Raw genomic sequence first — 72,089 nt, 5'->3', positions numbered from 1 at the left:
AAATGACATTGCAAAGCTGTGCTCTAGTTTATGCACTTCTTTGACGGTCCCTAGATTTGAGGGCATGTTAAAAGATCTTAATGAGAAAGTACTGAGTAAAACTGAGACTTTGATTGATAGAAAAATACACAAATTGCAGAGAGATTTGAGGGATTATGCAAATGAGACTGCTTTTACCAATAAAAAACATCTGAAAACCATGGGCGGGTTTTCTGGTAAAAGAATGGTAAAGAAAAAACATGGTGTCTCTTTTGCTTCATCTGAAGCCACAGAAGCTTCAGGAGAATGGTCGGATGAAAATGCAGACTTTCCTTTACTCCCTCCAGCTCAAGAAAGTGAATATATGTATGAACATTTTTATAATAGACCCAATACAAGTGAGAGAGGTCGGAAAAGGGGACAAGCAGATACGACGTGGGGCAGGCAACAACAGAATCAACAGGGGAAAAGGAAAAGATGGTATTAACTTTTATAGACTAATGGTGTTAATGACAGGTTAGATGAACAGTATGTTTTTAACTTAACTGGCAGTTCTTTTTCAGATACTGAAATAGCAGTATTAAATTGTGGCATTAAGTTTATTCCTACTGTTGTTTCTAATATGCATACATTTAAAATAGATGTTTTTAAGCTAGTAAGAAAGTTGCATCTTTTGTGCTTTTTTTTTCAAAGTCAAAAGAAAAAAATGTACAAGTAACTAATTCCTTTGATATGGAGGATTCTTTGAATGAAACAACTTCTATGGAATTTTATTCTTGTGATTCTTTTTTTGAGAATGATGAAATTTTGAATGCTTACTGTCTATTACCGACAAATGGGATTAGCATAAAAAGTAACTATATACCTCCTTTTACTAAGAAGGCAGTGAAATGTGAATTGGTGATTTATTCTATGCAGGATATTTTTTAAAAAAAGGAAAAAGTGTCTTATAATCTAATTAAAAATGAATGGGAGGCTTTAACGAAGATGAGATGTAGAAAAGATATTATATTTAAGCGCTCAGATAAAGGTAATAAGTTAGTTATAATGACAGTAGGACAGTATTATAAGATGTGTATGGATAATTTAAATAATGAGGATGTATATAGAATTGCTATATGGAAGGAATATGACACAGCCTTGTCAGCATATAATGAACTAATAAATAGGGGGTATAGACTTGGCTATTTTACCAAAAAAGACATAGAGAGGAAATTTTCCATAGAAAATTGTACTATGGCTAAATTTTACTGTCTTCCTAAATTCCATAAAGATAGATATAATCCCCCGGGTCATCCTATAGTGTCTGCTTGCAACTATTTTCTTCATAATATAGGAATTGTGTTGCATGAATTACTTTTACCAAAGGTTGTGCAGTTGTCTTCCTATATTAGAGACACCTTTGACTTTCTGGAGAAAATTAATAAAATTCAGTGGAATGAAAATAGGTACTGGATAGTAGTAGATGTTAAAAATTTGTATACTAATATTACACATGAATTAGGGGTGGAAGCTCTTAAATTACATTTGGGTGAAACTCCACTTACTTATTATACAGTTGATTTAATACTGTTTTGTCTTAAAAATAATTTTTTTGAATTTAATGAAATTCTTTATCAACAAATTAAAGGCACAGCGATGGGAGCAGTTTTCGCTCCAGTATATGCAAATCTATTTATGGGTTATTTTGAAACCAAATTTCTATATAGAATGTGCTTTTTCAGAAGTCATGTAATAGAATATTATCGTTACATAGATGATTTAATCTTTCTATGTGAAGGGGGTAGTTTAGATGTACATAATTTTATTCATGACCTAGACTGTAATAATTTTGGTATAAAGTTTGATGGAGCTCAGTGGGGAGATAAAGTTACATTTTTGGATGTAAATTTGCATGTTAGAGGTAATAAGGTAGTAACATCAGTGCAGCATAAATTTGAAGGTGTGAATAATTTTATTAATGGGACTAGTTGCCATCCTCCACACTTAACATCAGCACTTCCCTATAATGAATTATTGCGAATCTCAAGATTAACTAGTGATGAACAACAAAAAGAACTAGAAATTGAGTTGACTTGTCAGAAATTTATCAAAAGAGGTTATAGTGTAGAAAGTGTAGAACAAGCTAAAAATAATTTGAATTTTAATAATCAGACTCATAAACAAGTAAAATATAGGGCTAAATCAGATAAAAATGTGCATAACCAACAAGTGGATAAAATGTTTTTTGTTACAAGATATGGAACATATACAGAGAAATTAGTAGAAATTGTTATGTTTTATTGGACACATTTGTTACAAGATCCATGCTTGGGTGAATTGTTATCTCAAAAACCTATGGTGTCTTATAGACGTGGAAAAAGTATTAAAGATATGCTAGTTCATGCTTATTTTATTTTTTCTGCTGCCAGTTTAACTAAATGTATTTCTGATTATGGTTTTAAAGCATGTGGTCATTGTAGTATATGTAACCAAACAGTAAATTCTTTTGACTGTATAAATGGAAAGAAATTTAATGTGAATGGTAATTTTAGTTGTAACACAGAGGGTATTGTTTATGTACTCAAATGTGAATGCAATTTATTTTACATAGGTGAATCAAAAATAAGTTTTCGAGTTAGGTTCTTAGAACATCTGAGAAATATTAAAAATGAAAAGGTAGAAAGCCCTTTAGGCTTTCATTTTAAAAAAATATCATAACAGTGATGGTAAGAATTTAACAGGCACAATTTTGGAAAAAGTACATTGTATGAAAGGTATGTGCTTGAAGAATAAACTACAATGGAAAGAAGCACTGTTTATTTTAAAATTTGACACTCTACACCCTAAGGGGTTAAACAGAGAGCTTGATTGGAAATGGCTGTTGTAATTAAGTGTTTTTTAATTGTTTTATTAGAATAGTTTTTTACTATATAAAGGAATGAGAAATGGGTTTTGTTATACTCTGTTAAAAGGCTTATGCCGAGGCGCTGGAGAACATAAATTGTTGGTACTATAAAATAAATTCTTTGGATATACTGGCTGAGTCGTTTCGTTGTCTGTGATTTAAGCCTGATGTGGTATTATAGTTTTATAGTTTGATTCTCAGTACTGCAGGATCTGCACTCCAAACAACTTTCATGAGTAATTATTTCATAAATCCTGCCTTTGTTGCCTCTTTACTGATAACAGCATTTGCACACCCTGCCTGGTGTGGTGCCATAGTCTTACAGTTGGATTCACAATAGTGGGAGTATTGTGGTTTACTGTGGGATCTGTGTTCCATAAAGCCTTATAAGTATTTATTTTTTCATTTCCTGATTTTTTACTACCTTTCAGCTAAAAGTATTTGCACTTGCATAAATCTGACTAGTCTGATGCCATAGCCTTATAAGCTTGATTCACAATAGTGGAAGTATTGTGATTGTGCTGTAGGCCCAGTACTACATTACTACCACTTTTCATCTGCAGTATACTTGGGAAACATTATCTTCTGTTTGCTAGTACATACATAGTCTGCACTTACTATTTTCAAACACTTGTTGCAACTTTCTCTCTCTTTCTCTTTCTTTTCTGTTTGTTAAATTGCTTCTGCCTTCTATGCCTACTGTTTAATATAGTTGCTACTGATTCCATTTCCCCGACTGAAATACGTACAGTAGCTTGAAATTCTAGCCCAGCTAGGACTGCAGACTTGAAGATTAGACTCACAGTAGTGAGAGCATGTGGTTTGCTGCAAGATCTGTGTTACAGAGTTCCATAGTCTCACGTTTCTGGATTTTTGAATTGGTTTGCTCTCCTGGCTAGTCCCCTACAATCTGCTCTGAACTGTGCTAGCCCAGGGTATTTGAATGAAGACTCTGAACAGCGAGGAACCCCAGAATGAAAAACATGTATTTCAAGTTTGGATTGTATATTTGTGTTGCACTTAAAGTTACCTAGCTACCTATACATTTATTTCTGCATGTTATGCAATCTTACTCTGTTTTATAATAAAAGTTGTTTGCCTGTGATTTCACCCTGGTCTGGTAGCAAAGTCTAGTAGTTTTATTCACAGTGGTGGGTGCATTGTGTGTTACTTCAGGATCTGTGCTCCAAACACCTTTAATAATGACTTATTTCACAATGTATGCATTTCTCACCTTTTTACTGCTAATAGTAACTATACTTGCACACTGTGCCTGGCCTGTGGTCATAGTCCTGTAAGTCTGATTTGCATTAGTGGGAGTATTGTTATTTTGCTGCAGGATCTGTGTTACATTACAGCTGTGATTCATCTATCGTATACTTTGGAAGCATTCTTTTTTCCTTGCTAGTGTGTTCTTGTTTTCACATTGCTTCTGTCTCCAGTGCCTTTTCTTTGATACAGTTGCTACTGGTTTCTCTGCCCCAACAGAAATACCCACATTAGCTTGAATTTATAGCACAGCTAGGACTACAGACTTGAATTTTAGTCTAACAGTAGTGAGAACATGTTATTTGCTGGAAGATCTATGTTATCAAGCTCCACTGGCTCTAATTTTTCTGGCTTTTTAACTTGATTTACTATTCTAGCTTATCTCCTATAATCAGCATTGATCTGTGCTCAGTGCACCACTTTGCAGGTCTCACATGACAGTGTGTGCAGGGTTTTTTTTACATTGTAAACCTTTTTTTGAATCAAACAGAATTCAATCTGTGACCTCATTCCACTACACAGAGTGCAAATAAGACAACTCTGCTTTAGAAATTATAGTAATATCCCGCATAGCCCAAGATAACTAAGCAACCCTGTGAGCAGATAAGACAGCTCTGCAGCAGCAGCTATAATCGTCTCCCCCCGCCCAAGAAAATCTATTACACCTTTATAAATGGTCACCTCAACTGCCTATCCAGACATGTATCACCACCACCCCTAATACTTGTATCCAACCAAACTACTTCTCCACCTAAAATAACCCCTTAGCCCTCCAGAATCTGACAAATAGGAGCCATGGACATGCATTCTCTTGCAATTTTTGCAGCTAGCCAGACTGATATGGGCATCTTCAAAAAAAAATAAGAATTGTCTCATGCTGTTTAACTACTAAATGGTGCAATGTATGAGAGATGTGCTTATTTAATGTCACTGGAGGCTAAAGGTCACACACACTGTCACCACCTATACAAGGATCATCAGCGGCTCACTCCACAGTGCACCACTCCACAGCTCACATAAGACACACAGTCCATCATATGCCAAAGTTCTAAAGCTTAACGTGCCCAACTCTCAAAGACCTCCACAATACAACAAGGGTATTAAGCACCCCCATCAACATTCTAAGCCTGAAACAAAGATAGAACCTGCCACCTCACATAGTAATCAAGGTCGCACTGTCTCAGATACTATCCTATAAGGCAAGTATCCACACAACCTAATTTCTTAGCTATAGGCGACTCTGTAGTGGGACATACAGATGCACCACTCACCAGGCTAAGGAAGGAAAATAGTGAGGGTCTGAGGTCCAGGATTCACTAGATCATACACGAGCGCAAGTCCTTAAATATCAAACACCATTATGACTCTGTCATAGTGCAAGTGGGTGTTAGCTTGAGATGCACATTCCTGGACTATATGAAGAGAGGGATAATGGAACTCTCTGACTGTGTGATCCAAAAGGTATGTGTTCAGCATTAAGCCTTCTCCAAGGATGATACCTGAACAGGAGCAAAAGGTAATTCACTTAACTTTTGGTGTCATTCAAGGCGGGGAGGGGGGTACACTACCTGTCAGCCTGTGAAGATTTGGTCAACAGACCACACTGCTTTGCCAGGGATGGTATGCACCCTGTCCTTGTTAGACTTTCATACATTGGCTAAAACATTATCCACCCCATTGTGCCTTTTTTAGGCAATGACAATCAGATCAAACTACCTGCATAGCAAAACAATCTAAGGAAAACTTAAAGGTACTACTGGTCAATGCTAGGAGATTAAGTAAAAAACTCCACTACCTGTAAGCCCTCCTCCCATTATAGGGCATAGACATATGAGTAGTTACTGAGACATGGTTCATGATGGCAGAGAACACTCCAGTGGTGAGACGCTACAGTGCCTTCCATATGTTTAAGCAACCACTGCACAGGAAATAAAGAAAGGTGGAAGTAAATAAATCCACATGCAGAAAAGCTCACATCAAGGCTGACAATCCAACAAGATGCCCTTGAGATCCTTCATGTCCATCTTGCCATTTACATAGTCCCTAATCATGTCCTGGTGAGCTACAGAATGCCCTCTATGACCCAAGATTGTCATAGAACCAACCTAAATAAACTAGACTCACCTAATATTCCAGTAACCATATTTCTGAACAGCTTAAACTATCCAGCCATAGACTGGTAAACATATACCTCCATTAACGTGCAAGCTCAGAGATTCCTGGAGGTTGTCAATACAAATTCCCTAGAACAACTATTCAGGCATGCTACCATTAAGCCTTATTTGAAGTACTTACATACTCAAATATAATGAAGTTTTTGTATTTGTCTGTACTGTATAGGTTTTAAAAAACTGAAAAATCAAATATTTTGCATGTACCTTCATTATTTATTGCATTTCTTTCTGTTATTATCACTTACATTTTTATACATACAATTTTACGCATATTTTACTTATTTTTATCTTACCATGTGAGTACAATTTTAACATGTGACTAGATCATGTGACTACACCTTGATTATATAAGCTAAGTACAATGTGTTGCTCGGTTTCTTTGCTTGATGAAGCCTATCTGGATGAAAGTCTCTTCTGCACTTGCAACTTTTTAAGTACTTTGTGGATTTTAAACTTGCAGAATAAGCAACAACTTTCTAAGTACATTGTGGATTTTAAATGTGTGGAATAAGCACTTCTAACTGCACTATGGATTTTAAACTCTTGGAATAAAGAAGTATTACTTTAAAAAAAAAAGCAACTCTTCAAGTAAGTTGTGGACTTTGAATTTTTTGAATTAACTACTGTTTATCCATTCTCATGGTTCCAGTTACTTTTTTATTTTGTTAGTCTTCCCTTATTAGTAATGGACTCGTCTCTGCACTAATCCTGTTGTTTTACTTTACCTATAACAGCTGTGAGATGTAAATAGTTGCAAAATGAGAGGCGCAGTCACTTGGCATACACTAACATGCACATAACTCATGGAGAAAATTCATATGTAGTTAATTCTTGACAAATGTGTTTTGTGTGTAGGAATTTCAGCATATCACTATGCATATGATGTGTGTGCCGCAGTGGTGCAGTGGAAGCATTGTTACCTCACAGCAAGAGGTTCTCTTGATCGATTTTCGACTGGAGTACCTTCTTGTGGAGTCTGCATGTCCTCCCTGTGGTCGAATGGCCTCCGAAAGACATGCGTGGATGGGCGCACCTTCACTGAAGGTTGGGCGTTGGGCTGGCAACTCGGCACCATAAAAATCTACTGCCAATCATTAGCGGACCGGAGTTCCGCTGTGACGACCCCTAACCAGGAAAAGCCAAAAAGACAAACAACAACAACAACTATGCATATGATGTGTGGATGTGTAATAGAAATACCACAAATGGATAGGTAGCCAGAGAAGACTTAACCCACAATGACTTAAATACCAGCAGTATTGTATAATGACATCAGCTGCAACGAAAATGTATCATCTGACATTTTACAACTATTTGAGGATAATAAGTGTAATCAGTCATATTATGTGTGCCCTTCCGGCTGTGACTGCCACACAATACTCATTGAAATACAAACGTCTATCAAAGTACACATTTGAATGCAGTACAGGATCATGTTGTGCATCACATTTGGCCCTGAAGTGAGCCTTGTTGAACAGATTAGTAATACATCTATGACAGCACACTAACATAAATTGTAACCAGGTTACATTTTGACATGTATTATCAAGTGATCTGCTGAAAATTTACATTTCACATATACCAGATGTCATTCCTCTCAAACTATTAGCCCAAAGAATCTGTACAAAGCTAAAAATAATGGGAGAACAAAGGCCCAAACATATACACAGATTTTAAATATTGCTCTTATAAACTTAGAGCATTGTTAGGATAGCAGGTTTTGTGTTGCATTTTCTGAAGGATATAAAGCCTGTAACTCAATGTCTGCCATTAGTTAATAACTTCATTCCCCACTGGTGTGCTAGGAAATCACAAATTTTATGACAATAAGATCAAAAATATTAGGCAAAAATCAGGACATTATAAAAAATCTGAACAGTTAAGAGGTATGCCAGCTGTATAGTGACCTCTAAATAATGTTGTTATCCTCTGTGCTTAGGTCAAAAAACTCCATTGCATGGACATTGGGAAAGTGAACATTCCAGAGGCTAATTCAATTATGTTTTGGCAAAGAATAACAAATAACAACAATCTCAGAACATTGATGACTTAATGGTCTGTTTGCTAAATGGTGTGCCACACAACTATCATGGGCATGCTCATAAGTAAGTACTGCAATGATAGCAATAACATCAAATACCCACCACAAAACCACAAAAAGTATAACACAGGCTACTCACACTTTGTGACAAATTTGGAGCATGGCACACTTCAAGAACTAATGGATAAGCCATTATTTCTTTTAAAGCCCTATGTTATAAACAAAATGATAAAAAGGTATATGTAAATGCTTCCATTAAGTCATGGAATGCAGATCAGCATTTTTGAGACTCTAAATAATGCTTGTGTGACATACTCAGCAGTTACAGCTTGAAAGATTCAAACACATGCCTAAGGTCAGACTTCAGGCAGATGTTTATCTACCATGGATACCACAGAAAGAAACATATCTGTTGTGACATGAAGAGCACACTTGAAGGGGATTACATCAGCATCATGTAACATGGAGTCTGAGCCTTTAAAAATGTGGCCCTGTTACTGCACCATATCACCATTTTTTGAGCTAACCAATCCTGTCTGTCGCAATTGCCTGACATCATGCTCTATACTCTTTAGTGCTGTGTGTTAACTGCTTCTGACACAGAACATTATAATATGCGGGTGTCAGAAAAGACTCACTTCAAGGTGTGAAATAAGAAAGGCTTTGATGGTCATGTGTCCAAAAATTATTCTGAGGGATTAAAAGGATTTAGCCACGTTACTATTCACACAAGTGTGAGTTAGCCACATCAATGTTTTTTGGGTAAGCCACTCTTGTCAATAAATATTATTTTGCACATATACATTAACAGATTTGAACCAATGCATATCTGACTACAAATACTACAAAAGTCAGTATTAATTGTATGTACCAAAGGAAAACTCTCATCACAAAGGTCACAGAACACCTATTTGAAAAGCATGACATCATCAATGTGTTTAAAGCCATATGATAGACCAAAAAGAGACAGATTTTCCAGTGAGGTTGCAAGTATCACTGTTTCATGTCAGTACACTCATAATATGTGGTACTTTGCCTGATTTGAGCAGCTGCCTATGTAAGTCCACAATCTACAAAACTGTGTATGAAATGCATGTGCCACAGGCAAAGTCCTACCACAAATGAGGGGCAGAATATATGTGAAGGCGTGGCATCATCACTGTGGTGCAAAGCAGTTATTGGGATAGAAGGGATCGAAATTAATGGAGGATCTCTCTCCCACTGTAAATGTACACATTAGACCTCAGGTGGACGTCATTCATCTATAGCACTAGAGTCACACATGTGCATTCAACTCAGTCATTGCACCTACTTATGTAAGTACACAAGCTACCAGATACTGCAGTGACTGTATGCATCTCAGTAAAAAATATTGCTATAGTGGTGAGACAGAGCATTTTGAAGGCATGATATCCTTATTGTGTTTCAGGACATATGTGTGTCTTTAAATTCATTGAAAAAGTGTTGAGCATTGTCTCTCCATATTAATATTTTGCATGGTGACAGGTGTCCACAACCGCATGGGTTAAATAATCTAGTTATCCATGTGATTCTAGAAGCACACACATGCACAATATTTAGAGAATGACAGACTCAAAGCCATTCCTCAAAAATCTACAATCTAGAGAACACAATATCATTTTCTTGTACTACTAGAAAGTCTTACTGCAAGGATGAAATAAAGCACATTTCAAAAAAATGGCCTCATCAGTGCTTAGCAAAGCAGTTGTCTTGGCTAAAAATGGAAGGAAGTAGTGGAAGAGGCCTTAGGAGTATACCTCTGCACATCAAATCTGTGGGTGACAGCATTCCTATCTACATATAGATGCACACATATACTGATATACCCGAGTGTATAGATTAATGTCTGGATTTGGACAGCCTACCTACCTAAGATCATAAGTTACAGAACATTCCATGAATTGCAAGTGCTACACAATAAGGTTTTTTAGAAGTGTGAGACAGAACTCATTTGAAAGGATGGCTTCACCATGAATTGACAACAAATGCATGTGTGCTAAATGGGACAAAGTGGTGGGAGAGCCATGTCCCACTGTAAAGGTAAACGTCGTAGGTGAAGTCATTCCTACCTAGGAGTAGAAGCACACAAACACTCATACCAGTTACTCACTTTTGGATTTGAAGCACCTACTTATCTAGTTACCAATTTATACTACATTGTATTAACTGCAAGTGGCACAGGAGAAGTCTGATTACAAGAGTGAGATAGTGCTTATTTGAAAGGAAGAAACATTTGTGTGTTGCAAAACAATTCCTTTTGTTAAAAGTGGACGAAATCAATGGGGGACCATCTCACAGCATAAATGCTTCTCCTGAATGGACATTTACAGATGTGATCAGTGTATGAAACCATTTCACTATAACACTTCAGAAACACACACACACACACACACACACACACACACACACACACACACACACACACACACACACACACACACACAGACACACACGCACACACATATTATTTAGTGCTGAATTTGAAGTCTCTCTCTCTCTATATGTTTACACACTCTAGCTTACAATGTAGCAACTGCAAGTGTCACAAGAGAAGACTAATTATAACAGCGAGATAGTACTTAGTTGAAAAAATGACATCATCAGTGTGTCTCAGAATGTTTACAGGTATTTAAAGGGGAAGAAACTGATGGTGGAGACCTCTTCTTGTGTAAATATTTCTCCTGAGTAGAAGTGTACATATGTAATGTATGGGCTAGCCATTTCTATGTAGCACTGCAGACACAAATACTCATACTAGTTACTAACTGCTGACTTTTAGCCATCTGCTTATCTAGTTACATGATCTACAGTACATTGCAGCAACCACAGGAGTCTTACTTTAAGTGTGATATGGAGCACATATGAACGGATGGCCTGAACAGTGTGTTATAGTGAATATAGGCTACATCATATGTTTGGGTGAAAAGGAATGTATCTTGACAAGCAGAAAAAGTGGTAATATATTTATCATAAGTAATTATATACTGCTAACATAAGTTATATATCCTTTCATCCATAGACGTTGTGGTAGTGTGAGTGAATGCAGCTGTTTCACATTACTGCGTATTTACCATGTAAATGATGGATGATAATTGCAGTTGTAAAACAACGGAGTGACAACCAACCTTTCATGACCATTCAGCTCATTATTATTATTGTAGGCAAATCTTCATTATTTGTTACGTCATTGTCAATATCTCCTAATGTTTGCACAATGTGCAATGTAAATACTACACATACAGGTGAAACATATTACAGTGCACTGCTTAATACCACTCAGCATGTATGTGTGCAAAGGTCTCACACCATTGTGCATATTTTGCAAGTATAATGTAGTGCTTAGACAGCATTACAGTGACCTCATCATATTGTGAGTATGACAAGCCATGAAATCATACACAAATTATATAAGCCACTGATATTATTTTTATTTGGTCAAAATCACTTCATTAGCACACTGCTAACAAGCTCATTTGCCCAACTGAAGCAAAGTATACTGCATACATAATTATCTTTTGAGGTTTTGAACTTAGAATGGGAATTTAGTGATTTTTGCTGCTCCATGCCAAGCTTCATGCACATAAGGAGTACAGACATTTAGACAATTCTGATCCATTTCAGAACAGATGTGTGTTATGTTAACATTTCCTGTGTCATCATAGGTTCACAAGTAAGTACTAGGTTAACTGCCACTGTGTGCCATTTTAAGCCTAGCCAATTTCCCTTCGTGAGAATCAAACCCTGTACTCTTATCTGAGAGGTAAACACTTTAACCATTATGCCAATCCACCCAACCCTGATAGGGGCCAAGTAGAATGGTACTATAACTTCCTTGGATGTGGATGCTATACCCTTACCTATAAGTTGGGTGACATAGTATCATTTTGTTATTATCTTAGTAAAGTGTTGGTAAAAGGCCAAACTGGCATATACATATGTTTCCAGATCCTTTATTTCTGGAGCACTGTATCAATGGAGTAATTAATTTAGGTTTACAGTTTCCCAAAGGGCATTATACTGTATTTTTTGTCATTGAATTTTAGGCCATGGCTTTGGAACCAGTTGTTTGTCTGTGTTAAACCCACTTGCAAGATATTGATGTCTTGGGAGAAATCTATAATAGTTCCTAATTTACACTCACCTGTAAACTTAATGAAGCAGAGGCCTTGAATGTTAACCTTGACTTCTGAGAAGATGCCAAACAGGAGCAGGCCAGGCATGGAGCCATGGGGACTCCCCTGGATCATGTCTGTGAGCCAGCCAGTAATACAGCAAGTTATGTAAGGAATTACCCATAACTCAGAGGGCTTGTGAACAGTGCCTGAGTGGGGTATTGTGTCTAATGCCTTAGTCAGATCAAGATATGTAGTATGTTGACTTAATTAGACCTCTTAGTTTCTTGATTAGTTGTATAAAAGAGCACTTGTTTTTAAGGGAGTTATTTTTCCTGATTTTGGATTCCACCATTGGGGTATGTTGTTAGTGTTTGTTTTAGGGTTTATTTCTAATAGGTCTGGCAGCCTCTATGCCTCCATTCACATGTTTGCATAGTGACTCTGTGAATAATTCTGCATAGATAGCTGTGGTCTCATGATTGGAGGGAGCTAGATTTTCTAGGTTGATTTTTTACTTCAGATGAGACAGCTTTGAGATCTGACCTCACGACACGTGTCATGATCATTGCAATAAAAGATTCATTATGTGGATAATACAAGTGCATGCTTAGAATATCTTCATACCTGATGACTGTCCACACATTTAAGGAATGTCACACTGTTCCTTATGCAAAAGTATTGTTATTGTATTGCACATAAATACTTGATTTGACCAAATGTCTTTCACTTAGTGCTGGGAAGGTATGAGCATGTTTGGGATGATTATGAACCACATAAGGGACAAGCAGGTTACTGATAGTGGAATAACATATGTATCCATAATTTAACAGGGAAAATTTAATAAGAAATTATAATGTTCATAATTGTACAGCCTGTGTTAGACTCAAACACATGGAAATCTTCATTAATAGTCTATAGATGTGATCTTTAGTAGTGCACACCACCTAGGAAGGATAATGCCACGTGCTACAACACACACACATTTGAAGGAATATGAAAAAAGTATGAAAAAAGGAGTTTGCATGCTGCATACTTCATGACAGTGCTACAGTTGAAATGTCGCATACGGTGTTCATTCAACTGTGTAATCTGTTCAGCATAAAATAATCTCTTCATACTACTATCAGTCTGTCTTTCTTTAGTGCAGCGAGGCTAAGCATAGTATCGTTAATGCAGTAGACCAATGAGGCTGTAAGTAAAAACTAACCAGTTCTTGCAATAAGCTGTGAACTGCCATTCACCAACAGTTACTATTGTTGCTCAGTGCTAGGCATCATGCAGATACTGAGGACAAACAGTGATGACAAAAGGGGTCAGATAGCGGAGATAAAACATTTTTTGTTTCTTGGTCATTTCTAGTCATCTTTGTGATGTGTTGTTCTTAGGTTTATTATCATAATGCTTTTGTCATGCTCTGTACAATAAACTGTTCACAGATTAGGAGAAAGAAGGAGTAGAATGGTGGAAGACTTATTAAGACATGAGTAGGATACTGGTTTGTTGATAAAATAAGTAGCGAACATGTCAACACATAATATTTATGTGAAAAAACATGAAATGTTTAAAATACTTCTGGATTTGAACCCTTGACACTATGCCAAAGCATTCCACTGACCTGGGCTTGCTCATTGGAGGGGGGGCTAATTCCCTTACCGTACTCCCAATTCCCACCCACTTCCTCTACTTCTGCATTTAAATACCCACAACTCCACCACCTGCAACCACAACCAATTTCAACATACATCCAATACAGAATCCTCAACAAATATGAGCAGGCATAATATAATTCACTGTCCACTGCTACCCTGCCAAAGTAATATATCCTTTCTTACTCACAAACATTTTAATCCATTGTATCCTACTAGTAGCTGTATACTATAAATTTAAAATTACATTACATAATGCTCTCCTAGTCACCCTACTGTACTTTCTTGCCTATCTCAACAACTATCAGACTTTCCCAATACAGAAATATACTTCACCCACATAGACACATGTGCCCAACAAATTCACATCCTACCTCTCCTTTACAACATCATGCAGCCTCTACCATTCATCTACCATAGATCTAATCAGCTACAGATATACAAAACTAAACTATCCAACCACCAGGACACCAATAAAACTAAAGCAAAAGCCTATTTGTGTACACCCTTTCCTACCCAAAAGAACCACTCAGTTAATCAGTGGATACATAAACACAAACCCTGCCCCCTCCATCAACAACTTTATCCTGACCAAACCACACCCAGTGCCCACACTACTAACACACATTCATCCTCTGAGCATAAACCACACTTGTTAAATATGAACCTGAGAAGCATGGGTGATAGAATCTATGACATCCATGCCTACATTGTTGTTCACTCCCTGATATAGTCATTTACACAGAAACCTGGCTACAACCAGAAATAGCTGATGATGGCATCAACACTCCAGGATTTAACATAATATACATTGATACGATAAACCAGTCAGCAGGAGGTACTGCAATTCTCTATAAAAAGCTCCTGCTATATAACCCTACTTAAATAAGAGATCCAACAATTTAACAATGCTGAGATAATCTTTAGAACACTAAAAACTGATGATAAAGAAGCAATTTATAGCTCAGTTTTTTACATCCCACCAGGTAACAACATCAATACTACAGAAACTTTCCTTCACTGGATAACTCATAATGTCCAATTTTAAACCCTCATCCTAGGAGGCTTAAACATAGACTTGAAGTTTATAAATAGTACTTCCCTATCAGAAGCCATACATTTATATGGCTTTACTCAATTAATTTCAAAGCCCACTAGAATAAACAGAAAGTTCAGAAGGTAGTCAACCTTAGAATGGGTGTTCATCAATAAACCAGACAAAGTAATTGCAGTTGGATGCCAACTATACACCATAAGGGATCACCTGTCAACATATGCCATTATAATATATAATAGCCAGGACAAACAAATTATATACAAATAAATATGAAATTCAACCAAGTTAAGCAAAGGCATCTTTATTAAAACATTGTCACAGTATAACTGGAATATACTAAGATTTATGCCTCTAGAAACTACAATCTCCCAGTTCAATAACATTTTCCTAACAATTCTTAATGACTCAGACCAAGTCTGCAATAAAAGAGCCAAATCCAACCTTGCACCAAGGTTGACTAAGGAAACAAAACAACTAATGTTAGAATGTGACAAAGCTTAGAAAGAAAGCTGCACACGTTACTAAACTCCCCATCAAACTAGATAAACCTACTAGAATAACCTGCAACACAAACATCAAATTAACCCTAAGCTTTTCTGGTCATCCCTAAATAGGTTATTGCACCCCAGACAAACTGTGACTCCTTCCCCAGCAAACAGAAACTGCACTGAATCAATCTCCACCACGTTAAACTACTTTATACAGACCATGCTATTCTTAGTTAACACACTGACCCTGTCAGTTTTATCTCTCGTCCATTAACAAATCCAAATCTCTCCCATCATGTCAACCTCACCCTGTACCTACCTCGACTATAAAAAAAATGCTTCTACTTAAAATGAAACCCTCCACCTTGGCTCCTGACAAACTCCCATCCAAATATCTAAACACATCTGCTATTGCTTTCCCAGTCTCTATACTGGTAAATAGGCCCATAGCTTAACAATATGTTCCTGTCATATAGAAACATCCTCATATTATCCTGTAACACAAAAGAGGAGAGAGTACACCAACTGACTTTAACAATTATAGACCCATAGCTATCCCCTTCCCACTTTCAAAAATCTTTGAAAAGTGTATCCACACACAACTCATACAATATCTGAGCTCCAATAACATACTTTCCAAAACACAGCATAGTTTCAGACCTCATCACAGTACAGACACTGCCCTACTGCATTTAATAACAGTATAAATCAGCTTAGAAATAATGGCAAACATATGCCAACAATGTTTTTAGACTTATCTAAAGCATTCAGTACAGTATCACATCAGCATTTTCTCTCCGAATTTGCTTCCATCAGACTTTCTCAGCATTTCCTTAAGTGATTTTTTTTAGCTATCTGTCTGAAAGAAAAGAAGCATTAAATATGGCAAAGGGATTAGGCCTCATTTCAACCTGTCACCATAGGAGTAAAGAAGGCTCAATCCTCGGACCACTCCTCTTTAACGTCTTTATAAATAAACACCATACTGCTACACAACATGCAAGTATTGTCTAATATGCAGATGATTCAATATTAATATGTACAGCCCCCCAACTTTCTCCAAACTCTAAAAATGTACCCAAATTCCTTTCATCTCTATAGAAACCTGACAAAAATATTCATGCCTGCTCCTTATCCTTAACAAAACTAATGGCCTCACCTGAAGCAATCTTTCCTAATTATATCAGCAAACAAAACTAAAATAGAAACAGACCCAATAAACTTCTAAGAGTTATCATTGATGAACATCTCAAGTTTGACTGCGATATCTTACAAACCATAAAAAGAACCAGTCAGAAAATGGGCTTCCTCTATAGAGCCAAACAATACCTTACAAACAGAGCATAGCAAACTTAGCCGCAACCTACTTAGTCCCAGCCCTCCTTTATGCATGACCTATCATAACTAACCTAAATACAACCCTTGAAGCCACACTATCCTCTTGCTATAATAAAATAGCTTAATTTGCCACAAACTCAATATATGCACCCACCACTGTCCAGATTTGAGACAACGTAACAGGCTCAAAGTAAGCAATAACCTAAGACATTCACAATTAGTGTCTGGATATAAATTAATTTACTATCTGGATAAATACCTCCACTAATAAATATCTTACTGCATTACTCCCCTCCTAATAAATATCTTATTGCCTTACTCGTCTTCAAGGGACCACCACACAGCTAGCAAGTTCTTACTAAAACAACTAAGTCTAATAACTCAGCTAGAGACTCACTTTACTCCTGGTGCATCTCAAAAATACAGAACACCATCCCAGAACACTTCAGACTCACTGATAAACTACCACACTTTAAAAACCTGATCAAACTGCATCTGAATAAACCCTGGTCATGCTCATGCTCAGCACAAGGCTGACTCTCCAGTATCCCAGCATTTCCTCCATCTTTCTTTCCATCTTAACCTACTCACTTTACAGACATATACACATCTTTCTCTTTCCCTTTCTTCATTTCACCTAAATCTTGTCTAACTTATCTCCTCTATCACACTCCAAACTCTAGCTATGCCACCAAAAATGCCTGCACTTCTTGCAGTGTTTTCCTAATATACCCCAATGTTCTACAACAATGTTTTCCCTTCTAAAGTATAAATACATTTACGTCCTGCACGAATTTAGTACTATCAGAACTGTATACAGTTATACACATTGATATAAATACTTTACTGTATATATCTGTCTTGTAACTATGTTTGATTTTTTCCTGTGAATTGTAATTGTTGTTTTTCTGTGAACAGTCTACATTCACTTGCTAATATAAATGTACTGTGATGGAGCTTTTCTCACCAGACCTCCTCTAAAAATGGGCTTTCCCGATCTGACTTTCCTGATCAAAAGACAAATAAATAAAGTAAAATATAATAAAACAAAATAAAGTAAACTAAAAAAAATCAGTCGCTGTACTATTTTAGTCATTAGGCAAACAGGTGACTATAGCATGTATGATATATCCATTCCAATTAAAGACATCCATTTACAGAGATGTACGGTTTAATGCTCTTTAATAATTGCAGAAAATTGATTTTGTATATTATTCTGTAAAAGAAGCTAATTGCTACTGACTGAAATTGAACCCACACACAGATAAGCTGATTTACACATTGCTTGATGCAATGCCCAAGAGCTATTGGAGCAGGCATGTATGTTTCATATATAGGTGAGACATGCCTACTCTGCTGTGTATATCTCAAGCTCATATGGACTGATATACTGAAAATTGTTAAAATTAACTAAATTGCTGATGTATTATGATTTTGTTTGGATTCTTACCTGAGCCATACTTATGCCATGAGTCTCTGAGGTACCCCAATAATTTCTAATGCTCCTGTTTATTTCTAGCTATCTTTTCAGCAGCTGTATGGAACAGAAAACAGAAACAAGAAGCATAATGAACAGGTAAAGGAAAAAAGCAAATCCAACCAAGTCGTTGAGCAATAACAAATTCAAAAATATATAAAAAAAAACAGTCTTTATTGGTCACCATGAAGGAAGGGTGATACAATTAATATTTTTGACAATCAACACTTACATAAAGTTACATAGACATGTAAAAGCAATGTGCTTCATAATGATCTCTGCTGCAGTAGCCTTAGCTACATGGGTTATATCCTAGCAAGGATATAACAGCTGGCCAGCTTCCAAAGCTTCAGGGCACCTACCATGCACCCAAACTGGCAAGCAGCTCGAGCTGAGCTGACTAAAAGACATGTTTGGGCTCGAAGCCCTACAGATCTTTACTGCTGCCAAACAGTACATTGGTATTGAGGCTTTCGAGGATCAATGATCAGCTTGTGCTTTTCTCTGCTGGGCAGGTAAGTTCCTTTTGGGGGAAAAAACATTCCGTATTCCTAAATATTGTTGATATTTATTACTTTCCTCGTCAGGAAAGTTATTTAAAAGCTAAGCGTGTTGTTATTTAATAGGCTGTCTGAATAGCCAAGCATTCATGATCATTAAGCTCATTATTATTGTATGCAAATCTTAATTATTTGTTATATCATTGTCAATATTTCCTAATACTTGGACAACGCGCAATGTGCTTTTAAACAGAGCACTTGTTTATTTCTGTCAGTTTGAAAGTAGTGTAAACTAACTGAAAACATATTTTTTGTTGAGACATTGTGCTTGTTTTTCAACTGTTGTGCTGCCAAAGTGTTTTAAAATGCTTTTTACTTTGTTTATTTTCTGTCAAGAAAGTAACTTTTGGAGACTGGTAGTTTTACTGGCATTTGCTGCTTGTCTTCCCTGGAAAAGAGGCACCATTTTTGGCTTTACCATGGAGCAGACTACTAATTGCCATAGTCAGTCTTTCTTCCAGCCACAAAAAGAAAAAGTTAAGCAAACAGTCTTTGCAATCACGGGAGGCTAGCAGTTTGCCACAGACATAGGTGGGTGACTCTGCCATAGCTATATATTGCAGCTCAGACCACCCATCTTAGGTTTCTAGGTATTTACTAGGCTAATGATCAAAAGGGCCTTTTTAAGCCTAGCTGTGCATCCCAAGTTCTGGTACCCTTGATAAGTATAAGCAGGGGCTTGAGAGGTGAAACATTTACAAGCAGCTACCTGGGAAATGAACAATTTACAGGCCGCCTTTTTTCATTAGTGACATAGGTGCCAAACCAGGGATGAATTTCCTCTTTCCCATCCAATTGTCCAAGTTACACTTGAATTGAGTTAGGAAGGAACTCTGGTTTACATGGATGGGGAGTCTGTTCCAGAGAAGGGGGTAGTCTATGGGATACCTACCTGTCTCTCCAGCAGGTCCTATTTATATCGCAGGCAAGGTTTAAGTCTTTAGAATGGGTAATTCTGGTGCTGTTTGTTTTGTGGATATGCAGGAGGTCCATCAGAATGGGGTCTTGCAATGCCTTGTATGCCAGGCATAGATCTCCCCTCAACAGCCTGCAGGAGACAGAATGCAGGGATAGGGCCTTGAGGCAGTCTACACAGGACATGTTATTTATACCCTGTATTCGTTTAGTGAGGAGCCTCTGTGGATGTTCCAATTGTTGGAAATGCCTAGTTAGGTACATACCAAAGGGGGCATTGTACTCAATGATAGGTCTGATGAATGTCAAGTACAGTGGAACAATGACTTCCTTTGACCTAGATGCCCTACATTTGTTTATAAGCTGCACAACATAGAATGTTTTCCTCACTACTGTTGATACATGATTGTCAAAGGCTAGATTACTGCCTATGTTTTACCCCAAGTCCTTGACTGCTGGTCATCTCTTAAGGGTGTGTTGTCAATATGACAGTTACTGGGGTGGATGACTTCCCAAGGATACTATTATTATCTTTTACCCCCCAATCCCTTTGGTGTAGCACTTACAGCCACTATGGATGGGGGTTAGCCACATCCTCTGTCACTGTTGGAGTCCTCTCAGTGAGCAAGGGAGAGATACTCTTGTCAGTCCTGAGAGAGGGAACAGAGAATGTTTCCCTGTCATGTCAGAATGCTGTACCTGTCCCTGAGGAAGTAGCTGCTGCAATTAGTAACATGGCTGGCCCTAGTTTTCCTGTCAAAAACAAAAGAAAAACATTTATCTATTCCTCCTCAAATTTCTTTGGAGAGGAGAAGTTTACTGAGACTGGCTCAGGGTTTAATTCAGGCTATTGTTCCTTCTTGTAAAGTGGTTTCTGGTAAATGAAAGAGTGATTTCTCTTTTCTTGATGAGATTCAAGATTATTAATCTAAATTGGAAGAGCAAGGAATGGTTTAGGCTTTTGTCTTCAGATTACTGATTCAGACTTAGAGGAAAGCTCAGTTTCTGATTCTTCCTGTGGGAGTACCTCTTTCTGTGAGACTATAGCTAGAATGTCCCAGTGTTTTCAGTGACAGAATATGGAGGTTTCTCAGTCCCTAAGAAAATACTACAAGTTGTTACAGAAATATTTTACAGTACCTACATCCATTCCTCCTGTCTTGGCTGCTTCAGAGGCTGTGTGTCTTATTGCTTACAGTTTTCCTGATAGTCATCCAGGTGTCCCTAAAAAAGACAGGATGTGTAAAGTTCCTCGGTAAATTATATTTTCATACACTATTCCTAAACCTGACCCAGCAGCGCCTATATCATTGATTCCACTGCTGCTAAGCACTTAGTTAATTCCAATCCTTTTTTTTTTAATAAGAATGGGAACATTATTGATAGGTATGGGAAAAAGTGTACAGTTCCGCAACTTTGATGTTCAGTATTTTGAATTGTCAGGCTCATATGTTAGTTTGTTCTGACAAATTGTGAATGTATGAGGAAAGTTTTATGTACAGTTTCTTCTTGTGAAGAAGAATCTGCTTTAAATAACTGCATTTCTTCTGTTGCACAGGTCTCTCTATTCATTGTTTGCATTGTGTATATGACTCTGTTGATATTTCTTCCAGGGTTATGACCACTGGGATTGTTTTAAGGAGTTTTGCTTCACTGAATTCTCAGAACCTCCCAGATGATGTAAAATGAGATTTTAAATTCTCCCTTGGATAGAGATTTAGCATTTGGCACTTGTACTGCAAAGGTGATCAAATATGTGATGAAAGGGACAAGCTGATCCACGGAATCTCTAAAATGTTTCAGCCTTCCTTTTCCAAATTGTCCAAGGGATTTTCTTTCTTTTCATCCATTTTTGGCAAAAACAATAAATAAATAAATAAATAAAAGCATAATAAACAGTCTCAACAGAAATTTAAGAAGAAGTAGCAAGGGGGTTGCAAAAAGAAGTCTCATACCTCCCAAAACCAATGACTATTAAAGAGACCTTGTGACCCCTCTCACCCTGGCACCTTTTCTCTTCCAGAAAACTTGACTCTCCATTATTTCTGTTTGGCAACAGGTTATTTCAGACAAATGTGTTCTTTAAATCATTTATCAATGTTACAGATGGCAGTGGGAGTAAATTCCTCCTTTCCAGGGGGTCATTCCAAATCTTGCAGATCAGACTGTTTTGTTTCCACCTGTTCTTCATCACATGCTGTCATAAGGAGTTATAGAACCAGTCCCTCCTTCCCAGGTCAGGAAGGCATTTTATTCCAGGATATTCCTAGTGGTGCCAAGGAAGGAAAATACTTGGAGCCCAGTTCTGAATCTTTCTTTCCTAAACCTGTTTGTGATAGTTACCCAAGAGAGAGCTCTTGCACAAACTGTTATTCCAAGAGAACATTTAAAAGTCATTCTTGACACCATCACACAGGATTATATTCCTGGGATGTGAACTAGACAATTAGTTCAAAGAGCTTTCCTTCCACAGGAAAAAATTATCTTTATTCAGATGCTTTGCTAAGGTTTTCCATTCAGACTTTGGTCACTGAGAAGGGATACCTCAGGATTTTGGGACTCATGGCATCTATGATTCTCATGATACCCCTGGCAAGACTCTACATGAGAAATATACAGTGGTATCTGAAATTTCTTTGTTCCCAGCATCAACACCCCTTTATCTTTTCAGATCCCAGTGTTGGGTGTTGTTAGATGAGAAATATTTTGATGGAGACAATAGATATCATTAAATTCAGGTCTCTCCATCTCCCTCCCTGCTCCAAAGCACCACAGATGCTTCAGACTTTGCTTGGAGAGCAGTTTTAGGAGGAGTAAAAGTGCAGGGGGGTATGAGACACCAATGATAGATACAAACACATAAATATCATGGAGATACTTGCCCTGATCAAGGCATATAACTCTCTGAACCATCTTTGGACCCCTGGACATCTTCAAGTGGTTACAGACAAAACCACAGTCATGTTAAGCAAGGGAGGAACCAGGTTGTACACTCTTTGCAGATTAGCTATGTTAGCTTGAGATATAGCTTCACAGTACAGTCTTATTGTATAGGCATCCTACATTTCATCAGAGCAAAACTGTGTGGCAGACAAGCTGAGAAGGACCAGAGCAGACCCTCATAAATGGAAACTAGATTAGGTGTCTTCCAAAATTTGATCCTTCTATGGGGAATTCCTCAAGTAGACCTCTTTGCTTCATCTCTGAACAATCAACTGGCAAAATTCTGTTTCAGGACTCAGTACAGGAAGGCTTAGAGACGGATGCATTTTCTTTTCTTTGGACAGGAATGTTCCTGTATACCTTTTCACCCTTTATACTAATATCCAGGGTTGTTGTTATTGTTTGCCTTTCGGCTTTTCCCGGTTAGGGGTCGCCACAGCGGAACTCCGGTCCGCTAATGATTGGCAGTTGGTTTTTATGGTGTCAAGTTGCCAGCACGACACCCAACCTTCAACGAAGGCACACCCATTCAACACATGTCTTTCGAATGCCCACTCGACTGCGGGGAGGACATGCAGACTCCACACAGAAAGCACTCCCAACCCAAGCTGAGAATCGAATGGGAAAACCTCTTGCTGTGAGGCAACAATGCTACCACTGCACCACCGCAGGGTGCTTCTGAATATTCAGAAAGAATCCCTCAATATCATTGTAGTGACTCCTTTCTGCCCCAGGAAACGGTGGTTCTCCCTTGTATTGGAAATGGCCAGGGACAATTACCACGAGCTTCCACACAGACTGGATCTACTCACACAAGACCAGGGGTGTTTGATACACCCCAACATCAATCATATCATCTTCAACTGACTGCCTGGATAATAGTGGTCTTAATTACTTTTAGACCCCTTTTTTCTGAGGACGCACAGCAGGTACTGATGAGATAAGAAAGCCTGCTACTAGAAAATCATATATTAGCAAATGGAAAAGGTTTGCAAGCTGGTGCCAACAATATAGCCAGCACCCATTCAGGGCTAGTACGTCTCTATATTTTACAATATCTGTGTGAGTTACTGTCCTACTTGTTCCTCTATCAAGATTTATTTACTAGCCATTTTGGTGTGTTTGCCCATGCATCCTCCTCTTAAAATAAAGTCTCATGCCAAAATGTTCTTGAAAGGTATTTTGCATAAGAGGCCACATAAAAACTGATGGACCCTACTTACAATCTTAATTTTGTGTTAAAGAAGCTAACACTTACTCCATTTAAACCAGCTAATCTGACTGAGTTCACATGTTTAACACTGGAAACAGTTTTACTGATTGACTTCTGCAAGAAGGGTTTCTGAATTGCAAGGTCTTATCTCAACCCGTTCTCATTTTCCAAAAGGACATAGATTCTTTGCAAACTGATCCTTCTGTTATATCAAAAGTAGTATCCAAGTTTAATTGAAGCCAAATTATTCATTTTCCCATTTTCTTTCCTGAACCTGAAAACAAGGGAGAAATGATATACCATACCTTGGATGTCCACAGAAAACTCAAGTATTATCTTCACAGAACTAAATATTTCAGATTTTCAGACCAACTGTTCATTGCTTGTGAAAGTAAGAAGAAGTGACAACCTATGTCAAAACAGACTATTTCCAAATGGCTGTCTTGGCTTCATCTATGACTTTTTAGAAAGGCTTGGACTCGAGAAGTATTCTAGAAGTTGTTACTTCAGCATCTAAATATACTTTGCAAAGCACTATAAGCTTGATCCCTTCTCTAGGGCTAGATCAAGCTTTGCTAGGGTCATTATCCAGAGGCTCCTGGAAACTTCTCCTTCCACCTCATATAGTTAGCTATACTAATTTACCCATATTGCTAGGGCTACTGCAACAGTGATCAATATAAAGAACATAGTACAGTTTATACAAGATGAACTTACCATAACAGTAGCTGTTCAAATTATAACTGCTGGAGTAGCTGCTCACCCCCTATAGAACCCTTAACTTTTGGTGTGTACGTTTTTTTTATGCCAGGGTGTTAACATTTATTTATTGTTGCTCCTAGCATTGTTATTTCAGGGCTCAGCCTCCATCTGTCTGCTGGCTGTAAATCTCTGAAAGACTTAACACCCAAACCTTTCTTTTAGTCAGCTCAAGCTACATGACAGTTTGGGATCATTGAATGTGCCTTGAAGCTTTGGAAGATGGCTGGCTGTTATATCCTTGCCAGGATATAACCTATATATAGGTAAGGCTACTGCAGTGATGATCATTCCAACATCTACTGTTATGGTGAGTTCAACTTATACAAGTGTACTTTTTTCACTAAAGCATTATCAGATAATACATTAAATCAGGGAAGCATCAACATTTAAATCTATAATTACACGATCAATTAACAAATATGCACCTTTATTTAAATAAATAATGTCTTAACTTCCTTTGTTTTAAAAGTAGTTTAAGGCATTCAGCATAATTTAAACCTGGAGTATTCAATGCATTCAACTCTGGGATACTTATATTCTGCTGATTCAGTACTATTTATTAGATCACTACCTCTTTTATTCAAATATATAACTTGTAAAACAAAAAAATATGAGTAATGTCTGTTGGCATGATATGCCTAAATAAGGCATTGTTCTTATTCCAGATATTCTTTCTTTTACCTATGTGTCTGCCTCATAAACCATGACGTATATGATGCACATTTGGCTGAATACACTAAATGTTTGCTTTTGCAATCAGCATAAAATGTACAAATACATATTCTTTCTTAGTGATACAATATTCAGATATATTCTCTTCACTCATATATTTACAAAATGCTTAAGCTCTACATATATAAATTATTTTCCTATTAGAAAAAAAAATACACAACATTTTTATTGTTATAACAGAGTTGGCATTTTAAATTATGATTATTTTTAAAGGTAAAATATGGTATCTCCCCAACAATGTTTACTGTTTTTTAAAGCTCTCATTTTCTTTAAATAAATACTACATATGCTATTAGTATCTCTTAGGGCGGCCACGGTGGTGCAGTGGTTAGCATTGCCGCCTCACAGCAAGAGGTTCTCTGGTTCGATCCTCATGGGGTGCCTTAGTCTGCATGTCCTCCTGTGGTCGTGGGTTTCCTCCGGTGTCTCCTCCCACATCCCAAAGACATGCTGCAGGTGGATTGGACACTCTAAATTGGCATGTGAGTGTGCCTTCTGTGGAAGGTTGGGCTGGCAACTCGACACCGTAAAACTCCACTGCCATTCAATGTGTGGACAAGGTGATCCGCTGTGGCGACCCCTAACCAGGAAAAAGCCGAAAGAAGAAGAAGAATGCTATTAGTATCTCTTGAATAAGTGAGAGATATCCTATAGCTTGCCTCATTACTAATAGTAATTTTTGGCATGCACAGCCAAATATAAAGGGACACTTTTTTCTGCCTGCTGTGTAATATGAATTCCCTTTGTTCATTAATTTCATGTATGGAATATCCACTATTCAAAAAGTCTTTAGAGAGTGCATCAAATGTTTACTGCAATAGTGTGCATCCACTGCATATGTTTAAGAATGTGATTCATGGAGAAATGCTAAGAGTCTCAAGATAAACAAGTTGAGATATTGATATCAAAGAAAATTACACATTACCATGTCTTCGTGTAATGATACTTCATGAGGAAGAGGCAACACAGGAGGTTACATAAGTTTTTTATAGTACCCAACATATACAAGTAAGAATTATACCTTTTTAAAGTAAATGTATTTCTGTCTTGATTACTTGTTCTGACATATTTCAAATGGTTTGGATAAATTAATCATATTTTTACATTCTTACTTTATTTCTTCACACTTTAGTCTGTGTCATGTTTGTTACATCATGAATATAAAAATGTGGTATTAGATTAATAGTTCAGGTTCCAAAACAAAAACATTTGTATAGCTGTGAATAGTAACTTCAAAATACCAAAAGTTGGAATCAAATCTTGCATTACTGTTGATGTTACTCATATCTTACTGCATTAACATGTTGAGTCACAAATAATGATACATACTGGGTGTCTTTTAGGCAATCAGTACTGTCCAAAGTGCTGACTGAAGCATAATTGCACCAGCCTTATTTGCAATACAGATAGCATTCCAAATCAAAATTTTGAGCTTTTGCCTTGGAAATTAAACTGTCATTTACTACTAGTGATTACTGGTAGCCATCAACAGGCAATGCCAAACATTGCCCAAAGGGTGAAGCTATAAGAAAAAAAGGAAAAATGTCAGATTTTTTTGTTGCAAAGTTGTGGTCATATGCCATGATAATGCAGACATTAAAGATTCCTACTTTCACAAAAACATTGCCATCTCTAGATTTGAGCCTTGAAGCCATGGCATTAACATGACACATTGAGAATATTAACATTATTTGTCACATACACATAGGTATCATGAGGCATAGAAAGTAAAGCACATATACTGAAGGTTTTAAGGTTTGATATTCTGACACTTTACATTAAGGGACCAATATACCCAATTTCAAACACTTGCCCCTTGTCATTTCAAAGTAGATGCCTGAATGAATGGAATATTTGTACATGCTAAGCTAATAAATCATGTCACAGTACAAATGTATTCAAAACAAGTGTGTTCTTCCCTTGCTAATGTGAGCAGTACTCTCTTTTGATGTGTTTGTCACATGACCTCATTATGATCTGAGTAATTTAGAACTTTTATGTTTGTATGTTTAACTTTTATGCACTTGATATTACTTATACACAAGTACCACTTAAAAGCATATATTCATAAAAGAGGTATAAAGGTTATCTCCTAAGTAAGTCAAAGTAATCAATAACTTTTTTGTATTACTATTTTCTCTAACAGACCCTCTGTAAGTGTACACCAAAGAAACAGGAGTGTTAAACTTTTAATTATCTGTGCAGTACTGCTAAAGATTCACACTTGAAAGCCTTTACCTATCCCCACTTCTCAGTACTCAATATTTTACCTCTAGAGCATGTGCACAGCATTGTGTATGTCCTCAGACCATGCTCACCTACCCAACACTTTGAGCAGATTGAGTGACTCATGAATGATAATGAGCTGGCACCTGATTTATATTTTCACTGTGTCCAGAGGGATTTATATACACTAAACTGGAAAAAGGAATTTGTACCATAGTAGGAAAAACTGCTTGGATTAACCAATTTGAGATACTGCTGTTTAACTGCTGCAGTTGCACTACTTTTGCAAACTTTACTATAAATCCGGTAAATGTATGTTATGTTCTTTACAAGAAATACTTACATAGTTATGATGCTAATATTTTTTCCTAGAAAATTAAGTGATGTCTGCATGTTGCCCATTTGTGTTGGTACAGAAGTTATAGAAGTTGCTATTGGAATGATACACTTGTAATGTTACATGTCTTAATAGCAACATTTCTCTGAGGATGTTGACACATTAAGAACTTGTATATTAGAAGTAACAATGAAAAAGTTACATTTCAGAAAATATTCTATGGTAAGGCTGTTTTAAATGCCTGACATAAACAAATGTTCTCACATTAGGTTTGTGTTCTTGATGTTGTGTTTACTGATGTGGAGTTGAGGGAATGGTTGTTTCATAAGGTGCTGTGGGTTTTCATTACTAAGTGATGTCTACAATTTTCAAATTCTTTTTTTGTAAGGAAGGTTTAATTGTTGCTATTAAAAATTATCATTGTCTTGTATTACATACAAAAGTTTTGTTCTTCCCTCGTGTTGCTCATGTTTTTAGCATTGTTAACAGATGTCCAAAGGAATTTATAGTTATATCTTAGATCTGTGCATTCATATATCAGTTTATACATATTTTTAACAATGCCTGCATAAATGCATATTTGTTTTCTGCCCAGTCCATGATGATTTTTCTGATATATATCTATATATATATATATATATATATATATATATATATATATATATATATATATATATATATATATATATATATATATATATATATATATATATATATATATATATATATATATATATATATATATATATATATATATACACACACACACACACACACACACACACACACACACACACACACACACACACACATATTTACTTCCTCACAGACTTAGAGGAATATAGCACCTAAAAAAAAATCACATAAATCTTAGATGCTGAGAGGTTAAATTCCAGGCACTCTGTCAACTTGGCTTACTTTTCTTACTGAAAATTGCAGTTGCCAAACCCTTCTGTGACCATATCTGGTGACAAGTAGTTGATGATGTAAATGATGTGGTGGCCATGGCCATGACTACATCACCATCAGGCATCGGGCAAGAGAAATGTTCTGTGGCCAAAATAAGAGCTAGTGCTATAGCACGAGAATGGACGGTTACTGGTGGCAGTCCTGCTTCTGAACCACTACACAATAAGATGAAGGAGTTCTTGTCTACTGTAAGGGATCCAGGCAGCTCATCAAGATTTCCCAATGTCATGCTAGATGTGGATGCAGAGATGGGAAATAACCAAATGATGACTCCTGCAGATTCTCCAGGTATGACACTTATATTTATAGATAAAGGGAGAGAGGTGGAGTATAGAAATATATTTAATAAAACTTTTTTGAGCTATAACTAGTATTGATTTTTAAGTGTCATCTTTGTTTAATGCATAGCATACCTCTATCCATCACCATTTTGTCTGTCTAGGCACATCTGGTACTGAGGTTCCATGACAACCTGCACATGGTATGGGCATGCATTATTTTAGTTGTATTTATGTATATAATTGATGTTTAAGTCTACCTTAATGACATTTTTAATTGTACTTGCATCTAGTGTTACTTAACTGAGGGTTATGTACAAGTCTGATCAGTTTTTCTTGTATTTCTGTTTTTGTGTTTATTGCTATAATCACAGGTGAACCTGACACTGGAACTGTGGAGCTAGTACTGCCTGATGTTGGAGAATTGTCAGAGTCTGATAATGAGAATGGTGGTGGTGATGATAAGGCAAAGAATGGAGCTGTAGAGGGTCAGTCTGAAATTGAGGTTGTGGGTCCCACATCCCCTCCCTAGAGTTTGGACACAGTCAGTATGCTTATGCATACCCATGTCACGGATTCCTCTGTGTTTGGACAGGTTAAAGGTGACACTGTTTATTAGGATAGTGTGGTTGTAGAGCTGTCTGTCTCTTCCCCTAGTCATCATGAGAGTGAAGTACCACATGACAGTATTGGTAGAGGTGCTCAGAGTAGGCAAGCTTTCTGCCATCCTCCCTGATGGTGTGTCAGTAGGTGCAATCCAAGTATATTCGGAGGACCATTATGGAGTTTCAGGCAAGTTCCACCAGGACCTCAATAGAGATACTGCATGCCATTCATTCTGTAAAGTGAGACTGCCTGAAATGATTGGACAGGATGAATGACAGACTGGATTGTGCAGTATCTGTAATGGAATGTATGTTGAGGGATGGTCAGCATCACATGGCCAAAGAGCCACTATGATTGTCAGGTGTTTACTGATGTGGCCATGCCAGATCCTCATCCTGTAGTGGCCCTGTTTCCACTGCTCCATCAGTGATTGAGGTTTCCATACCCAGATGTGGTAGATCATATAGTCATGAATGTAGACATGATGAGAGCTCATTCAGCAGACATTGACCAATTTCAAGTAGCACCCCAACTTCTAACCATGGTCATGGAACTAGTATTGCATCTGCTGACACAGGTGGATCACATGGTCAGGGGAGGTGATCGTGCAAGGATCATACCTGCCCAGAATGCCAGGAAATAGTGCTAGCACAAGTGCTTTAATTGTGTTCCTGCAGACCCACACATAGTACAACTCATCTTGGCTACACCACCTCACACACACCTCACACGTACATATGTAGATAAATCATTCCTTTTGAATGATTTACACATTTTGCTACTGGCCGCAATAATACATACTTGCTGCTAACCTGATTTCTCACTCACATACACAGACACATACTTCATTGGTGTCAGACCTGCACTCCTTTAATCCCCTCCACCCAGTGCAAGTGATGATAACTTTACCCTGCCCTTTACACTTTTTTTTTTTTTTTTTTGTGAGTTGCCTATCTCTGATGCACAGAGTGGATAGCTAATGCTTGCTTTTTCAGATGCTGGCTTTAATAAAAAGTATTTTACTTTTTTGTTATTCTGCTAAAGTTTAAATGATTGTTATTTAGGTTGCAATACTCGTACTTGGTGTAGCGTTGTTAGTAATACAGACCTGTTAGTTATGCATTACTTCTTGCTCAGCACCTAGTGCATTTAATGCTGAGATTGTTCCGGTCACTGTTGGGGTGTCTAATTTGACAACTGTTATGCATGATGTACAGTATAGAGCATGCTAAGCAATACATCATTGGGAGACTATTTTGGATTATAAAGAATTGCTATGGCAACTGAGGCTAGATGCACAAGATCCCACTAGTTTAAATGATAACATTAGTATATCTGTTGCCCTTAAGCTCCAGTCTATGAACTTGTAACAGTGGGATTTTAAAGAGTTTTCTAATAATTTTAATAATGTTAATAATTAGAGTAGCTTATACAACTATTCAGACTTATTTATTTACATTATGTATGTTATTATATAATATGTTATATGTATTTTATATTATATGGATTTTATTTTGAATATTCATATTCCATTTTTCATGCTGCTTATATTTATAATGATTTAAAGTTTCTGGCCATGTTCCTTTAAGAACTCATTTGTTGGAGCATGACATCTACATAGTACAAAGCTTTAAACTGAGGTGGGTTGATCCATTATTTTTCATTCTGAAGACATCCGTAGATCTTAGAAATGTACAAAAGTGCTTAACCAATATTTAGATACTCAATAAGATACCGTTATTTAATTTCCGTCAGTGTCCTACATTGGCAGCGTAGTGGTTCCTAGTTTGTATTTTTATTGCCCTGGTCAACATTGGTTTGGTATATTATACATAGAGATTAATGATAGTAGCAGCAACACTTAGAATGTTTTTCACTGAGTGTGCGGTTGTACCCAAAGAATATTGGAACTGAGGCCCAAAGGAAGTGCTGTGTGTACACATGGGTTTTATGTGATCTTGAATTGCTCCACAATGCTGAAGATAGCTCTCAACCTTCCATCTCCAAAATGAGGAACACTTGCCCTCATAATGTGGAACAAATGGGCGAAATGTGGAACACATACTAATGGCTTACTAACAACTTCAATTAGGAAGGCCATAGGAAGGTTAAAATATGCTGGTTTTATTTATATATAAAGAAGATCTTTTAATGAACTAATATGATTCATTTCTATTTACCATGGATTTCACTTAAAAAATTCCTAACACTGAATGTGTGACAGAGTATTTCAATGTGGAACATTGAGGAACTTTGAGGAACATGAACTTTTTAAGACCCCAAATGAGGTACGTTCCTCGTAATGAGGTACACTTGAGAGGTATGATGCTGAATTATTTGATTAGCATGTAATTCACCTACTTATTGTTTTTTTAGCTTATTCTGCCACTTGGGCACAATGTGTAGAGATTTTTAATGAATACCAAACAGAGCACTTGTCACTGTTCACAGTGCACATGGAGCTAGGTATAAAGTAATGTTGGAGAACACAGGAGGTAATAAAAATAAAGTTTAATAGATATAATTAAAAGATTAAGCCAAAAGCTTTTGTCCCATCCAGGTTAAAGGCACTTCATCAGAATCAAGTGTTTGATATCCACCTACCAATGAGTGACTGTTCAGAGCTGAATGCTAATAATCAAATATTTATAGACTCAAATGACAGGCTGCTGCATAAAAGGAACTGAGTTGCTATATAATTAATTACTAGTTTATATGCCCAGTTCATATGAAGTCCCTTTAAGTATGAAGGGATGAAAGCTTTTGGCTTAACCTTTGACTATTTATTAAAATTTATTTCTAATATCTCTTGTGCCCTTCAACTTTACTTCTGCATACCGAATTGTGTTGGTTATAGATTTTGGCTGGATGCATTATGCCTATGGTTTTCCTGGTCAGCCCAAAGTGTAGGCATGCATGAATCCTGGGCTATGTAAATACTTATATTGCTCTATGTAGTTATATCTAACTATATATATATATATATATATATATATATATATATATATATATATATATATATATATATATATATATATATATATATATATATATATATATATATATATATATATATATATATATATATATATATATATATATATATATATATATATATATATATATATATTTATAAATATATATATATATATATATATATATATATATATACACACACACACACACACACACACACACACACACACACAGACAAACACACGGCATCCTCTAAGCAAAGCATGAAGCATCCTGCGATACTACCAGCATAAAATGGATGCCTGCTTAATGCTAAGTCATTTGTGTCTTATACATAATAAACTGGCTATTTGCACTGACAGTCAGTACTGTACTTATGTTTCCAAAACTTCATATTTGTAACTAATGCTTTGTATTAAATATCAGCATTAACAAAGCAACGATAATTGTCAGGAGAATCATAAAAAAAAAAACATTTGTGGTATTAAGCCCCCGATATTAAATATCCTCCAAGGTTGAAACCTACTTGCTGAACTATTTGAATTTATATCATGTAGGTCACTTGTTACACAGACTTAACTGTGCATTTTAGTGTGCACAATATGATAATTTGAAAAGTCTCACAAAGAGGCATAGGTATTGTGAAATACATGACAAAAACAAAGGAAGCTTTCACTCCCCCTCATATATAAATAGATAGATAGATAGATAGATAGATAGATAGATAGATAGATAGATATAGATATGTAAAATAAATACGTGTAACTGCAATATATCTGGCTATCTATATATGTGAAATAACTACATGTTTCAAGTGCAGTATATATCCATATATATAAATATATAGTTGTAGATAACTGTACATGTAGAAGATATATGGCGTATATGATGTAATTTGTTGTTAGGTGTATCCTATTCCCAAAATAAAAAATATACCTGTGGAATGCCATACCATTTGCAACTTACATATGTATTATGCAGATATATAGGAAAACTAAGGATATTCTGTGTTTAGACATGAACTGTAAGAAAACACATTGAGTTGGTGGTATGAATGGCTATCTGAACTGCACTAGCAGGCTGTGAAGACTGCCTGGATCCATATGAGTGAGGCAACAAGAATAAAGAAGGAGAGGCCATTTTTGACTTTTGCCTGGCAAATGGCTTGATGGTGGCCAGTACATGGTTCAGGAAGAGAAAGAGAGTCACAAGGTCACATACAAAAGTGGCCAACATGCAACTCAGGTAGACTTCCTCCTAGTACAAAAAGGGTAGTGGGGTTGAATCAATGATTGCAAAGTCATCCTCATTGAAACAGTTGGCCTACAGCATAAATCACTGGCAGCCACAATCAGCTGCAAGCAATGGTCAGAGAAAGCTCTAAAGTCAACATGTACCAGGCTGAAGACCTGGAAGTTGACTGGAGAAAAACATAACATTTCAAGAAATTACTCAAGGCTCTAGAACCTAAAAAAGAAGAGCAAAGAGATGGCATTGCCTCAAAACAGCATGAATGAGGACTACGGAACAGGTATGTGGCCAAGCCAGCAATGAAAATAAGGTACATAAGGAAAGCTGGTGATGGAATGCAGAAGTCCAGGAAGTCATCAAAAGAAAGAAGGAGTGCAGGAAAAAGTATGAAATAGAAAAGACGAAAAAAGCTAGGAAGGAATACTCATTGACTAACAAAGAGGCTGAAAGAGGAGTTGCAATAGCAAAGAGCAAAGGCATCAAAGGCACTCTACGAACTTCTGGAAAGTGACTTGGTAGATGGCAGAGATAAAGTCTATCAGGTTGCAAGACAAAGACATAAAGATAAAGAGCATAGACATCCTTCATAAGAGATGTCAGCAACAACCTGCTCACAAGTCCACAGGACATCAAAGGCAGATGGAAGGAATACTTCCATCAGCTTCTGAATGAAGAAAACCCCACAGAAGCTACTGCCCCAGACACAGCCTACAGTGGAGAAGAGGAGAAGCCTACCTTAGAAGAAGTAAGAACAGCGCTAAGGAAAATGAAGTCAGGGAAAGGAGCAGGCTGAGTGAGAAAGGGGACATTCATTACTGTGGGCAGTACAGTGGTATCCACCTCCATTCATTCTGCATGAAAGTTCTGGAGAGGGTGATTGATAAATACAAAAACTGGTAGAAACTAAGACGGGAGATGAACTGTTTGAATTCAGATTAAGATACAGCACAAATGACATGACATTTGCAGTGAGACATATACATGAGAAGAACCTAGAAATGAGGAAGGAATCCTACTGGACATTCCTAGACTTGGAGAAAGCATGTGACAAGGTCCCAAGAAAGCTGATTTGGGCAGCCCTGTGGTGGTTGGAAGTCCCAGAAACATTGGTAGAATTAGTGCAAGACATGTACAAGGACCCAATGACACAAGTACAAGCACTGTTCAGCCTTACAGATGGATTCCCAGTGGGAGTGGGTGTGCAACAGGGTTCAGCTGTGAGCTCACTATTGTTCATACTGGTAATGGACTACATTAGCAAACAGGTCATAGGGGACAGATCAACAACGTTTCTGTATGCAGATGATGTTATATTACAGGCAGACACTGAGCTACAATTTCAGCAAAGGATAGGGGAATGGAATGCAACACTGAAGGCACATGGGGTGAAATGGAGTACAGATAAGACAGTTGCGATGGCAGCAAATGGGGGAATTTAGAAAAAGATGAGAATTGAGACAGAAGGGAAAACAGTGAAACAGGTTAACAGCTGCAAGTATCTTGGAAGGGAAATCTAAATGAGGAGGTCAAAGCTAGAATCAGAAGGGGTGCAGCCAAAAGGCACAGTGTCAGGTGTAGTGTATGATAGAAGAATGCCAAAGAAGCTGAAAAGTAAAGTGTACAAAAGAGTGGTACGACCAGTAGTACTGTAGGGTACAGAAACCTGGGCAGTAAAGGCAGAGCAGTTGAGGAAGCTAAAGGTGATGGAGATGAAGTGCCTGAGATGGGTGGCTGGATGCACTCTATGAGCCATATGAAGAAATCAGTATGTAAGAGCTGAAGCCAAAGATCTTCAACTGCAGAAAAAGTTATAGTGAACAGATTATACTGGTTTGGGCATATGAGAAGAAAAGCAGAAAGCAATCTGGTGAAGAAGATTTGGGACAGACAGGAAGAAAGCAAAAGGAAATGAGGGCATCCAGCAAAGAAGTGGATGATTTTGTGAGAGAAGACCTGTGACAGTCAGGCATGAGTTTTCAAAGAAAGTAGAAGAGTGGCATTAAATAAGGAGAGATGGTGACAGCTGACATGACACGGTGACACCATGTAGAAAATGGGAAAAAAGGGTTTGATGATTATGTTGATAAGTTGATCTTATTCAAGTACACAGACTCATATATAGAAAGTGTTACTTCAAAAAGCAGTTCTTTGGATGTTCTCATTGTAAGTGACAAGCAAAACTTACAGTGTTAAAGTGTTAAAACAGTTAAAGAATCTCTCTGATATTAAGCTACAGTAGCTTAGCTTAGTTGGGGGTGGGGGTGGGGGGGCAGCCACTCTGGGTGCATTTAGAAATGAAAACCAGTATTGTATCTGTGGTCAAAACTGAAGAGCTTAGAGCTCTTTTTATGGTATAAACTCTAGAAAGACGTTTGCTATAGTTTTGAACAAGTGCATTTTTCATTCAAGAAGCACCTTGCACTCTCAGTGTGAAGTATAAATTGTTGTAACTGCTTTCTACAAATGTAACAAACAGTGTTTGTTACAGTTTAAAGGGAGGAAAGAGCTTTTTTTGTCTGTTAGTTCTTTTTTGTTAGCAGTTTGTTAGAAAACCACCAATTTTACAAGGAATAGCAAAAAAATACCTCTCAACTTCATTGCTTAAGAATTCTGGACAAATCCGAAATGATGAAGGGGAAAGAGAACACATTTTGATAATCATTTTCTTTTATCTGTTTGATAACCAGGTCAACTCACTGTACGAAGTATTAAATAATCTGCTCTCAGAAACACAGCATGGTTTTAGGCCCCATCACAGCACATCAACTGCCCTCCTTCACTTCACCAACCCAATAAACCAGTATAGGAACAATGGCAACCTACAGTCAGCTGTGTACTTTGTCTTATCCAAAGCCTTCAATGCTGTATCACACCAACATTTACTTTCTGAACTCTCTTCTATAGGTGTCTCTCTATCCTGCCTTAAATGGTTCTTCAGTTATCTATCTGGAAGGCAGCAAGCAGTCAAATGGCAACAGGACCACTCTTCCTCTCTTCCAGTTACCATAGATGTCCTTCAGGGCTCTATACTAGGACCCCTTCTTTTTAATACCTTTATAAACAAGCTTCACACTGCCATACACCAAGCAAATATTGTACAATATGAAAGTGACTTGATTTTAATATGTACAGACCCCACAATATCCAGAATCCAAGACATCATTCAAATTTCATTCTCTTCAATCAAAACCTGGCTGGAAAATTCAAACCTACTTCTTAATCCCAATAAAACAAAACTGATGCTCTTCACCCCAAAACATTATCACTCTCAAAAACAATCTTTCTTGGTTACATGTACACACAACCCTCTACTAATAACACAGTCTCGTACACAATGCGAGAGATGTATTTACACCAAGAATCTAGAATCCATGCTCTCTCTCACTCAAAACGGTAACACGGAGAAGGTTACCTGATTATCTGATGAGGTCTTTTGTTGGACGAAAACGCAGACTTTAAATAAAGCGTTCATTGATTGTGTGGTAACTGGACTCAAAATTGGATTATTGACATCTTTTTCTCCTTTTGGCTTCTTCATTGGTGTTTTTAAGTTTTCTTTGGTAACACGGAGGAGGTTGTCAACTCACCCACCACTACATATTCACATAGCACCACTACTCATACACATACCACTAGTCATACACATAGAATTCATCAAGCATGTAAATCCACATATGCAGAGGTTCTTTCGAAAGACTTAGTGAAACACCAGAGACCTCCAAAACACAAGTCTGCTACACCCATGACACATAGCAACACCAGTGTCCAACCCACCAAGCCTGTAAGGCATAACACTCAAAAATCAAGTTTTCTTGTCAGTGGAAACTAAGAGTTAGACACATGGATGTCCCACTCACCAGGCTGGAGAAGGAGAAATTCACGGTCAGCTGCCTGTCCGGTGCCAGGATTCACCAAATCACACATGCACTCAAGTCTCTCAGCGACAAGTACAGTTATGACTCTGTCATAGGTCATGTTGGTGTGAATGACCTGAGACATACCTCACTGGACTATATGAAGAGAGACATGGTCATGCTCTCCCAGTATGTGTCTCAGACAGGTACTTCCATAGCCTTGAGCAGCATACTACACTCACCTAGAATGATGCCACAGTATAAACAAAAATGATTGATTTCAATAATTGTCTTAGCTTTTGGTGTCATTCCAAGGGGATCTAGTTCCTGTCTGCCTGGGAAGCCATGGTAGACAAACCTCGTTGCTTTACCAGAGACAGTTTTCACCTGGCACCCCTATGCCTTCGGCTGCTGGCAAAGGCTCTTGCCTCCCCATAGTGCCCTTTTTAGGCAAGGTCTTGAAAACAACATTACCAATGTGAAATTAACCCATCAGAACAAATAAGGGCCATGCTGCTAAATGCTAGGGGCTTAACTCATCACATCTGAGTGACAGGTCCAGGTGCTTCTGCAGTTAACTGCTACTGATGCCTCTAGGCATCAAATATTACTTGTTCATATTTGCATAATAATTCCAAAACCATGCTATGTACAAGATTTTAAAATATTTCATCTTAAAGTTTACACAATGGCAAACTCAACTGCATTAATATTTGACCTCTGTCTAGTGCAGGTAAAGAGATATTAACTGTTGTTTTCATTATATTAATTTATATAGGTATAAGTTTCAAATTTTTTTCTAAATATCTCAACAACCAAGTAACACAGACAAAGCTCCTTAGCCTCATATGAAAGCTCTCAGCCAGATGAATAAAATGCTGCTGACAGTATGTGTGTGTAATTTGGTGTATGCTGAGCAATTGTAAGTTGTTTACAAAATATTACAAACATGATAGTTACTGTGTTTACTGGGACTTACAACATTCAAGTTTAAGACCTAAAACATAATGAATACTACCACTATAAAAATAGCTTGCTCTGAAGGGTTTGCCATTTATACTTCTTTTATAAGCCCTGTGGTTCCAGATACATGAACATTTGTTTGAAATGTGAGGACATAATTTTATTCTGTCAAAAGGCTTAGAGTCTGCCCATTGGAAGTTACAGTGCAAACTTCCTGAGCTCCATTGGAGGGAATGTGTTAAACCAAAAACTGCACTCCCTAGAAGCACTTCTATCACTAGAAGATGTAGATGTCTGTGCAGTCACAGAAACCTGGTTTAAGGCCTCAGGGAGTACCCTGTCCCTGCAAGGCTACAATGCCTTCCACACCTTTAGACTGCAAAATGAACATTTAAAAACCAAAGGAGATGGTATTTCAATTTATATTAGAGATAAATTAATCTCACATCTAGTTAGACTGGACAACTGCATGGAGTTACTCCAGGTCTTGATTACAGTGGGTAAGACCCCCATTCAAGTCCTAGCCAGTTATAGATCCCCATGCATGGTTCACAACACCCATGAAGCGTACTTAAGCAAATTGAAGACAATCCAAATTTTACCAGACACACTAGTTATGGGGGATTTCAGTTATCCCACCATCAACTAGGAAACCTACTTCAGCCCAAACTCGCTAGCACAAAAGTTCCTTGACTTTGTGAATTCAAATGCCCTGGAGCAAATTGTCCACACCCCAACAAGAGGAACAAACATTCCAGATCTGGTCCTCACCAACATGTCAAACAGGTGCACTGCTGCAAATGTTGGACCCTCATTAGTTAAAACTGACCACAAATCAGTCACCTTGAGACTGACGACACCGGAACTCACAAATCCAGATCCAAAAGGTGGCACCTTGAATGGCAGTGGCTACTTTGGCTTCCAAATGTGCTGTACCTGTTTTTTTTTTTGTATTTATATAGTTTTACCTGTCAATATGTCATCCGTTTTGTAAACTGTTTTGTTGTTGGTGTGTGGTGAATGCAGCAGTGGTGTTTTTCTGCTCGGTTCTTGTGGATTTGCCTTGATTTTGGATCTTTTGGTGACCGTAGAGCTGACTGTGCTCCTCTCAGACCTTCAGGGATGGCGGTTGTATTGAGCGCAGGAATCGGAGCCTGGCTTGTGGATTTTGATCTCTGATGTTAATTCTATTGGGTCAAGGATTGGTCCGGACTTTGGAATGATGCTGGTATTGGTGGATGGAGCTGCTGATCTCAGTGAGGATGGTGTGGAAGGAGAGGACTACTGTGGCCAATGTAAATTGTTTGAGCTTAAGGTAGTAATGTGCCTGTGGACAGGATTGGAGTGATCCGAGTTGAATGGTTGGGGACTTTGGTCACTGAATTTCTCCTCTGAGATTGGCAAAGCACGGTTATTTGCTTCTTGTTCCCATGGACTCTGCTGTTTCTGCTGCTGCTGTTGATGTTGTTGCTCTTGGTATTGCTGTTATGTGTTTGTTTTTTTAATCGTAATTTTTTGCACATGAGCTTTGAGAAATGTAATTTCATTCAGCTGTGCACTTGCTCTATGGCCTGAATGACAATAAAGTTCTACTTGACTTGACTTGACTTGACAAAGGGTGAAATCAGACTAAGAAAACTTCACCAAGGCAAACTATGTCCTCTTAGGTGAAGGTATAAATGCATTCCAAGCCCTGCCCCAAGCTGAAAGTGGCAACTATGCCAAGGCTTACATTAAACCCTGTACATGCATAAGTGTATACACTCGGCTGCACCAGACAGAATCAAAGCCAGAGCTCTAAGTAAAATCAAGCTGCCATGGTGGACTTCCAGCATCAACAAACTCTGCAATAAATGCAAAAAGTTGCTCTCTAAGAAATCAAAGACAAGGACCCAACAATGGAAAAGCACCCTTCTCAGCATTAACAGGCAAATAAGACAACTTGTCAAATCCTTCAAGAGCTCCTTTGAGAGAAGCCTAGCAAGTACTGCCAAGGATAACTATAAGGCCTTTTGCAGCTATGTACATAACCTAAAGGGTGGGACCCAAGCATGTGCAGAACAGGTGGCGAAAGGTATCACACACACTGACCCCACAGAGATAGCAAATCTGCTAGCAGATAAGATTTGTGAAAATTTCACTCTCTTATCCCCTATTAACTTACAACAAACCCTCCCCCAAACCCCCCCACCTTACATATCTGAAGAGTAGGTCCTCAAAGCCCTGTAAAGGCAAAGAACACAGCCTCTATGGGACCAGATGACATCCTAGGCTGTCTTCTAAACAGGCTAATACATGAACTAGCATTACCACTAAGCAACCTTTTCAATGATAGCCTAACCACAGGCTTTGTTCCTGCAAAATGGAAAAATAGCTACTGTTATTCACCTCCGCAAAGGTGGCCTAGCAACAGACCTGGGGAATTACAAACCCATAAGCCTGACCATCCTCATCTGTAAGGCCATGGACCGTACCATTATGGACCTCATAAATAAAGACATAGGTGACCGCCAAAACTTGGATCCTACCCAATTTGGCTTCATGAAGGGCAGATCCTGCCTGTTAAATCTGCTTAATTTCTTCAAAACTGGGAGCAAGGCCACTGATGAGGGCAAATCTGTGCACACAGCATACCTCAACTTGGCAAAGGCTTTCAACCCAATCCCACATTCAGGCATTACTGATAAACTTAGCAAACTGAATGTAAACCCCTTCATTGTAAGTAGGGTTGCCAATTGGTTCACAAACCAGACACACACTATAAAAGTGGGTGACTCCACATCAAACAGCAGACCTGTTACCTGCAGGGTGCCACAGGTGCCAGTGCTGGGCCCCCTAATGTTTGTTATATACTTCTCACAAGTCATAAGTTCAGGTCAAAACTAAATGGTTGTGGCTGACGAAGTCTGAAGACAAATGCAAACTAGGTGCAATCACTGAATCCCCAGATGATGTCAGTATACTCCAGGATGGTCTCACACAGACCAACAAATGGTGTATTAGTCACGGTCTCAGACTGAATGCAAAGAAATGCATCATCATTCCCTTCAGCACAAATAATGTCCCTTCACACTATCAGATAAATAACAATAACCTAAGTGTCCATGAAGTGGTAAGGGACCTGGTATCACAGGTTGACCGTGACCTTAACTATGACCATCACTTGTCTACATTTGTTAGGAAAGCTTTCCACGTAATTCACTTGAATAGTAAAGGCATTGCCTGGAGAGCAAAAGAAGTTCCTATTCTCAGCACTTATCCAGCCCATAATTGAGTATAATGCCTCATTTGGTACATACGGTACTAAGCACCTACAGCAATTAGAGAGACCTCAGAGGTTTCTAACAAAGAAGTAATCATCCTGGAACACACACACACACACACACACACACACACACACACACACACACACACACACACACACACACACACACACACACACACACACACAAAACTACACTCACTACCAATGATAACTCTGACAGATTCTCTGTATAATAGGTACTCGTTAATACTATGGGCTGAAATGAGGATTGATAAAGAACTGCAATGTCCATTTTGACTCAATGGCCCCTCAACAAAAACGTTTACATCTATATATGTGTATATTGCATTAGTAAACTTGTAAGGCCTGGCATTTAATGATATGGCTTGTAGCTGAAATTAATGAATGAAAGTAACCCTAATAGTACTATTAGAAGAGTATGGAAGATGTAAACAACAGAGAGGTTTGTCTCTTATTGAAGAAAGATGGCAATGGAATGTAGATGGGGGTATGGTCCAAATGGACCAGAAGAGCTATGTAAGTAGGCACTTGATAACCAGGCAAGGGCCTGTTCAAGAGGGATCTAAAGGTGGGAGTCTGAGACTCAGACAAGGGATTGTGCAAGACCAGAGAGGCCAGGAGGAGCCAATGAAGACAGCTTGAAGCAAGGTTACAGACAAAGGTAAGAAAGGCCTAGACAATGGGTATGACAATAGACTGATGATAACCATGAGTTATTGAACTTTAAAGGACTATTTCAGCTCTGTTATGCACACTTGAGAATTGTTATCTGACAACATTTAAAAAGAGTTTTTAAACTTGCATATTGCTATAACATCTTTATTTCAGTAAAGGTATGATTTAATGTTTAAATGCAGCCATTGTGTATTTGGTGAAAAACTAGTGTTTTTTTGTTGTACTTGTGCTTTATGCAGTAAAATGCAAGGCTGCCTGAATAGTCAGCAGCCATACTCCTGTGTACTTCTCTACCTCCATCCCTTCACTCTCGCAGCCTCTGCACTTGACTTCACTTTTCCCACCCTTACTCCTAGATCCACTTTTTCCCTCCAGGAGCTACTGTAGCAGTATAGTTTTTGCCCACTAGATGGCACCCTTTCCTTACACATCTAGCCTACAGCTTCAAAACAGAATCTCTTAGGTAACTAGTTTTACCTTACTTGTTTCATTGCAGTCCCACTTTACCCTTCCAAATTCACTTTAATTCTCTTAACTACCCAACCTACTCAGGCTATCATTACCTCTATTACCTCCTTTACCTACCTACACCTAAACTTACCTCTAGCAGTCAACATTCCACTGATTGTTTTTCTCAGGTTTTCTTCCTTCACGTGGCTCTATCCACTCCGTTCGCCCTGCGGGCTCACTCTGCTCCCATACCCCCAAATTCCACCCACCCCCACTGCATCTAACCTTATACCTCTCTAACCGCTCCCACTTGCCCCATTATCCTACCCCCTCACACAACTCATTAAGATATTCCATCTCCTAGGTCACTCCTCCTAATTCATCACATACTTCACCTCTTCACTCTCCACCCTCCACTTCTTCAACACAATGCCCATTTCACCCATATCAACTTACCTCAAACCCCTACTTCTGTTCTCAATTCTTCCTCTCCTTTTCCTTCCCTATACCCTAACTACCTATGAACATCTTAATTACTCTAGCTTCCACCAGCCCACTAAATAAACATCCCTTCCAGCTTTATCAGCCACCCTTAAACACATAAACATAACATCTACAACCAACTATTTCCTCCCAAAGTATCATAGAGTCACCCACATTACCTATAAATACTACCAAGTCAAGAGAGTACATAACTTACTGAATCCTTCTCTAATCCACACATATAGACTACACCTACACCTCCTACTAGATGGTGACATACATCCCAATCCTGGCCCTACCAATATTAGTCCTGCTCACCCAGGTAGACTTTCTCCCGATCCCCTTCACACCCCTACAAGGCCTCATAATTCCCTCTCCTTAGCTCATTTAAATATACGAAGTGTGAATAATAAAGTGAATCACCTTCATGCCCTACTGGATGTACATGACTCTGACATTCTTTGCTTAACTGAAACATGGTTAAAACTATCAACCCAAGACTATGAAATCACCCCCCCAGGATATAGTATTTTAAGAGTGGATTGCCTTAACAAGAAGGGTGGGGGCGTAGCCTTAATATACAAAGCAGGGCTCCAACTTACTCTACTGGATGCTCACTCAACAACCAATACCAATTGTGAAATTTTTATCACTAAACTTCAACTAAATACTTGTAAGTCCATCTACATTTTATGCTCATATCTTCCTCTAGGTAATAACATCAACTCCCTAGAAAATATCCTTAGCTGGCTGTCCACTAACTATCCACAAGAAACCATTGTGCTAGGTGACTTTAATATAGAATGGAATACCTGTAATACTGATAACCCAACTAACCACATAAATCTAAATGGCTTCACCCAAACTATCACCTCACCTACTCAAACCCATAAACCCACCAACAAAGAAACCACCCTAGATTGGATCTTTATAAATACTCAGTCCACAACTTACACAGTAGGCATCCTGTCAGATGACATTAGTGATCAGTCTCTAACTTATATAATTCGGCAAAAGAGTAATACACCCTGCCCTACAACTTTTAGAACTACTCTCTCAAATAAACATTTCAACCCTGAACACTTCCTAAATTAACTGAGTGCATGCAACTGGTCACCACTAAAGCACCTCCAACTTGAGGAAGCTGTGGCATACTTCAATTCCAAATTCCTTGAAATCCCAGACTACCATGTCCCTTCTTGTACTCTCAGGAACAGTACCAGAACAGCGCCATGGCTTACTAAGGAAACCAAGCAAAACATGTTGCTAAGAAACAAAGTCTGGGCCAAATGGCGTACCTCTAAAGACCCATCTGATCACTTAACATTTAAAATACTAAGAAACTCTACTAAAGCATCAATACTATTAGACAAAAAAGACTTCTTCTTTCAACTTCAACAAACCAACCATCACTTAAGAAAAATATAAGAAACTACTAAAAAATCATTGACTATTAGACAAAAAAGACTTCTTCTTTCAACTTCAACAAACCAACCATCAAAGTCCACAGAAATTCTGGTCAGGTATCAATAGACTCCTTCATCCAGGCAACTCTAAAACACCGACCCCATCTGGAATTACCCATGACACTCCCAAACAAATTGCCTACTCCTTCAATAACTTCTTTACTGAAGCTATCCAGTCACTTGCTAACTCTCTACCTCATGTATCCTCTAATCTGCCCTCTTCCTCATATACCTCACCACCCACTTTCCAACTCCACCCTGTCCCCACATCCCTCATCTGTACCCGCCTTCAAAAACTCAAACCCTCTACCACTTCAGCTGACCTCTTACTTTCTAAATATCTTCAAATATCAGCTAAAGTTATTGCTTACCCTATCTCTATCCTAATAAATAGAACCATTAATGAAGGTATGATCCCATCCATCTGGAAAGTCTCACATATCATCCCACTACATAAAGGTGGCAACTCAACAGAACTTTCCAACTTTCGTCCAATTGCCCTACTCTCTCCCATAGCTAAAATTATGGAAAAATGCATCTACCGTCAACTATTAGACCACCTTCTCCAAAATAACCTGTTAGCTAGCTCTCAGCATGGCTTTTGACCTTTCCATAGCACCACTACTGCCCTCCTTTCCTTCTCTGACCACATTAACAAAAAATCGCAACAACAACACCCTGTCCTCTGTGATCTTTATTGATCTTTCAGAAGCATTCAACATGGTTAACCATCAGCTACTGTTGAATCTTCTCAAGGCCCTCTCATTTGATACTCAAGCACTACAGTGGTTCAAGTCCTATTTAGAAAACAGGCAACAGGAAGTGCTTTGGGAAAGCACTCTATCCTCCCACCTACCTGTCACCCTTGGTGTACCCCAAGGATCTATTCTGGGCCCTCTTCTATTCTCTATCTTTATAAACAATCTATCTTTTAGTATCACCCAAGTTGTAACCATACAATATGCAGACGACTCCACATTAATATCCTCAGCTACAGGGCCTTCTGAACTGCAGTCCCTCACTCAAAATACCTTGTAAAGCTTGTAGCAGAATGGTTTTTACAGCGTTGTCTCCTCCTTATCCCCAAAAAGACTAAACTACTGCTGTTCACTCCTACACAAAAGTCCACCCTATTAAAAGGACTGGTATTATTGACAATAATAATTGCATCTGAGTCATGTTCTTGTTCGATAACACAAGCATTTTCATTGGTGACAATACTCCCATTCGGCACTGTTCTGACTATAGGCTGAGGGCAGATAACTCCCCTGGCCTTAATGGCTGTGTTCCCTTAAAACCTTTTCTTAAAAATAGACAAGCAATGAGCTATGTTCACTTATGACCTGTTTTCATTGCCAGAAACCTTAAGTATACTGACTTAGGCTCTGATGTCCCAAAGGAACTGTTAAAATGAAATAAAAAGAAGCACCCTAAATGACCATCTTTATTTTTATTTTTCACCTTTTTCTCTCAAATCTTGGCTTTTATGCAGAGCTTGTTCTTTTAACTAGAACCTACTGAAAAGATTTTACTAATATTCCTTCTGAAAATATGTCTGAGTCTGTCTTAGAAACGTTAAACTGTCATGTTGTTTTAAACAAAGAGTTTTAAATAAAGAGTTTTAACTTCAAGCTATGGAGGTGTGCACCAGTGGACTAACTTGACTGGTTAACATTCATCATTCACTGAGGTTGTTTCATTGGATGATACCAACTTTTAAACACTGAACCCAGCTTAACTACTTGGATCTGAAGAAGGCTTGAAAAAGCTGAAAGTGCTTGTCCATTGTTTACATCAGAAGGGTTCTTCACTTTTATGTTCGTTTTTTTCTGTTTTTATGACATCCACATGTTTTAAAGCTGTGGAATTACAATGCCACTTGACTTTTACAACAGCAAAGCTCTATATTTCATATATTGTAGATTCAACATGGTAAAAGCATGTTATTGAAGCTGTTGTTTTTGAAGCTGTCTTTTCGCCATTTTGGTTGTTTAGCAAGTTTTGAATACTCAGATGAAATACTAATACTTGTGGTGCAACGCTCTTCCAATATTTACAAGGTATGAAAAGTCTGCTTAAAAGAAGTAAAGCAATAACTATATGGAAAAGTAGCTTGTGCAGCACAAAGTCTGCATCTACCCTAAATAATTTGCAAAGTGTTGCTAATATTTTTATTTATTTATTTATTTATTTATTTGCAGTTGGTTTACCAGGATAGTCCATTGGGCCAAAAGAACCCGTTTTCAATGGAGTCCTGGGGAGAAAAGCTCCAATATTGACAAAAATTAGGTACATACATTTACTACAATATAATTATACAGAGTAGAGATAAAAATTAATACATTTAGGCTTGAATTTGAGAAAACATTTAAGGATGAGGAGAAAGACTGTGATATTGGCAGAGTTAAATAGATGCTAAAATTACTAGACAATTATGCACAGTAGAGGTAAATCATTAATACATTTAGGCAAAATTTTGAGAAAAATACATTTAGGCATAAATTTGAGAAAACATTCAGAATTAAGAACAGTATTGAGATAAGCAATCAGGGAAGTTATTGAGGAGGGAGCTCAGAAGGTCTAAGTTAAAATAATTTTAGTGTTGAAACATAAGCTTTAGTAGGGTGCGTGTGAGTGGAGATGGAATGTTGCAGATCTAAGAGGGGAGGGAGCAAGAACAATCCCATTGGGATATTAAATATGTATGAAGTGATTTTTTGAATATGTGTTTATTGGTAATAGTACGAATGGATGGAGGAAGTGAGTTCCATAGTCGGGCAAGGTTAAAAGATAGTAAATGTTTGCCTGGGGGATGACTTGGTTTGTGTACTATTAATAGATTTTGGTGGTTAGACCTTAGGACTCTGTTAGGTAGGTGCATTCTGAAGGCAGTAGACAGAGAGGGACAAAGAGAAGGACTGGAAATGAGCTTGTGAGCGAAAGTCAACTGAATATATGTAAGCTGGTTTGGTAATTCAAGCCAGTTTAATTTTTGAAGGGAAGTACAATGGTGGGTTGAAGACCTGTGGCTGTTAGCAAATTTGGCTATTTTGTTATAGCAGGAAGAAAGTTGTTTTTTTAAGGAGGCCTGAAGATTAGTCAGTAGTGGAGCACCATAGAGAAGGGAGGGAATGAGAAAAGAGGAAGCGAGTGCGATTTTGGAGGAATTAGTGAGGTATTGGTTCTGACGATAGAGCATGCCTAGTTTTTGATGGGTTTTTTTTATATTTAGTAGTAGATGGGAATTATAAGTAAGTCTATTGTCAATTAGTACTCCTAATAGCTTAGTTTCAGAGACTAGATCTAGGGGTGTATTATTTAGGCTGGTAATAGTGAAGGAGTTGGTATTAAAGGAGGCAGCTTTGGAAGGGGTGAAAACCATAAGTTTTGTTTTGGAGGCATTGAGTGCTAAGTGGTTTATTTTCATCCAGCGTTCAGTTATTAAAAAGGCTTGCTGAGTAAGTTTTTGGAGTAGTGAGGGGGAGATGGCAGAGCAGATAATTGTAGAGTCATCTGCATATTGAATGATGTTTGCAAAAGGGATAGATTGATGAAAGTCATTGACAAATATATTGAAGAGGAGGGGGCCCAAAATAGATCCTTGGGGAACACCAGTGGGGGTACTTATGAATGGGGAAGTAGCCTTCTTCCATCTGACTGCTTGGTGTCTATTTGACAGATAGCTAGAAAACCAATTTATGGAAGAGAGAGAGAGGTTGAGTTTTGACATTTTGGTTAAAAGCAGGTTGTGTGAGATGGTGTCAAAGGCCTTGGATAGGTCAAGAAGTAGGGTAGAGACAATGTGTCCAGCATCACGTGCTTTATTGACAGTCTCAAGAAAGGATAAAAGGGCAGTCATGGTACTATGGTTTGGCCTGAATCCATGTTGAGTGGGGGTTAGCAGGTTGTTATCTAAGAGATGTGGCAAGAGTTGGAGGTGAACACACTTTTCCAAAAGTTTTGAAATGGGGGAAGAATGGCAATAGGACGAAAATTATTGATGTTATAGTTGTTGCCTCCTTTGTGAAGGGGATAATGAATGCTTGCTTCCACAGTGTAGGCACGGTGTGTTCTTGGATGGAACGGTTTATTAGAATGCTAATGGGATAGGCAATGGCATCTGCAGCTATGTGTAGGAAATAAGAGGGAATGTTATCAGGGGCATTAGTGCATGGCTTTAATTTTTGGAGGAGTTTCTTAATAGTGGTAGTAGATACAGGTTTTAAGGTGAAAAGAGATGGGGGTGGAGATTGTGAGTTTGAGAAGTGTTCGGTTGATGGGGAAGTACTAGTAGTGGAAGAGGTGGAAGATGGGTCATGTGAAGTAGAGATGGGGGTAGGGTTGATTGTGGTAGGAGGGGGTGAGTTGTATGGTGGGGGAGGATGAGAAGGAAGAGGTTAGTTTACTAATAGAGTCGATGAAAAGGAGTTAAATTGAATAGCTAAGTCTAGGTCTTGGATGTTTGGGTCTGGGGTAGGGGTGGGTGGTTTGCTGGGGTTGAGGAGGGTAGAAATTGCCTTCCAGAATCTTTGGGGGTTGGTTTTATTGTTGTTTTGGAGTGTGAGGAAGTATGTTTGTCTATCAGAGATTATTAGCTTTTTTACTTTATTACGGAGGGTTTTATATGCAATATGTTTGTCTGGTGTCTTGTTTCTCAGATACTGTCCCCAGGCTTTGTCTCTAAGCCTCATGGTGGATAGAGTAGTTTTGGTTAGCCAGGGGGCTGTGTTAGTTTTTATTCTTTTTGTTCTTAGGGGGGCTTGGGAATCAAGTATTCCTAGAAATGTGGAGTTAAAAAGGGAAACAGCTTCTTCTAAGGGCAACGTTTTTAGGCTGTTCCAATTGATGGTTTTCAGGGAATCAATGAAAATTGAGGGGTTGAAGTATTTGTCATTACGGGTAGTGATGTAATTATGGGTGCGGTTAGAGATGCAGGGGAGTCGGTGGGTGAAAGTAGGCAGGTGATCACCAAGAGGGTCGGGAAGAGTACCGCTGTTTGAAAAATAGTGGGGGTGTGACACTAGGACCCAGTCGAGGATAGTGCCACTGGAGGGGTCTTTAGAAGGGTGGGTTATGTTATTGATTAGCTGGGAGAAATTGAATAGATTGATGTTAAGAGGGTTGGTTGGGGACTGGATGGAGGCCCAGTTAATATTGACATCTCCAAGAATTATGGTTTCGTTGTTAATATTATCTGAGAGCCAGGAGAGGATGTTTTCAAGTGTAGAAATATTGTCACCTGGGGGAATGTAGAGGGATGCTAGGCAAATGTTTTTGTGTTTGTTAATTTGGAGGAGAGAGAGGAGTAGTTCAGCATTATTAAATGTTGGGGTAGGTTTGTTGTATGGGGTAACTAGCAAGGTGGAGGAATAAAGGAGGGCAACTCCACCTCCTTTCTTTTGGGTCCTGTCTTTTCTAATGATTGAGTAGTTGGGTGGAGTTATTTCAGAATCTTTTATGGAGGGCTTTAACCAAGTTTCTGAAATAGATAGTATATCAGGTTTGTTATGTGTGAGCCATGCGTGGAGGATGGGGACTTTATTCACTATACTTTGTGAGTTTAGAGAAGTAAAGTATATAGGTTTGTGTGGGGAGGAGGAGGAGGAGGGGCCGGGGTTAGGATGGACATCACCAGATAGAAGGCAGATAAAGAGATGGGAGATGGGGTTTGAAAGAGAGTTGATTAGAGTATTAAGATGATTTGGGTCATCTGAGATGATTAAGGGGTGTTTATTCATTGTGGGGATAGAGTATTTCTGAGTGGTGAGAAGTTTAAATGAGAAGGTGAGGAGTTGGGTTATTGGGTGAAGATTGGGAGAGATGGGATAGTGTAATTGTGGGAATGGGGTGTTCAGATGGTAAGTAGTGTGGTAAAGTTGTGGGTGGTAAGAGATGACAGGTTGGGTGAGGAGATAGAGGTATGTTAGTTTAAGAGAAAGTGATAGAAGACATAGGGTGGAATAAGGGTATGTAGGCATGTTGATAGGGTTACTTGAAAGTGGGTGATGCAATTGTCAAAATATATGATATAGTGGAAGGGATAAGAAGGATTTACTAGAGAAGTGTAGAAAGAGGTGTGGGAGTGGAGGTGGGTGTTATAGGGTAGATAGGTGAGTGAGTGTGTTAGAAGTGGGATGTATTGAAGTGTAGTGCCTGTGGGAGTGGTTTGAAATTGGATATTAGGCTGATGGGGTGTGGCACGGTGTTGGAACGAGATTGGTGTAGAGAAAAAGTGGGTGTGGAAACAAGAGGGATATAGCTAGATGCACTGGGGGCGGGTGGGATTTGGGGGCAGGGTAGGGGAGCGGAGTGAGCCCGCAGGGCTTAACGGAGCGGGAAGAAACCAGGAGAGGATCGAGAGCCTATCAGTGGAGCAAAGATTAGAGGAGAGTAAGTAGTGGCAGGGTAAGTAAGGAATACTGTATATAATATGGATAGGAAAGTATGAATGTAGATATTGGCAGAGTAAGGAATAAGTGAGAGAAAAGTAATGACAGTGGGAGGGGGCGCCCTCTAGTGGTCAATGCAGAGAATGCACTAGGCCAAACTAGGTGGGTCTGGGGGCTGAGTGGGATAAATTAAGGAAGAGCTAGTGAAACCCAGGGAAGAGATGAGGTAGAAGTGGATGGGAGATAAGAGAGAGTGTCTAGGCTGCTGGGTGCCCTGGCAGGGAGATAGCTTGAAACTAACAGTACATGGAGTTCTAATCCGTGGAGGCCCAAGTATTAACACACACACATACTTTCTTGGTATCCTCTGGGAGACTTGTTCCAATGTCCAAGTGGGATTTGAGGCAGCAGAGCAGTATATTGCCTAAGCAAGAATGTTTGGATGAGGTAGGTGACCTTTAGTATATTGAATGTATCCACCCAGGCAGGTCCCAAGGGAAAAACAGGGCAATAATAACTGGAGACAGGAGAAGAGATGGGTAAGAGTTAGTCACAGAGAAGCAGACACAAAAATGCAGTGCATATGAATATTACTAGGCAGGTAAAAAAAGTGTTATGCTAAAAGTATCATCAATCAACAATAAACCTTTATGGCTAAAAACATATAAAAACTAAGCAGACTACAACTAATAATACGTAAGGCAGGATGACAATGTGTTTGTATAGTACCATGGGATAGAGACTTCCAGGGCAATGAGAGGTTTGCATAGACACGTGGGGCTGGCGTTTTGCGCCAGTGTTTGTAAGTGCGAAAGCAACTACAAAATAGTTCAGCAAACGACCATGAACAGTTCCCTGTAATTAAAGTGAAACCACTGTAGATTAACAATGTGGGTATAAAGTAAACGGAATAGTCCGTCTGAGGTGTCCAGAACAAAAATGCAATGGCCTCTACATCAAGAGGTGTGCTAATTGGCCCTGTCAGGTATTATCAGCCACTATTAATGTGCAGTTATTAACTGTAGCACTAATTACAGACACTGAAGCCTCAGGGCAGTATCGCACCCCTGTCGGTAGCGACTATAGAGGCATTAGGGTAGGCTAATCAAACTGTGGGAATTACTAGCAATCACAGTAATGCGAGCTGCATTCCGTCAAGCGAGAGGGCAACGTTCATAAGGAACAGTGTGGGTAGTGGAATTCTATGGTAGACTCTAAGCGGGAGTCGCTTGCAAATAATGAGCTCTTAGGCTCTGGATTCTGCAGTCGTTTGGACCAACACTCACTGAAACCCTCTAAACTGCAGTCGTTCTGAGCAACATACAGTGAATCAAATACATATGAGAAATTGAGCGCCAAAAACGACAGTATAAGCACTCTAGACAGTATAACCAGTGAAAACAGTATAAGCAGTATAAACAGTATAAATGAAAGGCAGTATATGCACTTTAAACAGCAGTCTTTCTGAGCGATACACAAAATCAAAAACCCATGAGTGATAAGCGCGGAGAACAACAGAATACAATAAGAAATGCAAGTTTCATTCAATGATAAAATATTTAAGTTCCCTAAATTGTAGTCGTAAAGAGCGACTTAAAAGTAAACTAAAAACACATGCTTGTGTAGGCTATGACAGCAAACAAAATGCTTGTGTAGTATGTAGCAGCAAACGACAGCAAACAGAGTGAAATACAAGCATATTATATCAACAATTTCAAACGCCAAGACAATTAGGGGAAGGCCCCGATAAACAGAGTTGCAATATCAGCAGGATTACTTACACTAGGAGCGCACTCCTAACCAGGCACCAGCAGCAGCCAAAGGGAGTTTTAAAAATGGCGCCTTAAGGAGGGGGTATAAATAACTTCCAGGCGGAAGTAAAGAAGGGAGGTGGGGAGGGGCGAGGAGTATAAGCTAGTGTGGAAAACCGGAAGGTCCACAATCATCCGATGCAGGAAGTAAGGATGTACGACGGGTAGCAGAGTCTAAGGGGAGAAGAGAACTATGAATGCACTAGTAGGCTAGGTGCGTGGGACAGAGTTTGCATGAGCAGTATGTCCTGGTGGATAGAAGCGGAGAAAGCAGGGAGACACTGGAAGGGAAAGAGGGAGGAGAGTAAGTGAGAGATGCAATGATAAGTAAAAGAGTAGGGTAGAGATAGCGTGAGTCGTATAGTCTGATACGTAGAAGGAAGAGAAGGGAAGGTAGCAACTAGTTGAGTGTAGTGTGAGGAAAATGGATAGACCAAGAAGCGATAGGCAAGGTGGGGGACAGGGTGTAACAGACCAGGAGAGGATCGAGAGCCTATCAGTGGAGCAAAGATTAGAGGAGAGTAAGTAGTGGCAGGGTAAGTAAGGAATACTGTATATAATATGGATAGGAAAGTAAGAATGTAGATATTGGCAGAGAAAGGAATAAGTGAGAGAAAAGTAATGACAGTGGGGAGGGGGCGCCCTCTAGTGGTCAATGCAGAGAATGCACTAGGCCAAACTAGGTGGGTCTGGGGGCTGAGTGGGATAAATTAAGGAAGAGCTAGTGAAACCCAGGGAAGAGATGAGGTAGAAGTGGATGGGAGATAAGAGAGAGTGTCTAGGCTGCTGGGTGCCCTGGCAGGGAGATAGCTTGAAACTAACAGTACTTGGAGTTCTAATCCGTGGAGGCCCAAGTATTAACACACACACATACTTTCTTGGTATCCTCTGGGAGACTTGTTCCAATGTCCAAGTGGGATTTGAGGCAGCAGAGCAGTATATTGCCTAAGCGAAAATGTTTGGATGAGGTAGGTGACCTTTAGTATATTGAATGTATCCACCCAGGCAGGTCCCAAGGGAAAAACAGGGCAATAATAACTGGAGACAGGAGAAGAGATGGGTAAGAGTTAGTCACAGAGTAGCAGACACAAAAATGCAGTGCATATGAATATTACTAGGCAGGTAAAAAAAAGTGTTATGCTAAAAGTATCATCAATCAACAATAAACCTTTATGGCTAAAAACATATAAAACTAAGCAGACTACAACTAATAATACGTAAGGCAGAATGACAATGTGTTTGTATAGTACCATGGGATAGAGACTTCCAGGGCAATGAGAGGTTTGCATAGACACGTGGGGCTGGCGTTTTGCGCCAGTGTTTGTAAGTGCGAAAGCAACTACAAAATAGTTCAGCAAACGACCATGAACAGTTCCCTGTAATTAAAGTGAAACCACTGTAGATTAACAATGTGGGTATAAAGTAAACGGAATAGTCCGTCTGAGGTGTCCAGAACAAAAATGCAATGGCCTCTACATCAAGAGGTGTGCTAATTGGCCCTGTCAGGTATTATCAGCCACTATTAATGTGCAGTTATTAACTGTAGCACTAATTACAGACACTGAAGCCTCAGGGCAGTATCGCACCCCTGTCGGTAGCGACTATAGAGGCATTAGGGTAGGCTAATCAAACTGTGGGAATTACTAGCAATCACAGTAATGCGAGCTGCATTCCGTCAAGCGAGAGGGCAACGTTCATAAGGAACAGTGTGGGTAGTGGAATTCTATGGTAGACTCTAAGCGGGAGTCGCTTGCAAATAATGAGCTCTTAGGCTCTGGATTCTGCAGTCGTTTGGACCAACACTCACTGAAACCCTCTAAACTGCAGTCGTTCTGAGCAACATACAGTGAATCAAATACATATGAGAAATTGAGCCAAAACGACAGTATAAGCACTCTAGACAGTAAAACCAGTATAAGCAATAAAAACAGTATAAGCAGTATAAACAGTATAAATGAAAGGCAGTATATGCACTTTAAACAGCAGTCTTTCTGAGCGATACACAAAATCAAAAACCCATGAGTGATAAGCGCGGAGAACAACAGAATACAATAAGAAATGCAAGTTTCATTCAATGATAAAATATTTAAGTTCCCTAAATTGTAGTCGTAAAGAGCGACTTAAAAGTAAACTAAAAACACATGCTTGTGTAGGCTATGACAGCAAACAAAATGCTTGTGTAGTATGTAGCAGCAAACGACAGCAAACAGAGTGAAATACAAGCATATTATATCAACAATTTCAAACGCCAAGACAATTAGGGGAAGGCCCCGATAAACAGAGTTGCAATATCAGCAGGATTACTTACACTAGGAGCGCACTCCTAACCAGGCACCAGCAGCAGCCAAAGGGAGTTTTTAAAAATGGCGCCTTAAGGAGGGGGTATAAATAACTTCCAGGCGGAAGTAAAGAAGGGAGGTGGGGAGGGGCGAGGAGTATAAGCTAGTGTGGAAAACCGGAAGGTCCACAATCATCCGATGCAGGAAGTAAGGATGTACGACGGGTAGCAGAGTCTAAGGGGAGGGAGAAGAGAACTATGAATGCACTAGTAGGCTAGGTGCGTGGGACAGAGGTTGCATGAGCAGTATGTCCTGGTGGATAGAAGCGGAGAAAGCAGGGAGAGAGGGGAAGGGAAAGAGGGAGGAGAGTAAGTGAGAGATGCAATGATAAGTAAAAGAGTAGGGTAGAGATAGCGTGAGTCGTATAGTCTGATACGTAGAAGGAAGAGAAGGGAAGGTAGCAACTAGTTGAGTGTAGTGTGAGGAAAATGGATAGACCAACAGGCGATAGGCAAGGTGGGGACAGGGTGTAACAGACCAGGAGAGGATCGAGAGCCTATCAGTGGAGCAAAGATTAGAGGAGAGTAAGTAGTGGCAGGGTAAGTAAGGAATACTGTATATAATATGGATAGGAAAGTAAGAATGTAGATATTGGCAGAGTAAGGAATAAGTGAGAGAAAAGTAATGACAGTGGGGGGGGGGCCCTCTAGTGGTCAATGCAGAGAATGCACTAGGCCAAACTAGGTGGGTCTGGGGGCTGAGTGGGATAAATTAAGGAAGAGCTAGTGAAACCCAGGGAAGAGATGAGGTAGAAGTGGATGGGAGATAAGAGAGAGTGTCTAGGCTGCTGGGTGCCCTGGCAGGGAGATAGCTTGAAACTAACAGTACATGGAGTTCTAATCCGTGGAGGCCCAAGTATTAACACACACACATACTTTCTTGGTATCCTCTGGGAGACTTGTTCCAATGTCCAAGTGGGATTTGAGGCAGCAGAGCAGTATATTGCCTAAGCGAAAATGTTTGGATGAGGTAGGTGACCTTTAGTATATTGAATGTATCCACCCAGGCAGGTCCCAAGGGAAAAACAGGGCAATAATAACTGGAGACAGGAGAAGAGATGGGTAAGAGTTAGTCACAGAGTAGCAGACACAAAAATGCAGTGCATATGAATATTACTAGGCAGGTAAAAAAAAAGTGTTATGCTAAAAGTATCATCAATCAACAATAAACCTTTATGGCTAAAAACATATAAAAACTAAGCAGACTACAACTAATAATACGTAAGGCAGGATGACAATGTGTTTGTATAGTACCATGGGATAGAGACTTCCAGGGCAATGAGAGGTTTGCATAGACACGTGGGGCTGGCGTTTTGCGCCAGTGTTTGTAAGTGCGAAAGCAACTACAAAATAGTTCAGCAAACGACCATGAACAGTTCCCTGTAATTAAAGTGAAACCACTGTAGATTAACAATGTGGGTATAAAGTAAACGGAATAGTCCGTCTGAGGTGTCCAGAACAAAAATGCAATGGCCTCTACATCAAGAGGTGTGCTAATTGGCCCTGTCAGGTATTATCAGCCACTATTAATGTGCAGTTATTAACTGTAGCACTAATTACAGACACTGAAGCCTCAGGGCAGTATCGCACCCCTGTCGGTAGCGACTATAGAGGCATTAGGGTAGGCTAATCAAACTGTGGGAATTACTAGCAATCACAGTAATGCGAGCTGCATTCCGTCAAGCGAGAGGGCAACGTTCATAAGGAACAGTGTGGGTAGTGGAATTCTATGGTAGACTCTAAGCGGGAGTCGCTTGCAAATAATGAGCTCTTAGGCTCTGGATTCTGCAGTCGTTTGGACCAACACTCACTGAAACCCTCTAAACTGCAGTCGTTCTGAGCAACATACAGTGAATCAAATACATATGAGAAATTGAGCGCCAAAAACGACAGTATAAGCACTCTAGACAGTAAAACCAGTATAAGCAGTATAAACAGTATAAAAACCAGTATAAGCAGTATAAACAGTATAAATGAAAGGCAGTATATGCACTTTAAACAGCAGTCTTTCTGAGCGATACACAAAATCAAAAACCCATGAGTGATAAGCACAGAGAACAACAGAATACAATAAGAAATGCAAGTTTCATTCAATGATAAAATATTTAAGTTCCCTAAATTGTAGTCGTAAAGAGCGACTTAAAAGTAAACTAAGAACACATGCTTGTGTAGGCTATGACAGCAAACAAAATGCTTGTGTAGTATGTAGCAGCAAACGACAGCAAACAGAGTGAAATACAAGCATATTATATCAACAATTCCAAACGCCAAGACAATTAGGGGAAGGCCCCGATAAACAGAGTTGCAATATCAGCAGGATTACTTACACTAGGAGCGCACTCCTAACCAGGCACCAGCAGCAGCCAAAGGGAGTTTTTAAAAATGGCGCCTTAAGGAGGGGGTATAAATAACTTCCAGGCGGAAGTAAAGAAGGGAGGTGGGGAGGGGCGAGGAGTATAAGCTAGTGTGGAAAACCGGAAGGTCCACAATCATCCGATACAGGAAGTAAGGATGTACGACGGGTAGCAGAGTCTAAGGGGAGGGAGAAGAGAACTATGAATGCACTAGTAGGCTAGGTGCGTGGGACAGAGGTTGCATGAGCAGTATGTCCTGGTGGATAGAAGCGGAGAAAGCAGGGAGAGAGGGGAAGGGAAAGAGGGAGGAGAGTAAGTGAGAGATGCAATGATAAGTAAAAGAGTAGGGTAGAGATAGCGTGAGTCGTATAGTCTGATACGTAGAAGGAAGAGAAGGGAAGGTAGCAACTAGTTGAGTGTAGTGTGAGGAAAATGGATAGACCAAGAAGCGATAGGCAAGGTGGGGGACAGGGTGTAACAGACCAGGAGAGGATCGAGAGCCTATCAGTGGAGCAAAGATTAGAGGAGAGTAAGTAGTGGCAGGGTAAGTAAGGAATACTGTATATAATATGGATAGGAAAGTAAGAATGTAGATATTGGCAGAGTAAGGAATAAGTGAGAGAAAAGTAATGACAGTGGGGAGGGGTGCCCTCGAGTGGTCAATGCAGAGAATGCACTAGGCCAAACTAGGTGGGTCTGGGGGCTGAGTGGGATAAATTAAGGAAGAGCTAGTGAAACCCAGGGAAGAGATGAGGTAGAAGTGGATGGGAGATAAGAGAGAGTGTCTAGGCTGCTGGGTGCCCTGGCAGGAGATAGCTTGAAACTAACAGTACATGGAGTTCTAATCCGTGGAGGCCCAAGTATTAACACACACACATACTTTCTTGGTATCCTCTGGGAGACTTGTTCCAATGTCCAAGTGGGATTTGAGGCAGCAGAGCAGTATATTGCCTAAGCAAGAATGTTTGGATGAGGTAGGTGACCTTTAGTATATTGAATGTATCCACCCAGGCAGGTCCCAAGGGAAAAACAGGGCAATAATAACTGGAGACAGGAGAAGAGATGGGTAAGAGTTAGTCACAGAGTAGCAGACACAAAATGCAGTGCATATGAATATTACTAGGCAGGTAAAAAAAGTGTTATGCTAAAAGTATCATCAATCAACAATAAACCTTTATGGCTAAAAACATATAAAAACTAAGCAGATTACAACTAATAATACGTAAAGCAGAATAACAATGTGTTTGTATAGTACCATGGGATAGAGACTTCCAGGGGAATGAGAGGTTTGCATAGACACGTGGGGCTGGCGTTTTGCGCCAGTGTTTGTAAGGGCTAAAGCAACTACAAAATAGTTCAGCAAACGACCATGAACAGTTCCCTATAATTAAAGTGAAACCACTGTAGATTAACAGTGTGGGTATAAAGTAAACGGAATAGTCCGTCTGAGGTGTCCAGAACAAAAATGCAATGGCCTCTACATCAAGAGGTGTACTAATTGGCCCTGTCAGGTATTATCAGCCACTATTAATGTGCAGTTATTAACTGTAGCACTAATTACAGACACTGAAGCCTCAGGGCAGTATCGCACCCCTGTCGGTAGCGACTATAGAGGCATTAGGGTAGGCTAATCAAACTGTGGGAATTACTAGCAATCACAGTAATGCGAGCTGCATTCCGTCAAGCGAGAGGGCAACGTTCATAAGGAACAGTGTGGGTAGTGGAATTCTATGGTAGACTCTAAGCGGGAGTCGCTTGCAAATAATGAGCTCTTAGGCTCTGGACTCTGCAGTCGTTTGGACCAACACTCACTGAAACCCTCTAAACTGCAGTCGTTCTGAGCAACATACAGTGAATCAAATACATATGAGAAATTGAGCGCCAAAATCGACAGTATAAGCACTCTAGACAGTATAACCAGTGAAAACAGTATAAGCAGTATAAACAGTATAAATGAAAGGCAGTATATGCACTTTAAACAGCAGTCTTTCTGAGCGATACACAAAATCAAAAACCCATGAGTGATAAGCGCGGAGAACAACAGAATACAATAAGAAATGCAAGTTTCATTCAATGATAAAATATTTAAGTTCCTAAATTGTAGTCATAAAGAGCGACTTAAAAGTAAACTAAAAACACATGCTTGTGTAGGCTATGACAGCAAACAAAATGCTTGTGTAGTATGTAGCAGCAAACGACAGCAAACAGAGTGAAATACAAGCATATTATATCAACAATTCCAAACGCCAAGACAATTAGGGAAGGCCCCGATAAACAGAGTTGCAATATCAGCAGGATTACTTACACTAGGAGCACTCCTAACCAGGCACCAGCAGCAGCCAAAGGGAGTTTTTAAAAATGGCGCCTTAAGGAGGGGGTATAAATAACTTCCAGGCGGAAGTAAAGAAGGGAGGTGGGGAGGCGAGGAGTATAAGCTAGTGTGGAAAACCGGAAGGTCCACAAGCATCCGATACAGGAAGTAAGGATGTACGATGGGTAGCAGAGTCTAAGGGGAGGAGAAGAGAACTATGAATTCACTAGTAGGCTAGGTGCGTGGGACAGAGGTTGCATGAGCAGTATGTCCTGGTGGATAGAAGCGGAGAAAGCAGGGAGAGAGGGGAAGGGAAAGAGGGAGGAGAGTAAGTGAGAGATGCAATGATAAGTAAAAGAGTAGGGTAGAGATAGCGTGAGTCATAGTCAGATACCTAGAAGGAAGAGAAGGGAAGGTAGCAACTAGTTGAGTGTAGTGTGAAGGAAAATGGATAGACCAACAAGCGATAGGCAAGGTGGGGGACAGGGTGTAACAGACCAGGAGAGGATCGAGAGCCTATCAGTGGAGCAAAGATTAGAGGAGAGTAAGTAGTGGCAGGGTAAGTAAGGAATACTGTATATAATATGGATAGGAAAGTATGAATGTAGATATTGGCAGAGTAAGGAATAAGTGAGAGAAAAGTAATGACAGTGGGGAGGGGGCGCCCTCTAGTGGTCAATGCAGAGAATGCACTAGGCCAAACTAGGTGGGTCTGGGGGCTGAGTGGGATAAATTAAGGAAGAGCTAGTGAAACCCAGGGAAGAGATGAGGTAGAAGTGGATGGGAGATAAGAGAGAGTGTCTAGGCTGCTGGGTGCCCTGGCAGGGAGATAGCTTGAAACTAACAGTACATGGAGTTCTAATCCGTGGAGGCCCAAGTATTAACACACACACATACTTTCTTGGTATCCTCTGGGAGACTTGTTCCAATGTCCAAGTGGGATTTGAGGCAGCAGAGCAGTATATTGCCTAAGCAAGAATGTTTGGATGAGGTAGGTGACCTTTAGTATATTGAATGTATCCACCCAGGCAGGTCCCAAGGGAAAAACAGGGCAATAATAACTGGAGACAGGAGAAGAGATGGGTAAGAGTTAGTCACAGAGAAGCAGACACAAAAATGCAGTGCATATGAATATTACTAGGCAGGTAAAAAAGTGTTATGCTAAAAGTATCATCAATCAACAATAAACCTTTATGGCTAAAAACATATAAAAACTAAGCAGATTACAACTAATAATACGTAAAGCAGAATAACAATGTGTTTGTATAGTACCATGGGATAGAGACTTCCAGGGGAATGAGAGGTTTGCATAGACACGTGGGGCTGGCGTTTTGCGCCAGTGTTTGTAAGGGCTAAAGCAACTACAAAATAGTTCAGCAAACGACCATGAACAGTTCCCTATAATTAAAGTGAAACCACTGTAGATTAACAGTGTGGGTATAAAGTAAACGGAATAGTCCGTCTGAGGTGTCCAGAACAAAAATGCAATGGCCTCTACATCAAGAGGTGTACTAATTGGCCCTGTCAGGTATTATCAGCCACTATTAATGTGCAGTTATTAACTGTAGCACTAATTACAGACACTGAAGCCTCAGGGCAGTATCGCACCCCTGTCGGTAGCGACTATAGAGGCATTAGGGTACGCTAATCAAACTGTGGGAATTACTAGCAATCACAGTAATGCGAGCTGCATTCCATCAAGCGAGAGGGCAACGTTCATAAGGAACAGTGTGGGTAGTGGAATTCTATGGTAGACTCTAAGCGGAGTCGCTTGCAAATAGTGAGCTCTTAGGCTCTGGACTCTGCAGTCGTTTGGACCAACACTCACTTAAACCCTCTAAACTCCAGTCGTTCTGAGCAACATACAGTGAATCAAATACATATGAGAAATTGAGCGCCAAAAACGACAGTATAAGCACTCTAGACAGTAAAACCAGTATAAGCAGTATAAACAGTATAAACGACAGTATAAGCACTCTAGACAATAAAACCAGTATAAGCAGTATAAACAGTATAAATGAAAGGCAGTATATGCACTTTAAACAGCAGTCTTTCTGAGCGATACACAAAATCAAAAACCCATGAGTGATAAGCACGGAGAACAACAGAATACAATAAGAAATGCAAGTTTCATTCAATGATAAAATATTTAAGTTCCCTAAATTGTAGTCGTAAAGAGCGACTTAAAAGTAAACTAAGAACACATGCTTGTGTAGGCTATGACAGCAAACAAAATGCTTGTGTAGTATGTAGCAGCAAACGACAGCAAACAGAGTGAAATACAAGCATATTATATCAACAATTCCAAACGCCAAGACAATTAGGGGAAGGCCCCGATAAACAGAGTTGCAATATCAGCAGGATTACTTACACTAGGAGCGCACTCCTAACCAGGCACCAGCAGCAGCCAAAGGGAGTTCTTTTAAAAATGGCGCCTTAAGGAGGTGGTATAAATAACTTCCAGGCGGAAGTAAAGAAGGGAGGTGGGGAGGGGCGAGGAGTATAAGCTAGTGTGGAAAACCGGAAGGTCCACAATCATCCGATACAGGAAGTAAGGATGTACGATGGTAGCAGAGTCTAAGGGGAGGGAGAAGAGAACTATGAATGCACTAGTAGGCTAGGTGCGTGGGACAGAGGTTGCATGAGCAGTATGTCCTGGTGGATAGAAGCGGAGAAAGCAGGGAGAGAGGGGAAGGGAAAGAGGGAGGAGAGTAAGTGAGAGATGCAATGATAAGTAAAAGAGTAGGGTAGAGATAGCGTGAGTCGTATAGTCAGATACCTAGAAGGAAGAGAAGGGAAGGTAGCAACTAGTTGAGTGTAGTGTGAAGGAAAATGAATAGACCAACAGGCGATAGGCAAGGTGGGGGACAGGGTGTAACAGACCAGGAGAGGATCGAGAGCCTATCAGTGGAGCAAAGATTAGAGGAGAGTAAGTAGTGGCAGGGTAAGTAAGGAATACTGTATATAATATGGATAGGAAAGTATGAATGTAGATATTGGCAGAGTAAGGAATAAGTGAGAGAAAAGTAATGACAGTGGGGAGGGGCGCCCACTAGTGGTCAATGCAGAGAATGCACTAGGCCAAACTAGGTGGGTCTGGGGGCTGAGTGGGATAAATTAAGGAAGAGCTAGTGAAACCCAGGGAAGAGATGAGGTAGAAGTGGATGGGAGATAAGAGAGAGTGTCTAGGCTGCTGGGTGCCCTGGCAGGAGATAGCTTGAAACTAACAGTACATGGAGTTCTAATCCGTGGAGGCCCAAGTATTAACACACACACATACTTTCTTGGTATCCTCTGGGAGACTTGTTCCAATGTCCAAGTGGGATTTGAGGCAGCAGAGCAGTATATTGCCTAAGCAAGAATGTTTGGATGAGGTAGGTGACCTTTAGTATATTGAATGTATCCACCCAGGCAGGTCCCAAGGGAAAAACAGGGCAATAATAACTGGAGACAGGAGAAGAGATGGGTAAGAGTTAGTCACAGAGAAGCAGACACAAAATGCAGTGCATATGAATATTGCTAGGCAGGTAAAAAAAGTGTTATGCTAAAAGTATCATCAATCAACAATAAACCTTTATGGCTAAAAACATATAAAAACTAAGCAGATTACAACTAATAATACGTAAAGCAGAATAACAATGTGTTTGTATAGTACCATGGGATAGAGACTTCCAGGGGAATGAGAGGTTTGCATAGACACGTGGGGCTGGCGTTTTGCGCCAGTGTTTGTAAGGGCTAAAGCAACTACAAAATAGTTCAGCAAACGACCATGAACAGTTCCCTATAATTAAAGTGAAACCACTGTAGATTAACAGTGTGGGTATAAAGTAAACGGAATAGTCCGTCTGAGGTGTCCGGTACAAAAATGCAATGGCCTCTACATCAAGAGGTGTACTAATTGGCCCTGTCAGGTATTATCAGCCACTATTAATGTGCAGTTATTAACTGTAGCACTAATTACAGACACTGAAGCCTCAGGGCAGTATCGCACCCCTGTCGGTAGCGACTATAGAGGCATTAGGGTACGCTAATCAAACTGTGGGAATTACTAGCAATCACAGTAATGCGAGCTGCATTCCATCAAGCGAGAGGGCAACGTTCATAAGGAACAGTGTGGGTAGTGGAATTCTATGGTAGACTCTAAGCGGGAGTCGCTTGCAAATAGTGAGCTCTTAGGCTCTGGACTCTGCAGTCGTTTGGACCAACACTCACTTAAACCCTCTAAACTGCAGTCGTTCTGAGCAACATACAGTGAATCAAATACATATGAGAAATTGAGCCAAAAGACAGTATAAGCACTCTAGACAGTAAAACCAGTATAAGCAGTATAAACAGTATAAACGACAGTATAAGCACTCTAGACAATAAAACCAGTATAAGCAGTATAAACAGTATAAATGAAAGGCAGTATATGCACTTTAAACAGCAGTCTTTCTGAGCGATACACAAAATCAAAAACCCATGAGTGATAAGCACGGAGAACAACAGAATACAATAAGAAATGCAAGTTTCATTCAATGATAAAATATTTAAGTTCCCTAAATTGTAGTCGTAAAGAGCGACTTAAAAGTAAACTAAGAACACATGCTTGTGTAGGCTATGACAGCAAACAAAATGCTTGTGTAGTATGTAGCAGCAAACGACAGCAAACAGAGTGAAATACAAGCATATTATATCAACAATTCCAAACGCCAAGACAATTAGGGGAAGGCCCCGATAAACAGAGTTGCAATATCAGCAGGATTACTTACACTAGGAGCACACTCCTAACCAGGCACCAGCAGCAGCCAAAGGGAGTTTTTTTAAAAATGGCCTTAAGGAGGGTATAAATAACTTCCAGGCGGAAGTAAAGAAGGGAGGTGGGGAGGGGCGAGGAGTATAAGCTAGTGTGGAAAACCGGAAGGTCCACAATCATCCGATACAGGAAGTAAGGATGTACGATGGGTAGCAGAGTCTAAGGGGAGGGAGAAGAGAACTATGAATGCACTAGTAGGCTAGGTGCGTGGGACAGAGGTTGCATGAGCAGTATGTCCTGGTGGATAGAAGCGGAGAAAGCAGGGAGAGAGGGGAAGGGAAAGAGGGAGGAGAGTAAGTGAGAGATGCAATGATAAGTAAAAGAGTAGGGTAGAGATAGCGTGAGTCGTATAGTCAGATACCTAGAAGGAAGAGAAGGGAAGGTAGCAACTAGTTGAGTGTAGTGTGAAGGAAAATGAATAGACCAACAGGCGATAGGCAAGGTGGGGGACAGGGTGTAACAGACCAGGAGAGGATCGAGAGCCTATCAGTGGAGCAAAGATTAGAGGAGAGTAAGTAGTGGCAGGGTAAGTAAGGAATACTGTATATAATATGGATAGGAAAGTATGAATGTAGATATTGGCAGAGTAAGGAATAAGTGAGAGAAAAGTAATGACAGTGGGGAGGGGGCGCCCTCTAGTGGTCAATGCAGAGAATGCACTAGGCCAAACTAGGTGGGTCTGGGGGCTGAGTGGGATAAATTAAGGAAGAGCTAGTGAAACCCAGGGAAGAGATGAGGTAGAAGTGGATGGGAGATAAGAGAGAGTGTCTAGGCTGCTGGGTGCCCTGGCAGGGAGATAGCTTGAAACTAACAGTACATGGAGTTCTAATCCGTGGAGGCCCAAGTATTAACACACACACATACTTTCTTGGTATCCTCTGGGAGACTTGTTCCAATGTCCAAGTGGGATTTGAGGCAGCAGAGCAGTATATTGCCTAAGCAAGAATGTTTGGATGAGGTAGGTGACCTTTAGTATATTGAATGTATCCACCCAGGCAGGTCCCAAGGGAAAAACAGGGCAATAATAACTGGAGACAGGAGAAGAGATGGGTAAGAGTTAGTCACAGAGAAGCAGACACAAAAATGCAGTGCATATGAATATTGCTAGGCAGGTAAAAAAAGTGTTATGCTAAAAGTATCATCAATCAACAATAAACCTTTATGGCTAAAAACATATAAAAACTAAGCAGATTACAACTAATAATACGTAAAGCAGAATAACAATGTGTTTGTATAGTACCATGGGATAGAGACTTCCAGGGGAATGAGAGGTTTGCATAGACACGTGGGGCTGGCGTTTTGCGCCAGTGTTTGTAAGGGCTAAAGCAACTACAAAATAGTTCAGCAAACGACCATGAACAGTTCCCTATAATTAAAGTGAAACCACTGTAGATTAACAGTGTGGGTATAAAGTAAACGGAATAGTCCGTCTGAGGTGTCCGGTACAAAAATGCAATGGCCTCTACATCAAGAGGTGTACTAATTGGCCCTGTCAGGTATTATCAGCCACTATTAATGTGCAGTTATTAACTGTAGCACTAATTACAGACACTGAAGCCTCAGGGCAGTATCGCACCCCTGTCGGTAGCGACTATAGAGGCATTAGGGTACGCTAATCAAACTGTGGGAATTACTAGCAATCACAGTAATGCGAGCTGCATTCCATCAAGCGAGAGGGCAACGTTCATAAGGAACAGTGTGGGTAGTGGAATTCTATGGTAGACTCTAAGCGGGAGTCGCTTGCAAATAGTGAGCTCTTAGGCTCTGGACTCTGCAGTCGTTTGGACCAACACTCACTTAAACCCTCTAAACTGCAGTCGTTCTGAGCAACATACAGTGAATCAAATACATATGAGAAATTGAGCGCCAAAAACGACAGTATAAGCACTCTAGACAGTAAAACCAGTATAAGCAGTATAAACAGTATAAACGACAGTATAAGCACTCTAGACAATAAAACCAGTATAAGCAGTATAAACAGTATAAATGAAAGGCAGTATATGCACTTTAAACAGCAGTCTTTCTGAGCGATACACAAAATCAAAAACCCATGAGTGATAAGCACGGAGAACAACAGAATACAATAAGAAATGCAAGTTTCATTCAATGATAAAATATTTAAGTTCCCTAAATTGTAGTCGTAAAGAGCGACTTAAAAGTAAACTAAGAACACATGCTTGTGTAGGCTATGACAGCAAACAAAATGCTTGTGTAGTATGTAGCAGCAAACGACAGCAAACAGAGTGAAATACAAGCATATTATATCAACAATTCCAAACGCCAAGACAATTAGGGGAAGGCCCCGATAAACAGAGTTGCAATATCAGCAGGATTACTTACACTAGGAGCACACTCCTAACCAGGCACCAGCAGCAGCCAAAGGGAGTTTTTTTAAAAATGGCGCCTTAAGGAGGGGGTATAAATAACTTCCAGGCGGAAGTAAAGAAGGGAGGTGGGGAGGGGCGAGGAGTATAAGCTAGTGTGGAAAACCGGAAGGTCCACAATCATCCGATACAGGAAGTAAGGATGTACGATGGGTAGCAGAGTCTAAGGGAGGGAGAAGAGAACTATGAATGCACTAGTAGGCTAGGTGCGTGGGACAGAGGTTGCATGAGCAGTATGTCCTGGTGGATAGAAGCGGAGAAAGCAGGGAGAGAGGGGAAGGGAAAGAGGGAGGAGAGTAAGTGAGAGATGCAATGATAAGTAAAAGAGTAGGGTAGAGATAGCGTGAGTCGTATAGTCAGATACCTAGAAGGAAGAGAAGGGAAGGTAGCAACTAGTTGAGTGTAGTGTGAAGGAAAATGAATAGACCAACAGGCGATAGGCAAGGTGGGGGACAGGGTGTAACAGACCAGGAGAGGATCGAGAGCCTATCAGTGGAGCAAAGATTAGAGGAGAGTAAGTAGTGGCAGGGTAAGTAAGGAATACTGTATATAATATGGATAGGAAAGTATGAATGTAGATATTGGCAGAGTAAGGAATAAGTGAGAGAAAAGTAATGACAGTGGGGAGGGGCCGCCCTCTAGTGGTCAATGCAGAGAATGCACTAGGCCAAACTAGGTGGGTCTGGGGGCTGAGTGGGATAAATTAAGGAAGAGCTAGTGAAACCCAGGGAAGAGATGAGGTAGAAGTGGATGGGAGATAAGAGAGAGTGTCTAGGCTGCTGGGTGCCCTGGCAGGGAGATAGCTTGAAACTAACAGTACATGGAGTTCTAATCCGTGGAGGCCCAAGTATTAACACACACACATACTTTCTTGGTATCCTCTGGGAGACTTGTTCCAATGTCCAAGTGGGATTTGAGGCAGCAGAGCAGTATATTGCCTAAGCAAGAATGTTTGGATGAGGTAGGTGACCTTTAGTATATTGAATGTATCCACCCAGGCAGGTCCCAAGGGAAAAACAGGGCAATAATAATTTCTTGGTATCCTCTGGGAGACTTGTTCCAATGTCCAAGTGGGATTTGAGGCAGCAGAGCAGTATATTGCCTAAGCAAGAATGTTTGGATGAGGTAGGTGACCTTTAGTATATTGAATGTATCCACCCAGGCAGGTCCCAAGGGAAAAACAGGGCAATAATAATTTCTTGGTATCCTCTGGGAGACTTGTTCCAATGTCCAAGTGGGATTTGAGGCAGCAGAGCAGTATATTGCCTAAGCAAGAATGTTTGGATGAGGTAGGTGACCTTTAGTATATTGAATGTATCCACATTTACAAATGCATACAGAAAGTATAATTGGCTGCATTGGAAGCTACAGCAATAAAAATGTAACGCATTAAGCAAATAGTGTTAATGAACTTAAACAGAAAAAGCTGGTTGTTGTTTTGTTAAAAGGCAGTCCAGCTGTGCATATTGTTTAAAAGGGAACGGCAGTTAAATGATATATGATAAAACATACTTTATTCTGTGGTTACTGTCCTATGAGACAAATCTATACTTGGAATAAAAATAAATGCTGACAAATCCTGGGGCAAAGTTGTAAACTAATGCACGTACTTTGTATCTTGCTGTGAACTACAATTGCATACTTTTTGACCTAATACTATTGGAATTCAACAAGTTCAGTTTTTGGGTTTCTGTGAATCTGTCTAGAGGTGATGTGGTCCTTCAGAAATATGGAAATGCCACAGCAGGGTCTCTTAGACCTGAATGCATGGGAGACACAGAATCTAGGTATGGAAGAAGTACTATATGTAGTGTGATCCTATCTCACCTACATTAGTAACTGATGGGCTCGGAACTACTTTTACACTGAAACCAAGTCTGAGTAATGACATAAATGTGTATCAGTTCACGTTACTGGGGAGCCTCAAAATCAGGCAATTAGTTGTTAAGACTTATGACATTGAGAAGAGCCACCTTGATATGGTTCAGTTTAGGGCTGGCCATGGCTACATTGATATCTTCTACTTTGGGATGCTCTTTAGATAAACTCTGCCTATAAAAAGGTACTATGGGTGCAGAAAGGACATTACGCAGTTTGCAGAAGCCATGGAAGTAGAGGTGCAGGATGCCCTTCGCAAAGCGAGTTGGAATATCAGTCATCTCATCCCATGCAGACACATACTGGATGCACCTAGAATGACACCAAATAATTATCTCAGCTGTTGAAAATGGTCATTTAATTCTGGATGAAGGAAGGATTCTAGTAAGCACCAGTATCTTACCTACACTGATAAATGATAAAAAATGGAAAAAGTATCTAAATACAAACGAATAACTAAGGAATATAGCACTGGAGGGTTCACCAGATAGCAAAACCAACTTTAATAAGCACACAAACGTGTGCTTATTAAAGTTGGTTTTGCTATCTGGTGAACCCTCCAGTGCCTTATTTCTTGATTTATCTTACCTACACTAGACACACGCATGATTAGATTTAATATCTCCCTCTCCATTATCCTCAGGGTTATGGACCTCTAGCCATTTACAGTCACATGGACTACCACTAGGCTGTAATCATATTTGTGCAATGAGAAGGACTTTAGAGTCCTTGTAGTGTCAGGGATCCTGATAACAGAAAGAAAATTGGCTGTAACCTTGACGTTGTCCAGCCTGAGTGTGGAATCTGACTGCCTAACAACAGAGCCACACATTACTAAGAAATTACTGTTTTAGCCATGGAAATCTGCGGTATTAGATGGTTTACTGTCTTCCTCCTGGTGACCTGTTACTATTTGCAAGCACAGTGCTCATGCCGTTGTGGACATCTGCTGAGACTTACTCTTCTTATTCCAAGGAGTCTTCAGTAATGCTTTGTTTTAAAGATTCAGCAGTCAGGTTAGTGCAGAGGTATTTTCACCCCTGACAGACAGAATGATTTGTGTTAAGCAGAAACTCATTGTCTGCGAGCATGCAACAGTTCCTACACTGACGAAGAATATCAAGTTCTATAATGCTTTTGACTGAAGGGTTAATTTCCATTTTATCCAGGTGGGCTTCGGATTTAGTTTGGCCTAGGTGCTCAAGATATGTGGTTTGTAGCTTGGCCAGCTGTAGCATGTGGAAGGAGAACATAGTTAAGTGATGGCACAACTAATTTTGAGCAGCTAAGAGCAGTTTATCACAGGCAAAAACAACACAGCTGATATGGCAACTACTATAACAATAAGGGATCTGCTCAAAAATTAGCAAGGTAGAAACACTGAGGGATGCAGCATGTATCTAACAGTGGTTGAGTACAAACACATTCAACCTACAAGCAATACAATAGCAATGAAATGAACAGCTAACAACTAATACCAGCCTCATGCAATCGTGTGCAGCTTTAAGTAACACAGCTACAATGAATGAAGCACTCAATGAGCACATTAGTCAATGGCCAAACACCCTAGAAGTTTGTCCATTTACTCTAAGGGTAAATGTGTAGCCATCTAATGTGTAGCAGCTGAGATGTCATGCACAAAGGTGCATTGGTTATGCAGATGATGCAGAGCAGATGGAATGATGGGAAAATAGTTCTAATGGGGAGAACCTGGGCAGGACACAGGAGGAAATCTATGTGGGGAAATCACCCTAAAGTTGTGTCATGCTGCACAAAGTAAAAAGGCAGTGGAAAAGGCTAATAATGTAGTGGGATGCATAGCATAAGGGATGGATTTGAGAAATTATTATCATTTTGACATACACTACACTGGTAAGACTGCAAATTAAATAATATTTGTAGTTCTGCAGACTATATGCATTATGGGAAAGTAGTGTGATAGTAAATAAACAAGAAAGCTTTATCAGATGGGTGAAGGATATGAAACTACTGGAGCATAATCAGATATTTAGGAAACTGGGTTTGCACATCTTCCACTAACAAGAGAAAGGTGGATAAAAGTAAGAAATAATAAAAGTATTTGGTTGGAAGTGGAATGGAAAAACCTGAAAAAAAGGAAGGACACGTATAGAAACAGCCAATAAGTGGCAGTTAGAAATGGTGTTCAACTTAGACTACAGAAAATGCATCTTCACAGAGATGTTGTTAGAGCCTGTTGTACATTCCTGAGATAGATGTACAGTGTTGGTTAGCAGATCTGTTCAGAACTGATTAAGTTAAAAATAGGAAAGAACAAAACATGGAGATGTGGTAGCTATAGAACTAGGCTGAAACCTGCAAACCTCACCTGACATCTTAATGTACAGATCAGCAGGAGAAGGCAACATCATTG

The sequence above is a fragment of the Protopterus annectens genome, chromosome 1.part2 (genome assembly GCF_019279795.1).
Source record: "Protopterus annectens isolate FY-2018-M chromosome 1.part2, PAN1.0, whole genome shotgun sequence".
Classification (NCBI taxonomy): domain Eukaryota; kingdom Metazoa; phylum Chordata; order Ceratodontiformes; family Protopteridae; genus Protopterus; species Protopterus annectens.
Note: the sequence above shows the minus strand (reverse complement) of the source record.